The sequence below is a fragment of the Triticum aestivum genome, chromosome 2D (genome assembly GCF_018294505.1).
Source record: "Triticum aestivum cultivar Chinese Spring chromosome 2D, IWGSC CS RefSeq v2.1, whole genome shotgun sequence".
NCBI classification, from domain to species: domain Eukaryota; kingdom Viridiplantae; phylum Streptophyta; class Magnoliopsida; order Poales; family Poaceae; genus Triticum; species Triticum aestivum.
The window spans coordinates 318,856,468-318,928,556 of NC_057799.1; the positions used below are offsets into that span (position 1 = coordinate 318,856,468).

The 72,089-nt window shown below is 48.5% G+C and overlaps 1 protein-coding gene across 1 annotated transcript; it reads right to left on the reverse strand.

Moving 5' to 3' along the window:
- Window positions 1–12,405: 12,405 nt before the first annotated feature.
- Window positions 12,406–18,949, reverse strand: LOC123052925 (peroxidase 51). Its single transcript, XM_044476294.1, has 4 exons — window positions 18,575–18,949; window positions 18,283–18,483; window positions 18,018–18,183; window positions 12,406–12,995 (listed from the first exon to the last, which is right to left on the reverse strand). Exons 1-4 carry the CDS (start codon window positions 18,782–18,784, stop codon window positions 12,601–12,603), a joined length of 972 nt encoding a protein of 323 aa, XP_044332229.1. The 5' UTR covers window positions 18,785–18,949; the 3' UTR covers window positions 12,406–12,600.
- Window positions 18,950–72,089: the final 53,140 nt, after the last annotated feature.

The following is a 72,089-nucleotide window of genomic DNA, read 5'->3' on the forward strand; positions in this document are numbered from 1 at the left end:
TTAGCCGTGTGCGGTGCCCCCCTCCACAGTTACACACCTCGGTCATATCGTCGTAGTGCTTAGGCGAAGCCCTGCTCCGGTAACTTCATCATCACCGTCACCACGCCGTCATGCTGACGGAACTCTCCCTCTGCCTCAACTGGATCAAGAGTTCGAGGGACATCACCGAGCTGAACGTGTTGTGACGCCCCCGTTTTGACCGTACACTAATCATACATGCAAATGTGTACGATCAAGATCGAGGACTCACGGGAAGATATCACAACACAACTCTAGACACAAATTAAAATAAAACAAGCTTTATATTACAAGCCAGGGGCCTCGAAGGCTCGAATACATAAGCTCGAAAACACAAGAGTCAGCGGAAGCAATAATATCTGAGTACAGACATAAGTTAAACAAGATTGCCTTAAGAAGGCTAGCACAAAAGTAGCAACGATCGAAAAGGTAAGGCCTCCTGCCTGGGATCCTCCTAACTACTCCTGGTCGTCGTCAGCGGCCTGCACATAGTAGTAGGCACCTCCGGTGTAGTAGGAGTCGTCGTCGACGGTGGCGTCTGGCTCCTGGGCTCCAGCATCTGGTTGCGACAACCAGGTAGAAGGGAAAGGGGGAAAAGAGGGAGAAAAGCAACCGTGAGTACTCATCCAAAGTACTCGCAAGCAAGGAGCTACACTACATATGCATGGGTATATGTGTAAAGGGCCATATCGGTGGACTGAACTGCAGAATGCCAGAATAAGAGGGGGATAGCTAATCCTGTCGAAGACTACGCTTCTGGCAGCCTCCATCTTGCAGCATGTATAAGAGAGTAGATTGAAGTCCTCCAAGTAGCATCATATAGCATAATCCTACCCGGCGATCCCCTCCTCGTCGCCCTGTTAGAGAGCGATCACCGGGTTATATCTGGCACTTGGAAGGGTGTGTTTTATTAAGTATCCGGTTCTAGTTGTCATAAGGTCAAGGTACAACTCCGGGTCGTCCTCTTACCGAGGGACACGGCTATTCGAATAGATAAACTTCCCTGCAGGGGTGCACCACATAACCCAACACGCTCGATCCCATTTGGCCGGACACACTTTTCTGGGTCATGCCCGGCCGCGGAAGATCAACACGTCGCAGCCCCACCTAGGCACAACAGAGAGGTCAGCATGCCGGTCTAAATCCTATGGCGCAGGGGTCTGGGCCCATCGCCCATTGCACACCTGCACATTACGAACGCGGCCGGAAGCAGACCTAGCCTAGCAGGCGTTCCAGTCCAATCCGGCGCGCGCCGCTCAGTCGCTGACGTCACGAAGGCTTCGGCTGATACCACGACGCCGAGTGCCCATAATTGTTCCCGCGTAGTTGGTTAGTGCGTATAGACCAAATGGCCAGACTCAGATCAAATACCAAGAACTCGTTAAGCGTGTTATTTTGAAGTAACCGTGGACGCCGACCAGGGCCAGGCCCACCTCTCTCCTAGGTGGTCTCAACCTGCCCTGTCGCTCCGCCACAAAGTATCAGTCGGGGGCCGTCGGGAACCCAGCCCACCTCTACCGGGATGGAGCCACCTGCCACTTCAGCCCCCATCTCCGAACAGTATCATAAGTAATGTAACAGTATAAAGTATATAGTATATGCCCGTGATCACCTCCCGAAGTGATCACGGCCCAGTAGTATTGCATGGCAGACGGACAAGAGTGTAGGGCCACTGATACTAGCATCCTATACTAAGCATTAGGATAGCAGGTAAAGGTATCAACAATTGTAGCAACAATGACAGGCTATGCAGCAGAATAGGATTAACCGAAAGCAGTAACATGCTACACTACTCTAATGCAAGCAGTAGAGAGAAGGAATAGGCGATATCTGGTGATCAAGGGGGGGGGCTTGCCTCGTTGCTCTGGCAAGAAGGGTTCGTCGTCGATGTAGTCGATCACAGGGGTACCGGCAGCGGTCTCAGGGTCTACCGGAAAGAAGTAACGGTGGGGGAACACAATAAATAACAGAGCAATCAAAGCATCACAGAGCATAACATGGCATTACGCGGTGCTAGAGGCGACCTAACGTAGTAGTAGGTGCTACTGGCGAAGGGGGGAAACATCCGGGAAAGTATTCCTGGTGTTTGACGTTTTCAGACAGATGAATCAGAGGGGAAAAGTTGCGTGTTTGCTATGCTAGGGATGTGTGGCGGACAAACGGTTTGTGTACTCGGATTCGTCTCGTTGTTCTAAGCAACTTTCATGTACAAAGTTTTTTCATCCGAGCTACGGATTATTTTATAATAATTTTCAAAGATTTTAATTAATTTCTGGAATTACTAAATTTGTTTAATTGGAAAATCCATTTATTGCGTCAGCGTGATGTCAGCATGACATCAGCGGTCAACTCTGACTGTTGACCGGTCAAACTGACGGTGGGGCCCAATTGTCATTGACTCAATTTACCTAAACAGAACTAGTTAGTTCAATAAGGTGATTAGGTTGATTAAACAGTATTTATTAAGTTAATTAATTAAATTTATTTATTTATTTTATTTATTAATAGCTATTTTTTTACAAATCTTTTTCTTTCTCTTTTGTTTTTGTCTCTTTTCTTTTTCAGGGAACGGACCCCATTGGCCAGTGGCACACGGCCAAGCCTCTCTGGCTGTGTGCTCTTGCACAGAGAAGGCGTCGGCGACGAGCGCCAGCACCAGGCGCGGAGGCGGTGCCAGGGTCGCGGCGACCGGAGCCGGCAGCGGTTGCCGGCAATGACCAACGCGTGCGGCCCCCGTGTGGGCGGGCCCAAGGGCGCGGCGGCGCAGACGGTTAGGCGAGGAGTGGGAGGTAGGAGGCGCGGCCAGGCCGGGCGAGCGGGATGCGACGGGAGCGCTCGCGGCGTGCGCGGTCAGGGTGTGGCCTGGCCGGAGTGAGTACGACAGGGGCGCAGCGGAGCGGAGAAGGGGGAGAGCAAGTTGAGGCTCACCGAGCCCTGTAGTTGAGCGAGGTGGGCTCGAGGAGGAGTCGAGGTCGGTCTCCGGCGACGTAGCTACGGCGAGGTAGCGTCGGGCGGCGGTCGGTGTCGAGCGGCGACGGGGTCGGGGCGCGGCGTCGGGGCGACCTTGGTCGATCCGGCCACGGAGCTAGACGGCGGGGATGAGGAGGTGATGGTGTGCGGCGGCGGCGTCGAATCGCGGGGAGGAACGGGCAGCACGGTCGGCGCGCTGGCTTCGGTTCCTTGCCCCGATCTCGATCCAGATCGGGGGGAAGAAAGCGAGCGAGTGGGGGGAGTGGGGGCGATTGGCTAGGGTTTCCGTCGGTGGGGGATTATGGAGGGGTTAGGTGGGCCGGCCTGGTTGGATGGCCAGCTGGGCTGAGGCCCAGCGCGGGGGGGGGTTCCTTTTTTTCCTTTAACAGATTTACTTTGCTTTTCTTTTTATTTAGTTTCAGTTTTGTTTTATTTTTCTAAAGCAAAAATAGTTTCATAAAATAAGAAACTTGCACCTAAAATTGAATTATAAATCAAGCTACTGCCACATTAAGTTTGGCATCAAATTGAAATAGTTTGTAATTTATACAGTTTTAAAAAGGCATTTAAATTATTATGATAGACATTGGTTTATGACATTGGGGCAATTAAACACCTTATAAAAATGTTGGTCCACTATGATAATTATTCAAGGGTTGTTTGCAACACTTTGAACATTTTTGTTTTAATGTTTGAAAACTTTTGATGTTTGCCTCTACTTTGAATTTGAATTTGAATCGGTTTCGAACTAACGCGAACTTAGCAACGGTAATCGAGGTGACGTGGCATCATTAGCAGAGGTTACTATAGCTTGATTATCCGGGCGTCACAATTCTCCTCCACTACAAGAAATCTCGTCCCGAGATTTAGGAGGGCAAGTATGGGGGAAGGGATTGGGTTATGAAATTCTAGCGAGTGTTCCCAGTCTTGGTTGCTCTTCTCGAGTAGGTCGACCCAGTACGTTGATGTCTTCATTTCCCCTGCTCCAGGTCATCATGATGAAGTCGTCATCCTATCTTCGGGGACTCCATCGTACTTACGAAAGAATGAAGGGTGGGTATTCCGGGAGAACGGACCTCTGTAAGCTTGACTATCTGGTCGATAACATCGGGAAGGTGGCGGAAAGTAACTCTCGAATTGAAACTTAAGAAATTATCGAGAGCAAAGTAAGAAGGTACAAAAATAGAAGTTTCAAGCGCATAGGCAATCGTTCGTTGCCTGAAACCAAGTGTTGAAGGGGTTTAGAGCAATGTGAATAAGCATTGCATCTGATACGAGTATAGAACACTAGGCAGGTGGCCCGTGAATTACATACAAAGTCAAGCGCGAGGAATAACTTTGACAACAAGGTGTACAGGAGAGTCAGGTTTTGATCCTGTGGAACTGTGGGTTAAAGTAAGAGGGGCAGTGACATCTTGTATGGTCATGATAGCAAGGCATGTCAGAGGGTAGCCTGCCAGTTATGATGGCAACAATGCTGGTAGCAAGGGCGAGGGACGAAGAGAACCATTCTCCTGCTCGTTGAACGAGGCGGACCAATAGGCAAAGTTCTCGTCCATCGGCGGCTACCGGAATGTCATCGACAATAGTAACAGGGTCTTGCTGACAGAATTGTACACCGAGGTGTTTACATAAGCAGGAGAATATTACTGCTTAGATCATATAGATCACGAGAAACGTTAAACCAACCAATGGAAAGGAAAATATGGTTATCAGATTAAACAGAACAATGGAAAGGAAAATGTGTTTAAACACATATTTCAGGGGGCATATCCTTCCCAAGGACAAGCAGAGCCTGATATCTGTGACACGATATTATGTAGAAAACCCTTTAGGTAAGGGGAGAGAAACTTCATGACACTACCCATACAGCGGTGTTTGGATAATTGAGCAAGAAACATTTAGCATTGGGCTTCAAATGTTCTTGTTGAAAACCGGAGTACCACAGACATGCTTTGAGATAGCATTGACATGGTCTTCAAGCAAAGGTCGGACTTGAATATACAAAGGATTCATCAGGAACAACTTATAGAATAAGTCTCACAATTTCCTCATGGAAGATTGGTTAACCTTGCTAAGATGGAAACTATAACAATAGGTCCTCCGGCCAGGTGTGCTAGGCATGACATCACCTTACCGGGTCATATAAAGACCAATGTTGTGACTCTTGGAAAGTGTTCCAACCATCATATCTGACCGAGATTCAGATCTGGTCGGTGTTAGGATACCTCAGACTCATGATGTCTGGGAAGAAAAGGTGCGACACAATTTGACGAGACAACATTTTAAGGTTCTCGGGAAATGAACTATGGAAGCGAGTTCCAAAATAAGAGTTCATCATTAAACCAAGAAGAGGTGAGGAGGTGGCTGATTGACTCAGCGACAATTCATTGAGATTTCCAAAAAGACGGATTTCCACAGTTATGTGAAGAAGGAGATAACATTAGTCAGATCAAATGATATAATGATGTATGCTCGAGGAAAACATACACAAATTAACTATGATAGAAGGGGGCACCTGGAAATCTGGACTAGGTAGCACGATCAATGTTTGAATGATGATTCAATAAGCAATAGACTTAGAATGAAACTATCGACCATTAACTTCAAAGCAATAGGGTTGCTAGAAGTACAGAATCCAAGCAACACGGTTCACGTGTTGGTATCCCGGTTAAAATCAACACGGGGACCAAGAAAGAATTGTGAGGGTGAGAAGTATCACAATACCAAGAATTCCTTAAGAGGTGGAGCAATCCTCACAACATCCTTGTCATAAAGGACATTAATACTTCAAGGTGGGACATCATACAAGCTGGATAGCAAGTTGCATTCATAACATGAACAAGTTTGTGTTGTGGGAAGGCAAGAATGTTGTCGATGATAACACAATCATCGAGGGGCAAGGATGGCAATTCTCATCATGAATTTGATTGATATTCTGGAAGAGCTCAGAATGTTGATGATGATCACGACACATTTGTCGAGAGATTACCTAAAGATGTAATCGATCGGCGATGACATCAAGTCAAAGGAATGGTGAAGCGAAAGGTTATTGGAACCAAGGGTACGACACAAACTCGAAACTAAGCTCGCTGTTCAAGGCGAAATGATATGATGAGGAAGATCGACGTAAGCTTAGCTCATCGTCGAAAGTTGTGCTCCAGGAATAAGGACCAGGTAGCACAGTTAAAGTTTAGCATGATAATGATATAACCGAGCAGGCTAGGAATGACTTAAATGATTATTAAACTCGTAAGCAACGAAAATTACTTAGAGTTATTGAATCGGAGTGCGGACTCGATTCACTATTCGGTGTTCTCGGTTGACAAACAACCCAGAACCCATGAAGTGACAAAGACAAGGTAAGGTAGTACTTCATCAAAGTTTATAAGATGTAGTGCAATGGTAAGATATCCTCGAGATACCGGGGGTAATACTCAAAGGTAGATCAATAGAGGTTGGGCAGGCGTATTGACCTGCAGAAGACAAGTGATTTAACTTGTCCAAGAAATGGTATTTAAAGGAGATCATGGTCGGAAACCACGATCATAAATGATTGAACCACGGATACAAGATGAACTTATAACAAGGAGGGTAATTATTTTTACGAGCAGCTTCCATGATAAGTTATACATCGTGTCCATGGGCATGAACGCAAGGTTCAAGGTTGACTCCCACTTCTTCAATGTATAACCTTCCATTCACTTCTCGCCTTGATAAAGGCATTAGTGTTGAAAGTTTTACCTGGTGAAATACCAAATGAGTATGATTCGTGAAAACTTCCGAGTTCACACATATTAAGGAAGGCATAGGTTCAACCCGTCAGGGTATCGTGGAAACATATACCACAAGCTTCAATAGTAAATACCACCAGCTCGAAAACAGAGCATGGTTGAGAAAACAGAGGATACAATTTTCCAAAGGCATTGTGTATCAGAGGAAGAACTCAAGGTTTTGAGAATATGCAGGAACGGTCAGATAATAATCCACCAAAGGATCTGGCGGACCGCAAAGAAACTGATTTGAGTATATATGTTCAGCCAGAAGAAGAAATAATGCCAAGGCATCGGATTATAGAAAAATCTGGATAATTCGAGACCTTAAATGCAAGGAATTATGATTTCCAAATTGGGGGATCAAAAGCAGATGCTCTGATCAAAAGACAAGTAAGTTGAATAGACTTAGAGGCACAAACGGTGGCGATTTGATTGGTCGACAACCAGCTCATGTTCAAAATGACGTCCGAGCCGGAAGGATAATTTTCAGGGAATAACTGATGATTGTGTGCATTCACACACATGTTGATCCAGCATGATCAGAATGTCGATCACAAAGTATTTTAATGAATATTTCTAGACATATGGAAGTAACCATTATGCAAGCAGGTAAAGAGGATCAAGAGCAATAGGCTACTGAGGATTTCGGAAGATCGAATGGCATTTCGAAGATATCTTACTCTTTGTGGAGGAATCCTACTAGGACTAGTAGTCCTAGTAGGACTCCCTCTCCTTAGGCGCGCCCCTAGGGTCGGCCGGCCTCCCCCTCCCTCCTTTATATACGTGGGGAGGGGGGCACCCTAGAACACACAAGTTGATCTTTTAGCCGTGTGCGGTGCCCCCCTCCACAGTTACACACCTCGGTCATATCGTCGTAGTGCTTAGGCGAAGCCCTGCTCCGGTAACTTCATCATCACCGTCACCACGCCGTCGTGCTGACGGAACTCTCCCTCGGCCTCAACTGGATCAAGAGTTCGAGGGACGTCACCGAGCTGAACGTGTGCTGATCGCGGAGGTGCCGTATGTTCGGTACTTGGATCGGTTGGATCGCGAAGACGTTCGACTACATCAACCGCGTTACTAAACGCTTCCGCTTTCGGTCTACGAGGGTACGTAGACACACTCTCCCCGCTGGTTGCTATGCTTCTCCTGGATAGATCTTGCGTGATCGTAGGAAATTTTTGAAATACTACGTTCCCCAACAACTAGCGTCTCGCCACCAGAAAGCGCTGGCTAGGCTTGAAATCCCACCGCCATCGCCCCAGAACCATACCCTCTACCTCAGTTGATGTCCATACATTGCATCTCACTACTGAAGGTTACCGGAGAGGAGACCTTCCTACGGCCACCTTCATCGACTAGTGTCAGGGCTTAGCTCAACAACTAGTCTCTACAAGCGGCGAGGGAAAGAAAGGATGGGGAGGTAGGAGGTGGTGGCAGCTGGGACATGAGATCAGAGGTGGAGGTGGAGGTGGCGGTTGTTAGATTAGTCTCTAGTAGCAGCTTTAGGTTCTTGGCAAAACGAAGGAACTCTTTATGTGAAAAGGTATATAATAGGCTAGAGGCTTTGAGAGTGAATTCCTTGTATTAATGGTGGTAAGATGGTGCTTATTAAGTCATGTTTATATAGTATTCCCATGTGCTTTATGTCTAGGTATCTTCCGCATGCCTAACAATATTGGAGACCCTCGAAAATTCTAGGAGAAAAATCTTGTCACAAGTGGGTGGGGCTAAGAAGAGATATCATTTGATGAGATTACAAAGGATCGCAAACCTAAGTATAAAGGTGTCTTGTACTTAGGTCTATTCATCAACTTAATGTGAGTTTCCTATGCGTGGACGCTTGACCATGTGGTGGCAACTAGTTAGAGCTAAATATTTTCCACTTTACAAATTCTTTGGTGCAAAACCTATCAACCTTGCTGGATAGCCAATTTTGAAGATTATTGATTCTCATTTAGTCCGGAGGAAATAACAATGGGATCTTGTGATACTGCTCTTTATTCGGGGAGACTATTAGATGGGAGGCAACTTTTTTTATCTTTAGCGGGTCTAACAAAGTTCAATGGGACAACATTGTGTCTTTAGTAGTTAGGGTATTTTTATCTGAGGTTCCCATCGAAATTAGCTTGTACCTAGACTGTAACATGTATTTGGTCACTAGTCCAGCAAGCTATGCTTGCTACAATATATTGTGAAGAAATATTAGCAAGTCTGCGAAACATGTGTTGTTGCCAAGGTCGTTTTGGTACTTGTAGGAGCATGTGTCCGATACCCGAGTGATCCATGTCTCCTTATAGCAACATTATGTGTATATTTGTTCCTTTCTATGAGATGAAAAAACCTTTTTACCTTTGGTGTTTATGTGTTGTGTTAGATCATTTGTAAATGCAATGATTATGGTTTATTTGATCACAGGCTCATCAAGTTGCCTTTTGTGATTTTTTTTCACGCTTGTTCCTTCTTGAATTATAGGTAAGGTCTTCACCATGAGTGTATGCTATAAGCCATCCATGGTGGTACCAATATAGCTATGCACTCCCCCCTAATGCAACAGTAACTTCACGTTTGTAGATAGTAGATTCCAACAGTCAACATCCTTGTTCACACTTCTTTAGCTACATGGCTGGAGGGCAAATGCATGTGCCTTGAATTTTTTTGATGTGGTGGAGTGGTGCTTGTGTACTCTATGTTCTTCTTTTTTTCTTGGATGCTTTCGCATGTGCCCATGTAACATGTTATGTCTGATTGTAAAATATTGGAGGTGCTTGGGTTTTTATCCCATAAAAGGTAACTGAATCTGCCTTTTATCGTGTTCTTTAAAATAGTGTATTGAATGTGATTTTCTCTCTTATATTTTGGTTGAGTGTGGTACTGAATCTCGGGTCCGTTGACCAATGTTTTAAACACACATATGCCATGGTTTCACTACACGAGCATCTCAATCCACCAACTAGGCCTAGCCAGAGAGCAAGACAAGCTCCCCACACACATCGATCGCATGTGCCTGATAACACTGGAATTCCTAGCCCAGCAACCATGACCGACCATTAACGAGTTAAACATGATTTGTTGCAAGGGGACTGGCTCTGGTACAACTTTCTACACAATCTCATAACTGCCAACGAGCATTTTTAGCCCACATGCATCGTGTGGCAACTACACAGGCGTCTCGGCCCACCAACTAGGCTCAATGGATGCTAGACAAGCTTACAAGAGGCTCCTTCCACACCCTATCTCCCCAGAAAAAGCTAGCCTGGTAGGTACCCTCATACATATTTATTCCCTACTTACTCCAAGCAACCGATGTGGGCCTAAACCCAACAAATTGCTTGTTCCATGATGTCAGTAACGTGAAATAGGGGAAGCCATATTTGAAAAACAAAATCATGCCATTTGTTCTGCCATGACATTTCACGTGTCTTGGACCTCTCGGGGTAACTCGGGTATAACTCGGGTAAAAAATTGGTGAGTATATTGTAGCTAGTTATACTGTTGGTTTCAGAGAGAGGCGTGATCCTGGCACGGATGTGAAACAGGCAAGCAAGATTCTACTTGGCAACCGTATAATAGATGATTTTTGTATCACTGTGTTGTATCTTGTAGGTAGCTGTATCAGATACAATATGGCAAGTCCTTTGTCATATTCATGTCCTTTTGAAAAAATCTTCAAGTAAACTCCACTTTGTTACCCTCTAAGTGTCCAAAGATGACAAGAGGTAACCACATTTCAAAAACTTGACCACTTTATAACCCATTTAGCATTATTTTTCTCCACTTTGTACCCCATTACAATGGGCATTTTCATGTTGTGGGCGCCTCTCGACATGTATTTCTCCCAAGGCAGCCTTGTTTACCTCAAACTAACTGGCTAGTGATCAATTCGATTGTTAGCAACTAGCTCAAAGCGTCACTAGTGACCCGGAGCTTTCAATGTACTCAAGAGTCTCGGGTCCCAAAAGCGCATGGTAAATGCCACTGAAGCCTAAGACTACGGAAATTAGGTTACACACGCCGACTTGAAGATCGCGATTTCTCAGATGAGGGTGGTGGTGGAGGCGCTCTCGAGGAGGTGCGGTAGCGGCAATCGCCGGAGACATCACAACCACATCAACATGAGGAGCGGGCCATGCCAGTCACATTCAACTCAAAACTCAAATTGGGGTACAGAATGGAAAACATACTGATCAATAGGGCAAGGATTTTAAAAAAAAAATTCTGAAATCTGCCACCTTCTATCTTCGTGCACACTTGGGGCTCCTTTGATTCAGGGGAAAAGTCGAGAAAAATAGTAGGAATGTGAAATTTTCATATGATAATACTATTCATGTTTTGGTTAAAGGAATGTGTAAAAGGAAAATCCGGAAGCAATTTTCCTTTTAGCTCAGTTTTAAGGAAAAACACATGAATTCTAACATCCACCAGTACCTCTTTTTCAAATTTCTATGCACAAAAGACGAGAATAAGATCCTTTGAGGTATAATGTCAATCTAACTAAACATTTTCATGTGGTTTGACTTTGACTTGACCATATTTATTATTCCCTTCGATCCATATTAATTGTCGCAGCTTTAGTACTTGGTACAAAGTTGTACTAAAGCTACGACAATTAGTTTGGATCGGGGGAGTAGGATTTTTGTATTTTATTCCTATGAATTAAACATGAAAGTTTATAAAATCCCTCCGTTTTGTACATGCATTTCTATCATATTCCCATGTTTTTTCATTCCTATTTTTTTAGAATTCTGCAAACCAAATGAGCCCTTAGGGGATACAAAATTGATTTTCCTCTTCTTCTTTTCTCTACAGATATATCTGAGCTGATTCGGGCGCGCGTGCGCCTGCGGGTGCTTGTTGCAGGTAGGTTGAAAGGACCCCCTAGTCGGTCACGAGTGCGCACTCGGCCGCCATTTCAGTTTTGAAGCCTGAAGGTACAGGTGGACACTCAGCCCCCACTGAACTTTTTACAACATGAAACAAGAATTATTAGCCACTAAATGAGCCGCTTGTAGTGCCAAAGCCACTGATTCAGGCCAGAGATGGATGGACACCTGGATCAAGGCATGCCCGCCCTATCAGGTCCGGTGTATTGTTGACGTCGATCGGTCGGCGGCGGCCTTAATGGCCTAACCAAATTCGCGACTGTTTATTGGGGCATCCACTCGATCTCCACCGGAGGCAGCAAAAACGACATGTCTCTTCAGACTGTGCAAAGGACAAAATCATGAGCGAAAGCTTTTTAAGTGGATGTCAAACGCGCAGGATTTTCTATAAAATTAGTTCTCCATCTCTGAAAATTTCAGAGTGCGCGTGCGCCTCTAGCTAAGCTTGGACCATACGTGTTCGTGGAGAAGAAATATCTGGTTCTGTTTGATGCTCTGATCAAGTGATTATTCTGGGTCTGCTCCTTTTGTATCCAGGGAGACACTGTATCTGCAGAACAGCACGTACGGTCAGTGCTTCAAAAAATATATATTCTATGGTTGTTTCTGGGTTTTTCTTTTCTGATAGTCTATCAGCTTGACTGACAGCAGGCAACCAAAGCGCGTTATGTTGAGTTTTCTTATCAGGAAAACAATAATACGATAGTCAGTTGTACTTCTTTATTTTGGCGAGGCACACGACAAGCCCTAGCACCAAGTTTGTGCAAACAACCTTCTCCTCTCTGTTGACTGAAACTTTCATATCCCAAACTGAATCAATATAAGAACAACCTGTCGATTGCCAACTGAACGGGCACCATCACAAACAATTAGGATAAATTTCCCTTGAACAACAATTTTTATATATACTACTCATTCTTTTGTGGACAATGGCAGAGCAATAGCAGTTGAATTCAGTTGAACGCTGCACAGTTGTGGCGTATGTTCCCCTGGGACGCATCGGTCTTGACTCCCACGCGGCCCAGCTTTGTGATGGCCGTCACGAAAGCCCGGTCGAACGCGGCACCACTCCGGGCCCACGCGTCGACGGTGGGCCTGGACCTCGGGTCGGTGAACAGCAGCTGGTCGGAGCTCAGTAGGCCCATTCCCCCTTGAAGATTCTTGAAGTACTGGTTGTCAAATGCCCGCGGCGTCACAGTGTCCATGGGCACGGCGGTCCGTGGGTCCACGTTGGGTGGGCACCACGCCTGCAGCTGGGCTGCGAACCGCGGGCTCAGCGTCGGGTCGGCTGTCGGCCGCAGCCGCCCGGCGAACGTGCTGCAGTGAGCCAGCCCCACCGTGTGCCCTCCTTCATGCACCGCAGGTCAAAAAAGAAAGGATAACATCAGAATTTGGATATGTCCCTTTTCCAGGAAAAGTATTTGGATACGTCCGTGTCATGACACCATGTGATAGCTCAACGGTTAAGATTAAATAATGTACTCTACATGAAACCTGGCATGTCTTTGCTTCTAAGAAGGTGAATGAGAGCTCGTGAAGAAATCTTTAATTAGTTGGAAGAAAAATCTTTCATAACCAACATGCAACTAAACGAGTACCAGTAATAGTAGACATGGGATCTTGAAAAAAAAGAGTAAAGTAGATCATGTATTTTTGTACTCTAAACTTATATGTGAAGCCTGATTTTATGCAATCCAATCGAGCACGAGCTTAGTTTGTGGTTGTCGAAAATATCAATTCAATAATAATAATAATAATAATAATAATAATAATAATACCTAGAGGATAAGCACAAGAGTGGAAGAAAAGTTGGTCAGCCAATCGATAAAATAGACACCAATTGTTTTGACAAACAAAATCTCCACAAGGATAATATACACTTTCCCCTCTATATACACTTGGCTCACATTTTTCCGAGACTTATATTGAGCGCATGTAACCCCATAAGCTATCATATCTAGGAATATTTTACTTTTCGATGATTTTGAATGGACAAAAAATGTACCTACTACAAGGATTCAGAAAATAGAATGAATACATGTATATATGTATGCGTGTATGTACATAAGTATGTATGGGATGAAGTATATGTGTTTAATTTTCGTTGCAAAACTTGACTATGTGCAAAAATATAAGTAAGCATGCTATACTTTGTTTTACATAACTGAAGCATAAATGATTAGATTGTTGTACCAAACTTTATGCACACAAGTCTCGTGCAGTATCCTACATATCCGGTATTTCGACAAACCTACATATCCAATATTTGTATATATTTTTTATTGCAAAAGTAAGTCTCGCATTAACGCACGTTAAACTGCTCTAGGACATGGGAGCTTGAGGGGTCAAGTGTGTCTAAAAATAATAAATGCAATTTAATAGTTTAGGAGAAACCATAATCCATCGTCATGCAAATGCAACCTTAACTATTTCTTAGTCAACCAATGTTATCAAAACTAGGAAGTAAAATGAGAAAATGGCAAGTCAGCTCAAAGAGAACTACGTCTAACATCACCATTCATCACGGTATTATGTGGAAGATGAAGCTAAATGGACCGGGTATAAACACCTGACCCTGAAATCACAAGCTCGGGCATGACCCGGCCCTAAAAGACAAAAGGTGGCGTTTTCTTATTTTAAAAATTATCTTAAGAATAGAGAAATGCATTTTTATCTCTGTTCAACTCCTATTTTTAGTTGTTATGTTTTTTTTTCTTTCGGGGCGGCGCCTTCGGGCTGTAAAGTAGAGCCTTAGCCCGATCGTCGTGCTTTGGGTCGGGCCTTCGTGTCGGACCGTTGATGCACATGCGTAATCCATCCATCACCTCCCCAACGGGACATGCATGTTACTCCCTCCGTTCCTAAATATAAGTCTTTGTAGAGATTTCATTATGAACTACATACGAATGTATATAGATGCATTTTATGTATGAATTCATTCATTTTGCTCTGTATGTAGTCTATCCAGTGAAATTTCTACAAAGACTTACATTTAGGAACGGAGGGAGTAATATTGATGAAGTCGTATGAACGAGTCAAAGGATGGGGTGTAGCTGCTACTATCCCCTGGGATGAGCAGGCAGGACTACCTAGTAGCATTGGCTATGGTGTTTCCAAAGGGTTGATTTTTTTTAGAAAAGGAGGATGACCCCCGGCCTCTGCATCTGGGAGATGCATACGGCCACTTTATTAATTATTTTCGAGGACCTTACAAAGTATTACAAACAATATACCTGAAACTACCATCTTGGCAACATATGCCGCTCCTCTTATCCATATGATGTAGGGATGCTAGCTGGGCCACTACCCAAACCACTCACCTAAACCTAACATCAAAAGCCGGAAGCCCCAGCGGAGCCACATACCGGGTCTGGGGCACAATCCGGTCAGACGCGCTCTTACGTCGTCGGCGCCATCTTCCACAGGTCCGTCTTCAGATTATATTGAATCTTCTACCTTGTGAAGGCCACTACTGCCATCGACGTCACCATGACGCCATACATCTACCTCCTCCTGCGTGAGTCCATCTCCGCGCATCGGACACCGAGCCTCCACGGCGCCATGCCACCGATCTCCGCCGCCATCAATGAGTGAGATGAAGTACCGCTCCACCACGGCAAGTACAAGGTGAGGAAGGGCGAGGTCGCCATCGGAGACACGGCCAGAAAAGATGGGCCGCCACCAGGAACCAGACAAGCTCGCCATGCACACCCAACATCCCCATGCCCAAGTCGGCGCCTTCAAGAAGGTAACGACGTTGTGGCGCCGCCGCCGCTTAGCCACCGGGGCTAGGGTTTTCACCCGGGCGCAGGGGGAGGGGGGAGGCAGGGGAGGTTTAGCCTCGGCGCCGCCACCAAGGAGGGAATGGCGTCCGGGACGCCATCGACGCTGTGACCGCCACCGGCGGCCAAGGGTTTCCCCCGGCCAAGCACCCTGCCGCCACCTCCGAACCAGCCACAACATCAGCAGGCGCGTGCACGCCGGAGATCCAGGCCGGCCGGAGGTCATGCATCACGAGCGGACCAGATCGCCTCCGATCCGACGAGGGGAGCCCGGGACCTCCCCGCGCCATGACCAGCGCCCACCGGGACCTCGCTGCCCACGCAGCCGAGGGGATCCGGCCTACCTCACCGACGAGCACTCCCTGCCGCCAGAGGAGCGCCGTCCGCACCAGCGAGGCCACCGCCTCAGATCCGACGCGCCGGTCGCCGCGCTCCGCCGCCGCGCCCGAGGAAGCCCCCCGCGGCCCCTGATCCAAGCGAAGGACCAGGCCCGAGGTGGATCCTTGGCCCCCGCGATGCGCCGCCACGACCAGCCCCGCCGGCTGCCGGACAGAGCTGACCCTGGACGCCGCCGGCACCAAGCCGTCCCCAACCACGCCGTTGGAGGCCGCCGGCCGGCGCCCGGTCCAACACCCCCGCAACAAACAGATCTGGACAGGGGAACTCCAGATCCGCCGCCACCGGAAGCCACGGCCGGCCACCCACGTTGCCCACGCAGCCGTGGTTGCACAGCCCCGCCAAGAACCCCTGGGGCCGCCGCCCCAGCATCCGAACTCCGCCGCCCCGCATGGCGCCCAGGGGCACCGCTGCGCGCCAGCCAGAGGCCCCCTCGAGGAGAAAAGGAGGCGAGCCCGCCACCGCCGTCCGCCGGACGAGCTTCGCTCGCCGGCTTCCTCCGGCGGCAGCGGGAGAAGCAGGTGGATGGGGGGTCGGGGGCGGCGGCGGCTAGGGTTCGCCCGAGCCGCCCCCCTGGAGGCAGCGCGAGCGAAACAGATCACGGGACCTTAAAATGGGGGAGAATTTCACTTCCCCGGCCTCTGCACCAACCAGGGATGCATACGGCAATTTTAGTATGAGTACCAAGATAAACATGGTCCTCGGAATTTTTTTAAATGAGTATCAAGATATTTTTTGATGAGAGGTTTCACCACGCACCAAGCTTGATCCTCAATAAACGGGGGAAAACCCCTGTGCATCGCCTGTCAATTCTAGGAATTGAACTCGGGTCGCTAGGCTGCACAACCGCATGCCCAACCACTGAGCCAAGGCTCTCTTTGCAAAAATGGGTTGATGACCTAGAGATTCTATAAGCGATTGCATGTCAAGAAGTTGTATCATAGGCAAGCAATTTTTTCGAAATGAAGACAAAGATTGCCTCATCTATTAATTAAGCAGAAAGAATTGCCAAGTTAATTACGGAGAACAGGGCAAAAACCAAAACAATAAGGGCCAAGCCCACTCCAAAAATTGACACACACAGGGCAAAGCCCACCCTCATTGACAACATGTCGACCTGCAGCCAGACAACGCAGCTCCGACTCTGACGGAGAACTTAGAAGAACAAAACCAGGCGAAAGCTGGCGCCACGGAAGATTGCCGAACGGGCCATTTGTAGCCAGTCATCGTATACCACAGGGCCCTGCCGCCGCAGCTTCGACTCCACAGTAACAAACAAACCGAGGCAATACCGCGAACACGCCGGAGAAGAGCCGACTACCGCAACCATTGCCACGTTGCCGACATCGCTCCCACCATCATCGTTGCCACAGAAGCTTGGTCGCCACAGAGATCCTCTCGGGGCCGCCGCCCCGACATCCACCGCTCCGTCACGCACAACGCACTCCACCGGCACCGCCTTCCGAGGCCGCTGCCCCGACATACCACCGCTTCCCTCGAGCAGCAACGCCGCACAGCCCAGCTGCCCGCAGCCCATGCTGCTCAGGGCAACCGCTCGCAGACCACGAACGCCGCACCATATCTGGGGCCGCCGCCCCGACATAAAGTCAGACCGCCCCCTTTGGGGCGGATCGACCGAGCCGACACCCCCACCGCCCAAGCGGGACAAGGATGCCACTCAACCAATGTCGAGATAGAGCCCCACCTCATAGAGCAGCCACTCGCATTGTTCCCGAGATCGCCATCTCGGCGCATAAACAGAAACCACCAGAGAGCTGCCGAACAGGGCCTGAGTTGATGATCCATCGAAGAATATATATTTTCTTGGAGGGATTGATCCGTCAAAGATGTCATTGTAGGACAAAGGGTCATGGGCCGGCAGCCCGGCACGTAGTTTTGTCTCGTCGCATTCGACGTCTTCTCCATTGATGAGGCTGGACTGGAGTTTGGCGGCTTTGCACACTCCAAACAAGGCAGGTAAACATGGTATGTCCGATTTGGAATGTGTGCAAGCCTGGTTTACCTAGCTTTCACCGTCATCAGTGTCCCTATCCTAACTTTTGATTTCAATGTGCAAGCAAAGCAAACGTACACAGAGCCCGTACGTACACGATCAGCAACGCGTAATTTGCCGCCTTATAATACTTTTTTTCGAAGTATCATTATATTACTGGACTTAATTACGTACGTACCGGAGAGGGCGATCATGTCGGTCTGCGAGAGCCCGTTGGTGGCGAAGAGCGCCGTGAGCTGATCGAGGCTGGACGTCGGCGGGGCCAGCTTGCCAGGGACGCTGCTCGCCGTCGAGCTCAGCCCGTCCAGCCGCCCCAGCTCCACCGCGTACGACGGCCCGCCGGCCTGCGCCAAACCGTACGTGTCTTGCGTTAACTAATTATAACTACTTGCGTGCGTACGTACGAGAGTCAGCCGGATGAGATGGATGCATCAACTTGTTACCAGTGCAATGGCGTCCCTGGTGGCCATGACTAGTATGTCGGCGCAGGAGACCCGGTTCCGGCACTGTGGCACGGCGTCGACGGCCGCCTTGGCCTTGATCACCGTGTCGAAGCCGTCGCCGGCCAGCGACAGGTTGGCAGTGCTGTCCTTCTCCGCCGTGTTGTTGGCCGTGGACGCGATCAGCACCGACGCGTCGCACCCCTACATGCACACAAACGTTGAAGCGTAGCGTATGGCGGTGGCGGAATGGTTCTTCATGCACACGTACGTAGGGTGCATGTTTGCCTGTTACCTCGACGAAGCAGTCGTGGAAGAAGAGGTGCACGGTGGCGCCGACGGTGATGAAGGTCTGCTGGAACTTCTTGGCGACGGCGCCCCGGACGATGGCTTCCACGTCGGGGCACACGCCGGCGTAATGGTCCCGCCGGAGCTGCGCCGCGCACACGTTGGCGCTCGCGGCCAGCACCGCCACCGCCAGGAGCGCCGCCACGGCCGGACTCATGTCGCCTGCCGTCCTAGCTCGGTAGATAGCGCGTGTTCGCCGTCCCCACAAATATATGCGGACGCAGACGTACACGCAGTGGGGCGGCGCCGTGTGTTGGGTTTGTCTTGGTGGAGCGCAAGGCGACGCGACGACGGCAAGTTTGGGTTTGTGGTAGGGGCACCGAAGGATAAGGTCACACAGAGAGGGCCACTAATGAATCCATCGGCGGTGGTCTCTCCATCGATTACGCTCATCGGCGTGCAGTGCAGGCAGCGAGTGTCCGTTGCCTTCGTGACAGTGATCTGAAAACGATGCTACTCTTCAATATTCCGATGCCCACAAAATTAAGCTAGCCTCAAAATCTGCGCTACACAGGGTACTCGAGTGCTTTAGAAAGGTTGCAACACTTGTATTTCCATTATGTTAATATATTTTCCGTATTTCCATTTCCATCACGGAAAACAGTCGAGTACTCGATCAGCTCTGCTCTGCTCTGGAGACAGGGCGAGCAGAAAGTCTGACCGTGTCGAAGGTAGTTGGTTTCATCGCTGCGTAGTGCATGCCGTAAGTGGACGGGGTTTTCCAAGCGCGTAATTTCTGATACGAAACAAGGAAGACAAATGAATCTCTGTCTATTTCGAGAGGGAGCGAGGAGAGACGCGGCGGTTAGCACCTATCGTCTTGAGACATGCTCCTCCAAAAATCCTGTGAAAAAAATATGAGGAGATATATATAATATGTCATGAAAAACTTCTAAAGACCTAGTGAGAAAATACGAAGAAAATGATATATCACAATGCTTGTTTTACAGTTGCCTCATTAAAAACTTTCCATGAGAAACCATGTAGGGATAAATTCATAAGATGAAAAAGGGTTTCCCCGCTTTATATTATAAAGCAAACATCACCACATAACAACCGAGACATCGATAGAAACAAACACCACCACCGCACACGACACACACACCCAAAGCAAGATACAAAGGTGTCGGACACCAACAACCAAGCCACTACAGATGTGCGAAGAGGACCACTTGAAGCCGGCAGGGACCTCCACCATGAGCAACCACAACGGAGAGGTGAGGCGGACCACAACAAAGCTAGGACTCCAAAACGGTGCCTCCCAGAAGGTTACGACCACAAATAGCCGCCACTGCCCGATCCCGAAGATCAAGTTTTCACCCGGAGTAAGGTGAAAGGAGTGGGAACACCGTGACGAAGCCTTCATGAAGGATACGACGTCCATGGATGCCGCCACCATTGTCCAGAGCATAGGTGGACAGGTGATATACCCCACCGTTCACATCCCTTCGTCACATCCTAGCTTCGCCAACCACCTGCAACCAGGCCACCCGCGTGGCCAAGGCTGCCCGCCCGCACCTGAGACGCAAGTTCCGCCCACGAACGCCACGCCTCCCACTGCCCGGGCCGCCGCCTGACATGCGAACATCCCCAAGACCAGCAAAGCGACCAGCTTTAATCCGAAGGGATGCCCACAACCAACGAAACCACAACCCACGTCCCGCCTTGAGCTTCGCCGGAGTTGCCGCTGCACACAAACGAACAGGGAATGGGGAGAAGGGGGAGCGGACGCATCCACGACCGGCACATCCTGTGCCGGCGACGAGCAGCCCTAGTGTCGGCGCCGCCCATCTCTCCCACGAACCTCCCCACCGGCACCCGATGTGCCGCCCCACCGCGGCGGTCGAAGCATCTCCTCGCAAGGCCACCAACGTCGGCCCGTCCACCGGCATGGAGACCCCGAAGACTGTCGCCCACCGCCAAGATTGTTCGCCAAGAAGCCCATCCACGCCGCTCGCCAACTTCCCGCCACCGGAGCCAGCAAGAAATCGGACAGCACGTCCGCCAAGACCACCGTTGTTGCGCCGCCAACCCTACCAGCCATCTGCCGAGGTAAGGGTGGTCGCTCGCAACCCAGGACGCCCCCGACCCGCACCCCTAGTCAGGATGGACCTGAAGCCGCCGCCACTGTCCCTCCAGCATGCCCCACCAGATATGGCCGAAGAAGTCCGATCCGCACCTACCGCAGCCGCCGCACCACAAGCACCCGCCCCGCCGCCGTCGCGACGCCACGAGACACCGCCGATGCCACCTAATCGCTGAGCCGCCGAACGAGAGACTATACGTGCATGCTTCGGGAATCACAAACCTTAACACAATCATTCACTAGTAATTCCCACATATTACCATCTCTATATCGTAAAACTATTGCAAGGAATCAAACATATCATATTCAGTGATCTACAAGTTTTATGTAGGATTGTATGACTAACCACGTGAATGACCAATTCATGTTGACTCTCTAAATAGATATAAGTGAAGCAAGAGAGTTTAATTCTTTCTACAAAAGACTTGCCCACACTCTAATAAATATAAGTGAAGCAAAAGAGCATTCTACAAATAACGGTTTTCTATATGTAGAGAAACAGGCAATCCAAATTTCAAATGATATAAGTGAAGCACATGAAGCATTCTATAAAGCCATACACAAAAGATATAAGTGAAGTGAAAAGAGCATTCTATAAATCGACCAAGGATTGTCTCATACCAGCATGGTGCATTATTAAAAGAAAAATAAAAAGCACATGACGCTCCAAGATTTACACATATCACGTGAACAAAACAAAAATCGAAACATGCCGATACTTGTTGAAGAAAGATGGGATGCCTTCCAGGGCATCCCCAAGCTTAGACGCTTGAGTCTCCTTGAATATTTACTTGGGGTGCCTTGGGCATCCCCAAGCTTGAACTCTTGCATCTCCTCCTTCTCATATTGAGACCTCCTCGATCTTCGAACACTTCATCCACACAAAACTTAACAAAACCCTCGTGATATCCATCAGTATAATAAAGCAAATCACTAATTTAAGTAGTGTTGCAAACCCATTCATATTTTATTTTTGCATTATCCCTACTGTGTTCTAACTTCTCCATGGCTTATACCACTCGATACACTCCATAGTTCCATCAAAACAAGTAAAACAGTGCATCAAAAATAGAATCTGTAAAAAACAAGACAATCTGTAGCAATCTGAACATTGACCATACTTATGTAACTCCAAAATTTCTAAAAAATTGTGACAATTTTTTTTTCATAGCAGTACTTTTTAAAAGTTTCATAAACTTTTGACGTTCTAGTAAAAAATGTAAATTGACGCACTACAACCAAAGTTTCTATTTTTGCAACGCGCATACCAACAAGCGATCTTATCATTCTAAAGGCAAATCTTGGCATATTACTTTTATAATACAATGGATTTGTACAAGGGGATAATTATTTTTGTGAGAAACTTCCATGAAAAATTCTACATTGTTTCCATGAGCATGAACACAAGTGTTCAAGGTCGACCCTCACTTCTCCAATGCATAACCTTCCAATCGCTTCTCTTTTTGAAAAAAAATTTAAGTCCCCCTTTATATTTTTTGTTTTAAAACTTTATAAAAGCACACAACAGAAGTAAATGATCTCTCTAAAACTTCCGGGTTGTCTCCATGGCAGCGCTTTCTTTAAGCCATGAAGCTAGGCATAAAGTGCTCAAGTAATTGATCCACCCGGATCCCAAGGTATATCAAAGCTAATTTTATTTAACAATGATTTGTATTTTAGTAGTGAGCACAAAGCAACATATATCATGCAATGACAAAGTCTAACTCTATTCCTATGCATCGGCATGTCATAAAAGAACAATTCATGCACATCAAGTAAAGGCCAATACATAGCATAAACAGTTTCTTGCAATTTTATCGTGTTGGAAACATAGAGAGGTTGAGATGTAGTTCCTCTGTCATAATAATTGCAAGTAGGAGCAGCAAGCACATGCATATTACATTCATTAAAATCATCATGTGTAGTGGTAAAACGCAACCCATCAATATAATCCTTAATAAGTGCAAACTTCTCCGATATATTGTAGTTGGGAGAATTCAAAAAGATAATAGGACTATCATGTGTGGGTGCAATAGCAATAATTTCATTCTTAACGTAAGAAATATAGCAAGTTCATCTCCACATTCATGTTGGCATCATGGCCACAAGCATAGCAAGCATCAATTTCATCAAAAAAGGATATTTCAAATGAATCGACGGGATCATAGCAATCATCATAGTATTCATCCTTCGGTAAGCACGAAGGGGAATTAAACAATGTATGGGATAAAGAGTTACTCTCATTAGAAGGTGGGCATGGGTGATCAATCCGCTCTTCCTCCTTTTGTTCTCCGCTCTCCTCCTCATCCTTTTCATCTAATGGGCTCACGGTGTCATCAATTTATTCTTCCATAGTTTCCTGCAAAATATTAGTCTCTTCTTGGACAGTGGAGACTTTCTCAATAAATACATCAATATTGGTATTGTATTTATAATTCTCATAGCAATATTTAAGTATAGCAAAATTTTCAGGTCTATAAACAACATCATCAAAATCTTCATAGTTTTCAAACAAAGATTCAATTTCATAAGCACCCTTAAAAGCAACAAATTCTTCTATTTGTTCCACATCATAGTAATCATATCTACCATTAGCATAAGAAACCAAGGTTTCATTATCATTAAATTCACATTTAAAGGGAAGGTGTGGAGCCTTCATCCTAGAGCAACAAGTATAATCATATCTCAAGCATAAATCCCAAGCATACCATTGCAACATTTCAATTTTATCCCATAAGAGTTTCCCTTTTTGAGTCAAGCGATAATCCCAAAAGTTTCATGTTGATCCAATGTGTCTCCCATTATCAAGTTGAATGGGGTTTCTTAGGATTTATCAAAATTGTGTTTAATATTTTCCACATAACGAGCATCGAGAATTTAAGGAGGTTCCCCATCTCCATGAGTAGCAAGTACAACTAATTTTTTGGTGTTTCATGTTCCATATCCATAACTAAACATAGAGAGCAACTTAGAACAGAAAATAAAATCTACTTAGTGATAAAGCAAACAAGCACACACGAGAATATTCACCCCATGCTATTGCTCCCCGGCAACGACACCAGAAAAAGGTCTTGATAACCCACAAGTATAGGGGATCAATTGTAGCTTTTTTGATAAATAAGAGTGTTGAACCCAACGAGGAGCTAAAGGTAGGATTTATATTCCCTTCAAGTCTATCGACCACCGATAGAACTCTACGCACACTTAACGTTCGCTTTACCTAGAACAAGTATGAAACTATTTTGTATTCCCTCCGTTCCTAAATATTTGTCTTTTTAGAGATTTCAAATGGACTACCACATACGGATGTATATAGACATATTTTAGAGTATAGATTCACTCATTTTGCTCCGTATGTAGTCACTTGTTGAAATCTCTAGAAAGACAAATATTTAGGAATGGAGGGAGTAGGTGACAGGATAGCTTTGCAAGGATAAAACTAGATGTACTTAGTGAGAATAAAACTATGAATAATTTTGCAAGATAATAAAAGTTAGTTGTTTAGTAGAAAGTTTTTTTAACACAAGAAAGTTATTTTGTCCATAGGCAATCGATAACTAGACTGGTAATCATTATTGCAATTTTATATGAGGGAGAGACATGAGCTAACATACTTTCCGTACTTGGATCATATGCACTTATGGTTGGAACTCTAGCAAGAATCCACAACTACCAAAGATCATTAAGGTAAAACCTAACCATAGCATTAAGTATCAAGTCCTCCTTACTCCCATACGCAACAACCGCCTTACTTGGGTATAAGCTTCCCTCACTCTCGCCACCCACTATAAGATAATCATGAACGTATTGCAACACCCTACAGCGGGAATGCCTCACGCTTGCGTGACACGGAGGGCATCATAGGACAGCACCAAAATAAAACATACAACTCAAACCAATCATGATCATCAATCAACCCATAGGACAAAACGAATCTACTCAAACATCATAGGATGGCCATACATCATTGTGAAATAATATATAGCATTGAGCATCGTGTTTAATTAGAGATTGCAGCATGTTGGGGATATAACCCCACGATATAACCCGCCCTGAAAGGGTCGGGTTAGGCCGCTGGCGACTCAGCAAACCACGCTTTGGATAGGCCCGAGACGATTAAGACACAAGGCCAGAAGGACGGGTCACAAGATGGGCCGGCTTAGGGCCTGATACGTCTCCAACGTATCCATAATTTATGAAGTATTCATGCCATGTTTACAACAATTTTATATGGTTTTGGTATGATTTGCATGGAACTAACCCGGACTGACGCTGTTTTCAGCAGAACTACCGTGGTGTTGTTTTTTGTGCAGAAATGAAAGTTCTCCAAATGAGCTGAAACTTTTTGACAAATTTTTTGGAACAAAAGAGACCCTCGAAGCTTCGTGGGAGGGCCAGAAGAGCCACAAGGAGGGCACAACCCACCAGGGCGCGCCTGGTGGGCCTGGCTTGCCCCGGTGGGCTGTGCTCACCTCGAGGCCCATCTTAGCGTGAAACCAACGCCAAAAAAATCCTATAAATAGAGAAACCATCAGAAGTTAACCTAGATAAGAAGTTCCGCCGCCGCAAGCCTCTGTACCCACCGAAAACCAATCCAGACCCACTTCCGGCACCCTACCGGAGGGGGAAATCATCTCCGGTGGCCATCTTCATCATCCCGGCGGCCACCACAATGAGGAGGGAGTAGTCCACCCTCGGGGCTGAGGGTTTGTACCAGTAGCTATGTGTTTAATCTCTCTCTCTCTCTCTCTCTCTCTCGGGTTCTTGAGATTTCACGATCTTGATGTATCGCGGGCTTTGTTAATATAGTCGGATCATATGGTGTTTTCCCTCTCTATCTTGTTGTGATGAATTGAGTTTTTCCCTTTGAGATTTCGTTGTTATCGGATTGAATACTTTTATGGATTTGAGAACACTTGATATATGTCTTGCAATTGAATACTTGTGGTGACAATGGGGTATCGTATTGATTCACTTGATATATGTTTTGGCACTCAACTTGCAGATTCCCGAGGTGACATTGGGGTAATCTATGCATAGGGGTTGATGCACGTTCTTGTCTTTGTTTCTCCCATAGAAATCTTGGGGCACTCTTTGAAGTTCTTTGTGTTGGATTGAGTATTATGAATATGAATTTGCTTTGGTGTTGTTGTAGTACGAACTCTAGGATAGATCAAACGGAAAGAATAGCTTTGTGTTATTTTACTACGGACTCTTGAATAGATCGAACGGAAATAATAGCTTTGAGGTGGTTTCGTACCCTACAAACAATTTATTCTTATGTTCGCCGCTAGATAGGAACTTTGGAGTGATTCTTCATCGCACTTTGAGGGGTGGTTATATGATCCAATTATATTAGCACTGTTGAGAGATTGGACTAGCGAAAGTACGGACCCTAGGCCTCATTTTCAAGCATTGCAATACCATTTTTGTGCCCGTTTACTATTTGTTACCTTGCTGTTTTTATTTATTCAGATTATAAAAATATATTTCTACAATCAATATTACACTTTTATCACCATCAATTCGCCGAACTAGTGCACCTATACAATTTGCCATTGTATTGGGTGTGTTGGGGACACAAGAGATTTCTTGTATTTGGTTGCAGGGTTGTTTGAGAGAGACCATCCTCATCCTACACCTCCCACGGATTGATAAACCTTAGGTCATCCACTTGAGGGAAAATTGCTACTGCCCTGCAAAACTCTGTGCTTGGAGGCCCAACACGAGTCTACAAGAATAAAGTTGCGTAGTAGACATCAAGCTCTTTTCTGGCGCCGTTGCCGGGGAGGTGAGTGCTTGAAGGTATATCTTTAGATCTTGCAATTGAATCTTTTATTTTCTTGTTTTATCAATAGTTTGGTTTATAAAAGAAAACTACAAAAAAATGGAATTGAGGTTGCATCATATTATTGATCATCTTTATAATATCTTTCTTGAAAATGATGGATCGAAAAATTGTGCTCAATTGTTAGAAGAAGAAGTCAATAAAATGTTTGGCACAAAATATTTGAATGATGAGCATGATTGCAATGTTGTTGGTATGAATTCTTTGAATATCCATGATGCTAATCATATGCAAAGCTACAAGCTTGGGGATGCTATATTTGATGAATATGATATTTTTAGTCCCCCAAGTTTTGATGAGAAAATTTATTATGATGATTGCATGCCTCTTATTTATGATGATTATATTGATGAAAGTGGATTTGGAGAGGTCGTGACTTTATTTAATGATGTATCCACTATTTTGGAGGAGGTTGCAATTGATTGGACAACAAGGTTGCTATATATGATGATTATGGTGATGACATGTATGCTATATTGAATAATTATAACCATGAAACTTATCATCATGATTTTAATTTTCAGTCCCATGATAGTTATTTTGTTGAGTTTGCTCCCACTACTATGAATGAGAATAAATTTGCTTATGTGGAGAGTAAGAAAATTTATATGCTTATGCATCATGAAAAGAGTGATTTATGTGATAGTTATATTGTTGAATTCATTCATGATGTCTCTGAAAATTATCATGAGGGAGGAACATATGCTTTTACAAATTGCAATAATATCAATTTTCCTCTCTTTATGTTGAAAGTTTTGAAGTTGTGATTGTTTTACCTTCCTATGCTAGTTGATTCTTGTTCCCATAAGTTGTTTTCTCACAAAATAACTATGCATAGGAAGTGGGTTAGACTTAAATGTGCTAGTCATATGCTCCATGATGTTCTCTTTATATTTCAATTCTTATCTTTTATGTGAACATCATTGAAATCATCATGCCTAGCTAAAAGGCATTAAAGAAAAGCGCTTGTTGGGAGACAACCCAACACTTTTACCTACTGTTTTTTGTGTCTTCACATGATTATTCTACTGTATTGATAATGTTTTATTGCTTAAGGAAATGTGGTGGAGAATCAACGTGACCGAAAGATAAAGTTCTTACGATCAGATCGTGGGGGAGAATCAACGTGACCGAAAGATAAAGTTCTTACGATCAGATCGTGGGGGAGAATATTTAAGTCACGAATTGGGTACACACTTAAGGAAATGTGGAATAGTTTCACAACTCACGCCGCCTGGAACACCTCAGCGAAATGGTGTGTCCGAACGTCGTAATCGCACTCTATTGGATATGGTGCGATCTATGATGTCTCTTACCGATCTACCGCTCTCATTTTGGGGCTATGCTTTAGCGACTGCCGCATTCACTTTAAATAGGGCTCCGTCGAAATCCGTTGAGACGACACCGTATGAATTATGGTTTGGGAAGAAACCTAAGCTGTCGTTTCTAAAAGTTTGGGGATGCGATGCTTATGTCAAGAAACTTCAACCTGAAAAGCTCGAATCCAAGTCGAAAAAATGCATCTTCATAGGATACCCTAAGGAAACCATTGGGTATACCTTCTACCTCAGATCCAAAGGCAAAATCTTTGTTGCCAAGAACGGGTCCTTTCTGGAGAAAGAGTTTCTCTCGAAAGAAGTGAGTGGGAGGAAAGTGGAACTTGATGAGGTGATAGTCACCCCTTCCGAACCGGAAAGTAGCGCAGCGCGGGAAGATGTTCCTGTGGTGCCTGCACCAACTGGGGAGGAAGTTAATGATGATGGTCATGAAGCTTCAGATCAAGTTACTGCTGAACTTCGTAGGTCCACAAGGACACGTTCCGCACCAGAGTGGTACGGCAACCCTGTCATGGAAATCATATTGTTAGACAACGGTGAACCTTCGAACTATGAAAAAGCGATGGCGGGCCCGGATTCCAACAAATGGCTTGAAGCCATGCAATCCGAGATAGGATCCATGTATGAAAACGAAGTGTGGACTTTGACTGACTTGCCCGATGATCGGCGAGCCATAGAAAATAAATGGATCTTTAAGAAGAAGACAGACGCGGATGGTAATGTGACCATTTATAAGGCTCGACTTGTCGCTAAGGGTTATCGACAAGTTCAAGGGGTTGACTACGATGAGACTTTCTCACCCGTAGCGAAGCTGAAGTCCGTTCGAATCATGTTAGCAATTGCCGCATTCTATGATTATGAGATATGGCAAATGGACGTCAAAACGGCATTCCTTAACGGCTTTCTTAAGGAAGAATTGTATATGATGCAGCCAGAAGGTTTCGTCGATCCTAAGAATGCTAACAAGGTATGCAAGCTCCAGCGCTCCATCTATGGGCTGGTGCAAGCATCTCGGAGTTGGAACATTCGATTTGATGAGATGATCAAAGCGTTTGGGTTTACACAGACTTATGGAGAAGCCTGTGTTTACAAGAAAGTGAGTGGGAGCTCTGTAGCATTTCTCTTATTATATGTGGATGACATACTATTGATGGGAAATGATATAGAATTCTTGGAAAGTATAAAGGCCTATTTGAATAAGTGTTTTTCAAGGAAGGACCTTGGAGAAGCTGCTTATATATTAGGCATCAAGATCTATAGAGATAGATCAAGACGCCTCATTGGTCTTTCACAGAGTACGTACCTTGACAAGATATTGAAGAAGTTCAATATGGATCAGTCCAAGAAGGGGTTCTTGCCTGTATTGCAAGGTGTGCAATTGAGCACGGCTCAATGCCCGACCACGGCAGAAGATAGAGAAAAGATGAGTGTCATCCCCTATGCCTCGGCCATAGGGTCTATCATGTATGCCATGCTGTGTACCAGACCTGATGTAAACCTTGCCGTAAGTTTGGTAGGAAGGTACCAAAGTAATCCCGGCATGGAACACTGGACAGCGGTCAAGAATATCCTGAATTACCTGAAAAGGACTAAGGATATGTTTCTCGTATATGGAGGTGACGAAGAGCTCGTCATAAAGGGTTACATCGACGCTAGCTTCGACACAGATCCGGATGACTCGAAGTCACAAACCGGATACGTGTATATTTTGAATGGAGGGGCAGTAAGCTGGTGCAGTTGCAAGCAAAGCTTCGTGGCGGGATCTACATGTGAAGCAGAGTACATGGCGGCCTCAGAGACAGCGCAAGAAGCAATCTGGATGAAGGAGTTCATTACTGACCTAGGGGTGATTCCCAATGCGTCGGGCCCGATGAATCTCTTCTGTGACAACACTGGAGCTATTGCCCTTGCCAAGGAGCCCAGGTTTCACAGGAAGACCAGGCATATCAAGCGTCGCTTCAACTCCATCCGTGAAAGTGTTCAAAATGGAGACATAGATATTTGTAAAGTACATACGGACCTGAATGTAGCAGATCCGTTGACTAACCCTCTCCCTAGAGCAAAACATGATCAACACCAGAACTCTATGGGTGTTCGATTCATCACAATGTAACTAGATTAGACTCTAGTGCAAGTGGGAGACTGTTGGAAATATGCCCTAGAGGCAATAATAAAATGGTTATTATTATATTTCCTTGTTCATGATAATTGTCTATTGTTCATGCTATAATTGTGTTACCCGGAAATCGTAATACATGTGTGAATACATAGACCACAACATGTCCCTAGTGAGCCTCTAATTGACTAGCTCATTGATCAACAGATAGTCATGGTTTCCTGACTATGGACATTGGATGTCATTGATAACGGGATCACATCATTAGGAGAATGATGTGATGGACAAGACCCAATCCTAAGCAGAGCACAAAGATCGTGTAGTTCGTTTGCTAGAGCTTTTCCAATGTCAAGTATCATTTCCTTAAACCATGAGATCGTGTAACTCCCGGATGCCATAGGAGTGCTTTGGGTGTACCAAACGTCACAACGTAACTGGGTGACTATAAAGGTACACTACAGGTATCTCTGAAAGTGTCTGTTGGGTTGACACGGATCAAGACTGGGATTTGTCACTCCGTATGACGGAGAGGTATCTCTGGGCCCACTCAGTAATGCATCATCATAATGAGCTCAAAGTGACCAAGTGGTTGGTCACGGGATCATGCATTACGGTACGAGTAAAGTGACTTGTCGGTAACGAGATTGAACAAGGTATTGGGATACCGACGATCGAATCTCGGGCAAGTAACGTACCGATTGACAAAGGGAATTGTATACGGGATTGATTGAATCCTTGACATCATGGTTCATCCGATGAGATCATCGTAGAACATGTGGGAGCCAACATGGGTATCCAGATCCCGCTGTTGGTTATTGACCGGAGAGTCGTCTCGGTCATGTCTGCATGTCTCCCGAACCCGTAGGGTCTACACACTTAAGGTTCGGTGACGCTAGGGTTGTAGAGATATTAGTATGCGGTAACCCGAAAGTTGTTCGGAGTCCCGGATGAGATCCTGGATGTCACGAGGAGTTCCGGAATGGTCCGGAGGTGAAGAATTATATATAGGAAGTCCAGTTTCGGCCACCGGGAAAGTTTCGGGGGTTACCGGTATTGTACCGGGACCACCGGAAGGGTCCCGGGGGTCCACCGGGTGGGGCCACCTATCCCGGAGGGCCCCATGGGCTGAAGTGGGAGGGGAACCAGCCCCTGGTGGGCTGGTGCGCCCCCCTTGGGCCTCCCCCTGCGCCTAGGGTTGGAAACCCTAGGGGTGGGGGCGCCCCCCACTTGGCTTGGGGGGGGGGGAAGCCACCCCCTTGGCCGCCGCCCCCCTGGAGATTGCATCTCCCAGGGCCGGCGCCCCCCAGGGGCCCTATATATAGTGGGGGGAGGGAGGGCAGCCGCACCACAGCCCCTGGTGCCTCCCTCTCCCTCCCGTGACACCTCTCCCTCTCGCTGTGCTTGTCGAAGCCCTGCCGAGATCCCCGCTACTTCCACCACCACGCCATCGTGCTGCTGGATCTCCATCAACCTCTCCTTCCCCCTTGCTGGATCAAGAAGGAGGAGACGTCGCTGCTCCGTACGTGTGTTGAACGCGGAGGTGCCGTCCGTTCGACGCTCGGTCATCGGTGATTTGGATCACGACGAGTACGACTCCATCAACCCCGTTGACTTGAACGCTTCCGCTCGCGATCTACAAGGGTATGTAGATGCACTCATCTCTCTCGTTGCTAGATGACTCCATAGATTGATCTTGGTGATGCATAGAAAATTTTAAATTTCTGCTACGATCCCCAACACAAGGCACCCCAAGTTAATATCCAAGGAATATCCAAGCAACTAAGCTTGGGGATGCCTCGGAAGGCATCCCCTCTTTCGTCTCCAACATTATCAGTAACCTCACTCGGAGCTATGTTTTCATTCGTCACATGATATGTGTTTTGCTTGGAGCGTCAATTTATTTTGTTAGGATTTGCTTGCTGATTAGAATAATGTTTTTCATGTTTTATTTCAATAAAAGTGGCATTGATAGCCTTTGCCATGCTTATCTTGCAAGTATACATGTTGCTGTTTGAAACCAGAAAGTTTATCGGTGTGGCCAAAATTCCCGAGGAAAGTCAGAATGTGATAAAATGTTCAAACTTTTTGCATAATGAGCTCTAATAAATTTTCTACAATGTGGTAATTTTTTCATAATTTTTGAAGTTGAATAAGTATTGATACTCTTGCATTCTTTACAGACTGTCAGTGTACAAAAGTAGGGGCCTTCTGTACCCCTTTACTTGTGCGCGGGCAGTTGTAGCCATGCCTGCGGCCACGCTTGGCGGGGAAGAGGAAGCGAAGACACAAGATAACCAGAGCAGCGCCAAGCTAGAGGCGCGAGGAGCAAAGGGACAAGGTGGGCTTTCCCCGGCAAGAGCCTTGCCGGGGCAACTTGCCCAACACTAGCAAGGCCGCCACCCATGAGCCTAAGAGTTCCAACACCATCAACGAAATTGGAACCAAGGCTCGGGAGGCGCCTGCATGGTGGCATGCAGATCTTTGTGAAGACCAAGAACATACAAGGCTAGATGAGAACCAGAAGACGGAAACCCCCGGCAAGATCCTTGCCGGGAACGCTCACAAGACCCCGGGCAAGACCCTTGCCGGGGACACCTGCGAGGCCCCGGCAAGACCCTTGCCAGGGACATCTGCGGGGCCGCAGCCAGGCCCACACCTGCCAAGGCTCCACCACCGTTCCAACACAGTAGTCAGCCCGCAAACAAGGCAAGCACCTGCGTGGCGACGTGCAGCTTCCAGGCCAACTCAGCAAGCACCTGCGTGGAGGCATGCAGATCTTCGTGAAGACTCTGCCACCGCACCAACTCAGCAGCCAGCCAGCCAGCGTGGCGCTGCACGCCTCGTTAGCCTGGACGTGCGTCGGAGCGAGGCGAAGCAGCGACGGACGGGATGAGCTTCCTTGCCATCCCCGATAAAGTGAGAGGGCACGTTGGCAGCGCATTAAATGCGTTTTGTCCTACGGTGCCAGGGATAGACTTGTGTACAGTACATACTTTCCACCTCCTGTCTGCCACTGTGGCGATCCCTTTGACTATAAAAGGAGGCCCGCGGCGTACTGAGGGAGGATTCAGAATTTTTGGACCCCGCACGCTTTGTAGCTAGTCCAAGAACACCAGATAAACACAAACCAGTAGGAGTAGGGTATTACGCATCGCTTGCAGCCCGAACCTGGATAAAATTCCCCCGTGTTGATCTCTTAAACCCGCTCTTTCCATAGCCCCGCGCCCTGTCAACCGTAGTAGGGATTCCACGTGATCCCATAGGCATCGTTTTCCCCGACATCTTTGGCACGCCAGGTAGGGGGCGCAGCTGTGAAAATCCGGTTTGGAAGTTAGCATATCGACTTCATCATCACATGGCCCCCAAGAAGGGGATCACCGCCATTGGGTCGTCTGGGGCCGGCCCGTCCGCACCAGCACGGGCGGGCGACGGGGTGGCCACGGATGGCGCCGGAGGCGCCGCCCGTGAGCGTCCACAACACTCTGGCGATCGGAGCGAGGGGAGCGGCGTTGTCTGGGTCCAAGACGACGAGCCACACGCCGCTGGGCCCGGGGACGGGGTTGTGCAGCCCACAGGTGGTGTAGCGACCTCCCAGATGCCCGCGCCGGAGCCCGCGCCGCCGCCTTCCCAGGGCGCGCGCGATGAGCAACACCGCGACGTCGGTTCCCCGGGCACCGCCGCGGGAAGAGCCCTTTGCGTCACTCTCAGGACCCATCGGGCCAGCGTGCGCACCAGGACGCTGGCGGAAGCAGCGCGCGACCGCGAGACCGTGATAGAGCTCCTTATAATGTGGTTAGAAGTCGGAGCGCGTCACGGTCCACGCAGCTTTCGCCGCCACCCACGCCAGTAGAAGCATTGGTGTGCGTACAATTGCTTCTCGACTTCCCGCCCGCTGCGAAGAAGCTCGACGAGTGGAGAGCCACCATTCGAAGCCTCGACAGCTTCGCCAACAAAGACGAGCCACTCCCAGCGGGACCCTCAAGCCGGCGTTCTGTCGAGACGACGCGTGCCGGCGGTGGGAGGACCGGGGATGCCGCGACCACGGTGCACTCTCCTCCCGCGCGGCCACGACAGCAGCCGCTGGCTCACCGGGCCGACGCCCGCGACAACGTTTCTACGGCGTCGTCCGACCCGCGAGCCCTCCGCGACCAACGGCAAGTCCTTCGGGAGCGAGCTCAGGAAGACGCTCGAACCACCATCGAGCGACGGCGGGAGACGCGCCATTAGTCAGATCGGCGTGCGGGGCCTACTATGGAGCACCCGGTGCCGGGGGGCCCCAGCGACCTGCCTTACGAGGTGGGTTGTCCAGCCTTTACCCGAGAGCTGCGGTAGTTCCAGTGGCCCTCCCACCGCACGTTCAAGCCTCATGTTGGGGAAAAGTACAACGGCAAGACTCACCCGTCGGAGTTCCTCAGCATCTACACCATCGCGATGCAAGCCGCCGGGGCACACGACGACAAGGTGCTCGCCAACTACTTCCCGTTGGCAGTTAAGCCCAACGTCATGTCGTGGTTGATGCACCTGCCAGTGGATTCCATCTCTTCCTGGTCGGATCTGTGCCACGAGTTTGTTGGTGCCTTCACCGAAGGCCACCAAGCTCCTAGCCAGGCAAGTGACTTGCATGTCATCCCCCAGAAGGGGTGCGAGTCCCTGCGTAAGTACATACAAAGATTCAGCCGTGTGCAGTACACCATCCCAGATGTTCATCCCGCCGCTGTCATCAGTGCGTTCCATCAGAACGTACGCAACCGCAAGATGCGTGAAGAGCTGGCGATGAACAAGGTCAAGGATGTAGCCGAACTTTATGTTCTGGCTGATAGATGTGCTCGGGCTGAGGAAGGAAGGAAGTACCCCGGCGAGGGTGCCGGCGCGGAAACCGACTCCACTGATGAAGACACTGCCACCCTGATAAAGAAGGGTTGGCGCCGTAACAGGAAGCGTAAGGGCAAGACTGTGCTTGCCGTTGAGGGATCCGGCAACACCGGGCCGCTAAGAAGGCCAAGGTGACGACCCCGGCAAGGAGGTTGCCGGGTGCACCGCCTGCCGGGCCTTGGCAGCCGCCGACAAGCCAGGAGGCTCCGACAAGCAGTACTGCAAGATCCACCGCACAAAGGGCCATGACCTCCAGAACTGCCGACAGGTTGAGCTGCTTGCAGAAAAGCAGAAAGCTGAATATGAAAGGCGGGACAAGGAGAAGGGTCAGGATGGTGCTGAGGGGTCCGGCAAGAAGCATGGCGGCCAAGGAGGTCGCCGCGGCAAAGATAATCAACAATAGAGGCCCGCTCGGGGCTGCGATAAGAAGGAGGAAGATGATGATCATGAGAAGGACGACGAGTCCGGCGATCGAGTTCCAGAAAGCTACAGAGGCCATGTGCGTCGACGGTGGCGCCTCGTTGCACACCTCACACCACCAACTGAAGCAGTGGGCTCGTGAGGTCACTGCGGCAGAGCCATCGTTCGATGCCCAGAAGCCACTGAAGTGGTCCCGCATGCCCATCATTTTTGACACCGAGGATCACCCTGATCGCACAACTGCGGTTGGGTGTTTGCCGTTGTTGGTTTCACCGACAATACGCAACCTGAAGGTGACAAAAGTGCTGGTTGACGGTGGGGCCGGTCTGAATTTGATCTCGCCCGATGTGATCAAGAGGTTGCAGATTCCTGATGGAGATCTCGAGGAGACGGGCACGTTTCAAGGGGTCAACCCGGGAAGGATCAGCCAAAAGGTAAAATCACGCTACCCGTTACGTTTGGGGGCGAGCTGAACTATAGGATGGAGAAGATCGTTTTCGATGTCGCTGAGATCCCCTTGCCATACAACGGGATCCTTGGCCGCCCAGCGTTGGCCAAGTTCATGGCGGCGTCACACTATGCCTACAACACATTGAAGATGCCGGGGCCGCTGACCATCATCACCGTCCCCTCTGACAAGAAAGACGCGCTCATCTGCGCCGACCAACTCTACTGAGAGGCAGTTGCAGCAACTGCCGCCAAGGCACTTGCTCCTGCCGCTGAAGCCCCGGGAAGGAAGAAGGCCGGCAAGACCTCTGCCGGCAAGACCTCTGCCGGCAAGACCCCTTCCGGCGAGACCTCTTCCGGCAAGACCTCTTGCACCCACTCCGGCAAGCGCGCCTCTTCGGAGTGCTGCGCTCCCGTTGAGGTCATGCCAGAGAGCTCCACCGGCAAGAGCAAGAAGTCCAGGGCTTCACCACCGGAAACCAAGAAGGTGTCCGTCAAGGAGGATGGCACGGGCGGGGCTTTCACTATAAGCTCCACCCTCAACAGCAAATAGGAAAGCACGCTCGTCGCCTTCCTGCGGGCGAATGTCGATGTGTTTGCATGGCAAGCATCCGACATCCCCGACATTCCCAGGGAGGTGATTGAGCACCATCTTGCCGTCTGTCCTCATGCGCGGCCCGTCAAGCAGAAGGTCAGGAAGCAAGCTTTGGAGCGACAAGAGTTCATCATCGAGGAGATCAGGAAGTTGGAGGCGGCAGGCCTGGTTAGAGGAGTGCTCCACCCCACGTGGTTGGCCAATCCAGTGGTGGTGTGCAAGGCAAATGGGAAATGGAGGCTGTGTATTGACTATACATATATCAATAAAGCCTGTCCAAAGGATCCTTTCCCTCTGCCATGCATCGACCAGATTGTGGACTCCACTGCCGGATGTGACCTGCTGTCATTCCTCGACGCCTATTCAGGATACCACCAGATCTTCATGGTGAAGGAAGACGAAGAAAAGACCGCGTTCATCACCCCATGTGGTACGTACTATTTTGTACGAATGCCTTTCGGGTTGAAGAGCGCTGGTTTGACGTTTGCCCGAGCGGTCCAAATTGGTTTTGAGCCCCAGCTACATAGAAATATGGAAGCTTATATGGACGACATAGTGGTCAAAACCAAGGACAAGGCCATGCTCGTGCAAGATCTAGAAGAGACATTTGCAAACCTACGCAAGATCAACCTTAAGCTCAACCAAGAGAAGTGCATGTTCGGTGTCCCCTCCGGCAAACTTCTTGGGTTCTTTGTGTCTCAACGCGGAATCGAAGCAAATCCCGACAAGATCAAGGCAATTGAGCAGATTGAGGCGCCAAAACGGGTCAAAGACGTCCGTAGGCTCGTCGGCTGCATTGCTGCCCTGAGTAGGTTCATCTCCAAATCTGCTGAGCGCGCCCTCCCCTTTTTCAAAGTTTTGAAAAATGCGGGTCCAGTAAAGTGGACTCCGGAGGCAGAGGCAGCGCTGCAAGATTTGAAGAGGTACCTCTCCTCCACGCCAGTACTAGTCGCGCCTAAACCCCAAGAGCCGTTGCTGCTATACTTAGCATCAACGAATCAAGTGGTTAGTGCTACGCTGGTGGCGCAGAGGGAACTTGAGGAAGAAGCAGCAGTAGCAGTGGAGACGTCGGATGGTCGGCCGGAGTCCTCCCGGGTCAGGCCCGGTCCCGGCAAGGCAGAGTCTGCGCAGATGGGCAAAGTGGAACAGAAGAAGAAGGTGGTGCAGCACCCGGTTTATTTTGTCAGTTCCCTCCTGCATGGGCTAGATCAAGATATTCTGGTATGCAGAAGCTACTTTTCGGCCTCCTTATGGCCTCGAGGAAGCCGCGTCAATATTTCCAAGCGCATGAGATCATCGTTGTCACCCGCCTCCCTTTGCAACGGATTTTGCACAACCCGGATGTGACGGGGAGGATTGTGGAGTGGGCATTGGAGCTGTCGAGCTTTGGCCTCAAGTTTGAAAGTACTTTAACGATCAAGAGCCGAGCCTTGGCAGAATTCATAGCGGAATGGACCGCAGCGCCCGACGAAGAGATTCAAGAGACCACCCTTCCCGGCAAGGAGACCTTCCGCGATTGGGTTATGTACTTTGATGGTGCTTTCTCGCTACAAGGTGCTGGTGCCGGCGTGCTAGTCGTCGGGCCCACTGGAGAGCACCTCAAGTACGTAATCCAGATGCGCTTTCCCCGGAAAAAATCAACGAACAACACGGCAGAGTATGAGGGATTGCTTGCCGGTCTCAGGATCGCGGCAGACCTCGGAATCAGGAAGCTCATCATCGGAGGTGATTCGTAGCTCGTCGTTAAGAAAGTCAACAAGGATTACCAGGGCCCGTTGATGGAGGCCTATGTGGATGAAGTGAGGAAGTTGGAAGAGCGCTTTGACGGATTGCAAGCAGAGCATGTTCCCCGAGCGGAGAACAGAATTGCTGACGACCTATCAAAACGCGCTGCTCTCAAGTTGCCTATGGAACCAGGTACCTTTGTGCTTCAATTAACTCAGCCATCCGTTGAACCATCAGCAGGACACAGCAAACGAAGGAAGGCGGGCCCCGGCAAGTACTTTCCCGCTGAGCTCCCAGGAGCCGCCGGCAAGGACGTTGCCGGGTGCCCCAAGCTTGCCGAAGAGCAGCAACCCCCGGCAGGGCCTCAAGCCCTGGCCGTAGAGGCAGCTGCCCTTACGACCGAAGGTGTGCCTTTAGTCCTTGCCGTCGAGCCCCAGGCTCCGGCATGGGCGCAACCCACCGTCCGTTTCCTCCAAACAGGAGAGCTCCCTGAGGAGCAGGAAGAAGCAGAGAAAGTAGCCCGTCAGTCCGGCATGTACCAGTTTGTGGATGATGCCCTATACAGAAGGAGATCGAATGGCGTGAAGTTGAAGTGCATTCCTCGGGAGGACGGACTGAGGCTGTTGGCAGAGATACATGGAGGCATGTGTGGCTCCCACATAGGGTCGAGTGCCCTTGTCGGCAAAGCATTCCGGCAAGGTTTCTTCTGGCCCACCGCTCTCCAGGATGCGACAGCACTAGTAACCAAGTGTGAAACGTGCCAGTTCCGTTCAAAGAAGCTTCATCAACTGCTCAAGCTCTTACGACCATCCCTCTTTCCTGGCCATTTCTGGTCTGGGGGCTCGATATACTGGGCCCTTTTCCCCGTGCTGTCGGGGGCTTTGAGTACTTGTATGTCGCAATCGACAAGTTCACAAAGTGGCCGGAAGTGGAGCCGGTGAGAAAGGTGAGGGCATAGTCAGCCGTCAAGTTCTTCAAGGGGCTAGTCTGCCATTTTGGTGTGCCCAATAGGGTCATCACCGACAATGGCACACAGTTCACAAGCCGCACCTTCATGCAGTACATTCAAGACCTCGGCAGCAAGGCCTGTTTTGCTTCTGTTACTCATCCCAGAAGTAACGGCCAGGCTGAGAGGGCGAATGCAGAAGTGCTGCGGGGCCTCAAGACCAGAATTTTGACAAGCTGCACAAGTGCGAAAGGCGCTGGATTGATGAGTTGCCAACGGTTCTTTGGTCGATCAGAACGACGCCAAATCGAGCCACTAGCCAGACACCCTTTGCCCTGGTATACGGGGCAGAAGCAGTTCTCCCCACGGAACTCATATATGGGTCACCTTGAGTGCTCGCTTATGATGAGCTTGAGCAAGAGAAGTTGCGCCAAGAGGATGCGACGCTCCTTGAGGAAGATCGTCTTCGGGCTGCTATGCGAGCCGCTCGCTACCAGCAAGCCTTGCGCCGCTATCATAGCCACAAGGTTCATGCCTGAAGCCTTGAGGAAGGCGACCTTGTTCTTCGGCTAATTCAATCCACCAAGAATTCAAAAAAGTTGACGCCAAAGTGGGAAGGCCCTTATCGGGTAATACGAGTCACCAGGCCCGACGCAGTCTGCCTGGAGACCGAAGATGGCATTCCGGTGAGCAATTCCTAGAATATTGAACATCTTCGCAAGTTTTACCCCTAAGGCGCGGTTGCCGGGAGCCCCGACGACCCCCATTTTGTACCAGCCTTGCCGGCAAGGCATGTAACCCTATGTACAGAGCCAGACGCAGACCAGGTGCGCAGTCAGGGAAAGGAATCACTTAGTATGTATAGTTTCCTGTCAATTTCCATGTTTATGTGTATACGTATATGCATGCTTGTCCAGGGTACTGTACTGCTTTTTGATTCCAATGAATGTTAATGGACCACCGAGGTTCCATGCTCTTGCCTTCTCTTCTTTCCAGCCACGGCAAGGACGCGCGATCCCGCCAAGGACCCGGCTCCGGCAAGAAGTTGAGAAGACCACCTGGCACGGCAATCCCCAGCAAACCAAACAAATAAAGTTTACCTCTTGCGCATTCGTGTTTGTAACCTATGACCTATGTATTAGAAAACCTCGGCACTCTTCTTTAAAAACTTGGGTGCTCCCATTTTCGGCCCGAATGCTGCTTCGGTCGGAGTGGTCGTAGTAGCCCTTGCTAAAAGGAGGTGAACGGGGGGCTGGGCCCTTTGTCTATAACCCGGCAGATATGATTCTCCGGCAGGCGCAAAGGGCGCCAACAGGGCAGCTTGCCGGGAGGACTCGTTTATTTACATGAAGGAGGCATTTCTCCTTTGCACGAACATACTCGTGCACGGAATCCCGGCAAGGCTAGACTTTTTCATTAACATGCTGATGCAAGAACAGAGGTTGCATGACACAAGCATGGGCTCGGGAGATTACAATTTCTAGAAGTTAAGATTTGGCAAGTGCCTACAATTTGAAAGAAAGATAAGTGCCCCGTGATCTTCGTTCTTGCCCCTTTCCTCCGAGGTGCGGCAGGTGAAGGCAAAAAGGGAGCGACAGGGAACACGCCGATGGAGAGCTTGACGAGGAAGACCCTCGGCAGGACGCGGTCAGTCGGAGTCGGAGTCAGCGTCCTCCCGCTTGACGCCCTCGTCGTCGCTGCCGCTGTCCTCCTCGTCACTCTCGCTTGAGGAGGAGGTTTCGTCACCAGTGGAGCTCTCCACGCAACACCTTAGGCGAGTTCCCGAGCACCCAAAGACCTTGAAGGAAAGCAGGCCGCTCTCCGTCAATACAAAGTGGAGGACGAGCCCCTCCGACAAGCTATGGGCACGGGCGAAGGTCTTCCACCCGCGGCGGAGATACATGACGTGAGGGGCGGGGAAGTCGACGTCGACCCGCATGCTGCCATTCCCGCAGCCCCTCATATGCAGCCTCAAGGCCTATGGCGGGTAGAGCTCCATCTCCCGAGCGAACGGAGTAGGGAGACGGAGGCGACCATGCACTGGCTTGTACAGCCTGATGAAGAATTCGCGGGGCTGGTCTCCGACCTGGCCCTCCATTGGGGGAAGAGCCGCTGGCGGAGGCGCGGCCGGTGCGCCACCCTGTCCTCCTCTCCCTCGAGCGCCACGGTGGCCTCGGGCTTGCCCCTTCCCTCTTCCTCTCGCGGCGGGCTTCGCCACCACGAGCTCTTGGGGAGGAGGGGCGCGCTGTCGAGCGGAGACCCTCGTCGCTGCCATTAGAGCGCCGGCGCGCCCTCTCGCCATAGCGAAGGAGGGGGGGAGTCAAGATGGAAGGAGATGAATGTTGAAGGATCGAAGGATGCCATCCCCCTCCCCTTCTTATAAAAGAGTGGGGCCGGGGCTCGGCCTCCCCGATCTAAGGACGGCCGCCCCACTTGACCAATCCGGCCGCCAGGGGCGCAGGGAATTGGGACCGACCTGCTGCTCCAATCAGCGACGACCCGATTTCCCGCCTCGGCATTAAGGCCCGTGCCCTCCGCGTCCACCACCTACCCTCCTTGGGTCATGGAGGACACGTGGCGAGCGAGCCAGAATCGAGAAGACAAGTGAAGCGACTGTTTTCCACCCCGTGATCGTGGGGCGCGGGCGCCTTGAAGGCCACGACCCGAGTCCACTTAGTAAATGAGCCGTGCCCCTGCGTTTTCCTCCTTTTATGGGAAAGGTGTGAGCCACCTCTTTACTATCCGCCATGATGTGACGCAAGCGTGCTGCAACCGCTCCACGCATGATCCCCACATCACACATTCAACATAGGTCACGGGGAAGCGCAACTGGCGAAGGAATTACCGCAGTAAAGACTGTGCCACACATGCCCGCGCACCGTTCTGGGCCTGGCCCAACAACGCTCTGCGCTATGTGTGGCCCAGGCCCGGGGGCTCCTGTCGGTGTACAAAAGTAGGGGCCTTCTGTACCCCTTTACTTGTGCGTGGGCAGTTGTAGCCATGCCTGCGGCCACGCTTGGCTGGGCAGAGGAAGCGAAGACACAAGATAACTAGAGCAGCGCCAAGCCAGAGGCGCGAGGAGCAGAGGGACAAGGTGGGCTTTCCCCGGCAAGAGCCTTGCCGGGGCAACTTGCCCAACACCAGCAAGGCCGCCACCCTTGAGCCTAAGAGTTCCAACACCATCAACGATATTGGAACCAAGGCTCTGGAAGCGCCTGCATGGTGGCATGCAGATCTTTGTGAAGACCAAGAATATGCAAGGCTAGATGAGAACCAGAAGACGGAAACCCCTAGCAAGATCCTTGCCGGGAACGCTCACAAGACACCCGGCAAGACCCTTGCCGTGGACACCTGCGAGACCCCGGCAAGACCCTTGCCGGGGACATCTGCGGGGCCGCAGCCAGGCCCACACTTGCCAAGGCTCCACCGCCGTTCCAACACAGCAGTCAGCCCGCCAACAAGGCAGGCACCTGCGTGGCGACATGCTGCTTCCATGCCAACTCAGTAAGCAGCTGCGTGATGGCATGCAGATCTTCATGAAGACTCTGCCACCACACCAACTCAGCAGCCAGCCAGCTAGCGTGGCGCTGCACGCCTCGTCAGCCTGGACACGTGTCGGAGCGAGGCGAAGCGGCGACGGACGGGACGAGCTTCCTTGCCGTCCCCGATAAAGTGAGAGGGCACGTCGGCAGCGCATTAAATGTGTTTTGTCCTACGGTGCCAGGGATAGACTTGTGTACAATACATACTTTCCACCTCTTGTGTGCCACTGTGGCGACCCCTTTGACTATAAAAGGAGGCCCGCGGCGTACTGAGGGAGGATTTGAACTTTTTGGACCCCGCACGCTTTCTAGCTAGTCCAAGAACACCAGATAAACACAAACCAGCAGGAGTAGGGTATTACGCATCACTTGAGGCCCGAACCTGGATAAAATTCCCCCGCGTTGATCTCCTAAACCCGCTCTTTCCACATCCCCGCGCCCTGTCAACCGTAGTAGGGATTCCCCGTGATCCCATAGGTGTCATTTCCCCCCACACAGACTGTACTGTTTTGGTAGATTGCTGTTATGTTTGCATATGTTTGCTTGTTTAATGATTCTATTTGAGGATAGGAGTATTAAATATGCAGAGGCATTTAGTATGCAATGTTGAATAATAATTTTAGTGATTTACTACAGTACAGAGTGATAAGGTTTTTGCATTGGTTTATACTAACTTATGTCACGAGTTCTTGTTGAGCTTTGTGTGGATGAAGCTTTTGAGATTTAGGAAAACCGTGATATGAGAAGAATTAAGGAGACACAGAAGCTCAAGCTTGGGGATGCCCAAGGCATCCCAAGATTATATTTCAAGAAGTCTCAAGCATCTAAGCTTGGGGATGCCCCGGTAGGCATCCCACCTTTCTTCTTCAACAATTATAGGTTAGTATCGGTTGAGCCTAAGTTTTTGCTTCTTCACATGATGTGTGATATTCTTAGAATGTCATTTTATTTTTTTCTTGCTGTTTTACTAAAATGCTTAGATCTGAAATTTTTTGAATAAGAGAGAGTCCTCAAATAGCTACCTATTTACTTAACTACTCGCTTGATCTTCACTTATATCTTTTTTGGAGTAGCTTGTCATTTGCTCTAGTGCTTCATTTATATCTTTTTGAGCATGGTGTGCTTTAGTATTTTTGAAGAAATTCTCTCTTGCTTCACTTAAATTAATTTGAGAGAAAGAAATATTATGCTCATGATCTTCACTTATATTTGTTTGAGCTTATCAGAAGCAACACATGAAAATTAGTTCCAAAGTGATAGATATCCAAGAAGGATATAATAAAAACTTTCATGAAGATAATTGGACAAAATAAACTTGATTCTTTGTAATAGTTTTGAGATATGATGATGGTGATATGTGAGTCATGTTGGTGAGTAATTATGCTTTAGTAAGAATATTGGTGTTAAGGTTTGTGATTCCCTATGCAAGCATGAAAGTCAATAGTTGTGCAATGAAATTACATCCTACTTGTGGTGCATTATTCGGTGTTAATTATGCTCAATGCTCGCTTATGAGATTATTCATTTCTTGGTTGGTCGCTTCTCAATCTTTTGCTATCCTTCATTTTGCACTAAGTATGATCACTACTTGTGCATCTAAAATCCTTTAAACCAGTTTTGCCACATGATTCCACTATACCTAACTATATGCGGTATTCTTTTGCCGTTCTAAGCAAATTTGCATGTGTCATCTCTAACTTTCAAAATAAGTTTCTCTTTTGTGTGCTCGTACCGCTCGCGAGGCGGTGAGGGGTGGACAATATTTTCCATGCTAGATGTGTTATTCTCACGATGAGTGTTTATTCACTTGTCATTGCATGAGAGTAAGGCAAAGGTATTAGGGATGCCCAGTCCCGAAATGAAAAATGAATTTACTTTATGTTGTCAAATAATAAATTCCTTGGAAAGTGTTGGTATGGAGGGCACCCGTGGATACGGTTAGCCATGGAAAGTGAAAGTACGGTGGAAAAAGGAATAAACTTTATTTTCTGTTTGGGAACCGCCTATGATATATCTAGCATGGAAAGTGTTGGGAGCTCTAAGTCATTTTCGTTGGTGGGAAAAGTATGCCTCTCAAAATGTTTTTATCTCTCAATTTTCGCTTTGAGCTCTGGCACCTCTACAAATCCCTACTTCCCTACGCGAAGGGCCTTTATTTTACTTTATGTCATTTTTATTTTTAATTTGAGTCTCCATCTTCTCTTATAAATCACCAACTAGGAGGCACTATGATCGTACTTGAGCATTGGGTGTAGCTAACATGTGAGTGTGTTTCATGAATGGATCAATGATTGAGCATGATGGGCCAGGGATAACTTATTTTAGCGTTGATATTTTGAAAGAGAAGGTTGCTTGTTGGTATGCTTGAGTATTGCTTTGAACCATATAAAAGTCCAAAGTTCCATGCTACAAAAGAAAAGAGTTTATGATGAATATGATAGGTAGCATTCCACAACAAAAATTCCATTTTCAATTGCTAGTTTATCATGATAAGTTTTATGAGAAAGAGTTGCTGTTATGATGCTAGGAAAAGTGATTGAAATTATCATTGATCAAACTTATGCACTTTGCTAGCATTCACACTTCATAAATTATTTCTTTTATCATTTACCTACTCGGGGACGAGTAGGAATTAAGCTTGGGGATGCTGATACGTTTCCAACGTATCTATAATTTATGAAGTATTCATGCCATGTTTACAACAATTTTATATGGTTTTGGTATGATTTGCATGGAACTAACCCAGACTGACGTTGTTTTCAGCAGAACTACCGTAGTGTTGTTTTTTGTGCAGAAATGAAAGTTCTCCAAATGAGCTGAAACTTTTAGACGATTTTTTTGGAACAAAAGAGACCCCCAAAGCTTTGTGGGAGGGCCAGAGGAGCCACAAGGAGGGCATAACCCACCAGGGCGCGCCTGGTGGGCCTGGCTTGCCCCGGTGGGTTGTGCTCACCTCGAGGCCCATCTTAGCCTGAAACCAAGCCAAAAAATCTTATAAATAGAGAAACCATCAGAAGTTAACCTAGATTAGAAGTTCCGCCGCTGCAGGCCTCTGTAGCCATCGAAAACCAATCTATACCCAGTTCTGGTACCCTGCCGGAGGGGGAAATCATCTTCGGTGGCCATCTTCATCATCACAGCGGCCACCACAATCAGGAGGGAGTAGTCCACCCTCGGGGCTGAGGGTTTTTACCAATAGCTATGTGTTTAATCTCTCTCTCTCTCTCTCTCGTGTTCTTGAGATGTCACGATCTTGATGTATTGCGGGCTTTGTTAATATAGTCGGATCATATGGTGTTTTCCCTCTCTATCTTGTTGTGATGAATTGAGTTTTTCCCTTTGAGATTTCGTTGTCATCGGATTGAATACTTTTATGGATTTGAGAACACTTGATATATGTCTTGCAATTGAATACTCGTGGTGACAATGGGGTATCGTATTGATTCACTTGATATATGTTTTGGCACTCAACTTGCGGATTCCCGAGGTGACATTGTGGTAATCTATGGATAGGGGTTGATGCACGTTCTTGCCTTTGTTTCTCCCATAGAAATCTTGGGGCACTCTTTGAAGTTCTTTGTGTTGGATTGAGTATTATGAATATGAATTTGCTTTGGTGTTATTTTAGTATGAACTCTAGGATAGATCGAACAGAAAGAATAGCTTTGTGTTATTTTAGTATGGACTCTTGAATAGATCGAACGTAAAGAATAGCTTTGAGGTGGTTTCATACCCTACAAACAATTTATTCTTATGTTCTCCGCTATATAGGAACTTTGGAGTGATTCTTGATCGCATTTGAGGGGTGGTTATATGATCCAATTATATTAGCACTGTTGAGAGATTGCACTAGCGAAAGTACGGACCCTAGGCCTCATTTTCAAGCATTGCAATACTGTTTTGTGCCCGTTCACTATTTGTTACCTTGCTATTTTTATTTATTCAGATTATAAAAATATATTTCTACCACCAATATTACACTTTTATCACCATCTCTTCGCCGAACTAGTGCACCTATACAATTTGCCATTGTATTGGGTGTGTTGGGGACACAAGAGATTTCTTGTATTTGGTTGCAGGGTTGTTTGAGAGAGACCATACTCATCCTACACCTCCCACGGATTGATAAACCTTAGGTCATCCACTTGAGGGAAAATTTCTACTGTCCTACAAAACTCTGCGCTTGGAGGCCCAACACGAGTCTACAAGAATAAAGTTGCATAGTAGACATCAGGGCCCAGATCCAGAAGACGGCCCAGAGGCGTAAGCCGCCATATGGTGACTTGTCTTATAAGGCAAGGTGATTTAGAGTATGACTAGGTGACGGGTCGTAACCCGACCCGGACTCTTGTAAGCCGGAGGCCTTGACCTGTATATAAAGGCGAGTCCCTGGCACAAAATAGGATGAGTTACGATCAATCAATAGCTAGGTCAAGCGAATTTGCTCCCTTATAATCGATACTCAAGCAAATAGCAACAAGAGCAGGAGTAGGCTTTTACCTCCACCGTGAGGGGCCGAACCTGGGTAAACTCGTGTCTCTCATCCCGCTCAACCCCGACAAGCTAATCACCGTAGCGATGGCCTCACACCTAAGTCCTTTCACTAGGGCATCTGACGTGAAAAAACCACGACAGTTGGCACCCACCGTTGGGCCAGCGCATGGTGGTTTCGATTTCTTGAAGAGCTCTTTCCCAGCGATCGAGGGATACACCATTGGTAGGATGGCCAAGAGTCACCGCGGCAAGCTCTACGTCGACGATGCTGGCTGGGGCCCGAGGCCGACTCAATCGAGTACGGGTACTGTTGGGGATATTACCACTGGGTGTAAACCGGCCAGGAGAGGCCGGGTTAACCCCATAAGTAGTTCATCTGTATCTGAAGCCCATGAAGACAGACGGTGATGCCTCATGAAGGCCCAGGGCCCAAAGCCGGTTTAAGGCCTGTAGACACAAACCGACATTGATATGTAAACTTGTGTTGTAAGATAGAGGTAGCAGAGACTGAGCCGGACACGATTATGAGCCGGCCTCGGGATTCTGTAAACTGGCGGGCATCAACCCATGTATATAAGGGGACGACTCGGCGGCGGTTCAGGGACAACAGACAATAACTCGAGACCCAGGCAAAGCGTATTCGCTCCCTGGTCATCGAAACCCCATCAATTCCATCACAACTAGACGTAGGCTTTTACCTTCATCGTAAGGGGCCGAACTAGTATAAAACTCTCTTGCGTCCCTTGTCCGCTTTAATCCCTTTAAGATAACCCGTAGCGATGGCTCCACGACTAAGTCCTTTCTCTAGGACATCTGCTGTGACAAAACCACGACAGTTGGCGCCCACCGTGGGGCTATCGCACGATGGTTTCAAGTTCTTGGAGGGCAACTTCGAAGGACTCAAGGGTTACGCTGTGGGCCAGATGACCAAGAGTCGTCACGGCAAGCTCTCCATCGACAATGCAGGCTGGGGCCCCGAGGCCGGCTCAATCGAGTACGGGTACCGGGTCCCCTTTGGTGGCATACACGTTTTCATTGGCAAGATTGGTGAACCGGGCCCTGAGCCGGACATCTGCACCGACCTCGTCGAAACGGCTCAGCGTGCGAGATCTACCCGGGTCAAGCCTGTCATGAAGCGTGCCTTTGTGGGAGTTATCCATGGAGGGGAATCTGAGGATAGATCGGAATCTGGTGGTGAGACCGTCGTTTATTCCGGGGACGAGTCATCGACCGGAGAGACCGAGTCGTTATATCAGTTACAAGATGGCCGGATTGGGGGCTGTTCCTATGGCAACAGTATTCCGGACCCCTTTGATCTGCCAAACCGGGTTGCGATCTTCATGGCCGGCACGCAACCGGCGCTCCACTCTTCGACCGCAGCGGCGATGATTTCCGGATCAGCGGCGGCGGCAGCGGCCGGGGCAGGAGGCCCTGTGCGACCGCCAGCTCAGGTTCTGCCTGATTTGTTTGACGCGTTGGCAACGCTGATGGCGGAGGTTAACCCGGCGGATCAGGATGCACACAATGCAGAAATCACGAAAGTGAAAGATCAGATCACCCAGGCCAAAGCCGACTTAGCAGCTGAAGATACCAAGATAGCCGCGGAGCGGGCCGCTTTGGATGCACAAGCTTACCGTATTATGCTGGATCAGAGTGCGTCGAATAAAGTCCTGAAGAGGAGGCACCGATCTCGCCTGCCGCCGGTTTATGACGCTAGAAATCTCTTTAACACCCAGGAGCAGGGACCAGTAATCCGCCGGTGGTAAACCGGGCGGAGGCACCTGGAGCAGGGGCACCGGTTCAGCCACGTTTGGTGGATCCACCTCGTCAGAACAACATTGTGGCACCGCATGTCCCCACGCCACCGGGTCACTATTCTAACCCGATGGACAACATTGTCGCTGCCGCTTCACGGCTGGCGGCCATCCCGATCGAAGGCGATTCTCCAGCGGCGATCGAGATGCATCGGGTTAAGGAGCTTCTTCAGTCAGCCTTGATTCAACATGAGGCTTATTCATATAGTCGCGATCGGATTCATTCCACTCTTCGTCCAAGCCGGAGTTATAGCAGGCGTATGGATGAACCGGCAGTGTCAAGCAATGCGCGGAACCGTGATCCGCCCCGTGGCAATAACCCGACGGGTGGTGCTGGTGATGCTTAGGAGGTGGTGGACCGGGCTCGGGCATGCAGAGAGGCCGAGTTAGCGGCGCAGCATGAAGCCCGTCATCTTACTCCGGTTCATCCAACCACATCGGTGGAACCAGGAGTTACCTCTAGTTCTTTGGGAGTGCCATGTCTTGTCCCAGCGTTACGCAATGTCCGCCTGCCCAAGGATTTCAAGGGCCCGCGTAAGGTGCCGAATTACACTGCCAATTTATCCCCTGAAACATGGGTCAAAAGCTATGAGATGGCCATGGAGATGCTGGACGTGGATGATGCGGCATGTGCGAAGTACTTCACCATGATGTTAGAAGGGACGGCCCGCACTTGGCTAAAGAGCTTACCGGCTAATTCTATCAGGTCATGGGCGGAGTTGAGAGCCCGGTTTATTTAGAATTTCAAGGATACATGCAAGCAGCCCATGTCGATTGTGGACTTAGCTGCCTGTGTCCAGGAGGAAGGAGAGTCAACAACCCATTGGGTGCGCCGGGTTTCAGAGATTTTGCATTCATCATACCGCATCAACGCCGACACCGCAGTTTTAACATTGGAAGGCAATTGCCGGTTTGAACCCCTGAAGTTGAATTTGGGACGGGTCAAACGTCATTGTAATGGCATGGGAACCCTCATGGCTGCACTGGTGAAGTATGCTGACTCTGATAGTACCAAGGATCCCGAGTCTGACGATGATAAGACAGGGAAGGGAAAGAAGAGCGGCAACGCCAAGGGGCATCACCACAACCCGACGGGCCATGGAAACAGCGGCAAGCGTAAAGCGGACCACGGTTTAGACTTTGTGGCTAACACTAATACACAGGACAAGGGCCAGCGACGTAAGGGTAAACCGCCCCAGTGCGGTGGAAGGCCAAGTCCTAATCCGGACCGTTTCTCTTATCTGTTGAATCAGCCCTGTCCAAAGCATGGGACGAAGGAGGAACCGTCCACGCACCTCTGGAAAGATTGTTACATCATGCAAGATTCCAAAAATTCCGATTCTTTCCGGTATGATCATGGACCAGGAGGCGGTTCGGGCCCCGGGTCTCATGGGCCAGGTTATGGTGGAGGAAATTCCGGTTCAGGCTTCCACGGTAATGAGGGTGGACATAACAATCAAGGTAATTAGGGTAACCAAGGCGGCTATAATCATCAGGGCAATCAACAGCAGCGGCAGCAGTCGGGTTACCAGAGCAACCCGAAGCAGTTGAATAGCGGACATTATCATGTCTTCACCACTAGCTTGGACAAGCGTGATCATAAGCTTCATAAAAGGGCGGTGAATGCCGTTGAACCGGCGGTGCCCCGTTATTTGTGCTGGTCCGAGCAGCCAATTGTGTGGAGTAGAGAAGATCATCCGCCCCGGGTTGACAATCCGGGTCATCTGGCTCTGGTGGTGGCACCTCAGGTGGGAGGTTATAAGTTCACTAAGGTACTCATGGATGGAGGGAGTAGTATCAATATCCTTTATTATGAAACTTTCCGTCGCATGGGGTTAACAGATAAAAATCTTAAACCGTCCAATACGGTGTTCCATGGTGTGGTGCCTGGTAAGTCGGCATATCCTGTTGGTAAGATAGCTCTGGAGGTGGCTTTTGGAGATGAGCATGATACAAGATCAGAGACCTTGACCTTTGAAGTAGTGAAAATCAGAAGCCCGTATCATGCCCTATTTGGACGGCCAGCTTATGCTAAGTTTATGGCACGACCTTGTTATGTCTATCCGCAGCTCAAGATGCCGGGTCACAAGGGAACTATAACCATGCATGGGAGCCGCAAGATTGCTCTGGAGTGTGAAGAAGGTGATGCGACTTATGCTGAGTCGGTTTGTGCAACAGAAGAGTTGAAGTTTTACAAGGACAATGTTGATCCGGCAGATATGACTTCGTTGAAGAAACCAACTACAGAGCATGATCCGACCCTGAAGTTTAAATCGGCTGATGAAACTAAGCTTGTTGACTTCGTGCCTGGCGATTCATCCAAGCAGTTCAGCATCAGCGCTAACTTGGATCCGAAATAGGAAAGTGTGCTCATCGAGTTCATCCGTGAGAATCGGGACATCTTTGCATGGAAGCCTTCTGACATGCCAGGTGTACCGAGAGAACTCGCTGAGCACACTCTCAATGTTGATCCCAAGTATAAACTAGTCAAGCAGTTTCTCCGCCGGTTCAATGAAGAAAGACGCAAAGCTATTGGAGAAGAAGTAGCCAGGCTCTTGGCGGCTGGATTTATTGTTGAAGTATTCCATCCTGAGTGGTTGGCTAATCCGGTGCTGGTCCTCAAGAAGAATGGCACTTGGCGTATGTGTGTGGACTACACAGATCTCAACAAAGCTTGTCCAGCAGATCCTTTTGCCCTTCCCCGTATTGATCAAATTATTGATGCTATGGCGGGTTGTGAGTGTTTAAGTTTTTTGGATGCATATTTTGGTTATCATCAGATCAAAATGCCAGTTAAGGACCAGGAGAAGACAACCTTCATAACTCCCTTTGGAGCCTTCTGCTATGTGTCCATGCCCTTTGGGCTCAAGAGTGCCCAGGCGACTTATCAAAGGTGTGTGCAGAATTGTCTGCACAAACAGATCGGCCGCAATGTTCACGCCTATGTGGATGATATTGTGGTAAAATCAAGGAAGAAGGAGACATTGATTGATGACTTGAAGGAAACCTTTGATAACCTACGGGTTTATAAAATGATGCTTAATCCGGCCAAGTGTGTCTTTGGTGTACATGCAGGCAAGCTCTTGGGCTTTTTGGTGTCTAACAGGGGCATTGAAGCTAATCCAGAAAAAATCAAGGCCATCACCTCCTTGGCTAAACCGAAGTGTATCAATGATGTTCAACGCCTGGCGGGCTGGATTGCCGTATTGAGCCGGTTTGTCAATCGCCTTGGCGAGAAGGCCATCCCTTTATATTAGATGCTGAAGAAAACGGATAACTTCGTCTGGAGTGACGCTGCTAATGAAGCATTTGAGGACTTAAAGCGACAGCTGGCTAACCCGCCGGTTCTCGCTGCTCCAGTGGACAAAGAACCATTGTTGCTATATGTGGCAGCTAATGCTCGGGCTGTTAGTGTGGCTATTGTGGTGGAGCGCAAGGAGGCAGGAAAGGAATATCCGGTTCAGCGGCCGTTTACTATATCAGTGAGGTATTTATTGAGTCCAAGCAGAGGTACCCGCATTGGCAAAAATTGGTGTATGGGGTTTTCATGGCAAGCCGGAAGCTTAAGCAGTATTTCCAAGGTCATCCCATCACGGTGGTCAGCTCTGCTCCTTTGGGGGATATAATCCAGAACAGGGAAGCAACTGGTCGGATTGCTAAGTGGGCTATCGAGCTCGGGCCTCACGGGTTGAAATACATACCCCGAACGGCGATCAAATCTCAGGCACTTGTGGATTTCATCAATGATTGGACAGAATTACAGGCACCAGAGGAGAAGCCGGATCACACTTATTGGACTATTCATTTTGATGGGTCCAGGCAATTGGGGGGCTCGGGGGCTGGAGTCGTATTAACTTCCCCACGAGGTGATAAGTTTTGTTATGTTCTCCGTTTAATGTTCCCTTGCACTAACAATGCAGCTGAATATGAGGCTTTACTCCATGGTCTTCGGATGGCTAAGGAAATGAACCTAAGCCGAGTTAAGTGCTTCGGTGACTCGGATCTGGTGGCTCAACAAGTGTCCGACACTTGGGATTCCAAGGACCCACTAATGGCAGCATATCGTCGTGAGGTGGATATTGTTGCAGGTCACTTCAAAGGTTATCAGGTGGATCATGTGGACCGGCGGAAGAATGAAGCAGCAGACGCTTTAAGCCGCCTGGGTTCCCAACGTAAACCGGTTCCACCTAATGTCTTCCTGGATATTTTGCATAATCCGTCCGTCAAGCTCCCTGGTGAAGAGGATTTGGCTGTTCCTGATCCGGAGGCTCAGTTGGTGGCAGCTCTACATGTTATCCCGGATTGGACGGTTCCGTATCTGGCGTATATAAACCGGGGTGAGTTACCAGAGGATGAAATTTTGGCCAGGCAGATAACCCGGCGGTCCAAGTCCATGACTATTATAAATGGAGAGTTACATCATTGCAGTGTAACAGGGGTGTTTCAACACTGTGTGTCTCCTGAGGAAGGCCGTGAAATTTTGCGTGAGATCCATGAAGGAGATTGTGGTCACCACGCTGGTTCAAAATCTTTGGTGGCCAAGGCGTTTCGTCACGGTTTCTATTGGTTGACAGCTCATGCTGATGCCGAGGACTTGGTCAAAAGATGTGATGGCTGTCAGAAATTCTCAAGGCGCGCTCATGTACCGGTTCAAGAATTGAGGATGATTCCAATCACCTGGCCATTTGCAACTTGGGGGCTGGATATGGTTGGGCCTTTCAAGAGGTCCAAGGACAAGAAGACCCACCTTTTGTTGGCGGTTGATAAGTTCACAAAGTGGGTGGAGGCAGAGCCAGTTAGTAAGTGTGACGCAGCCACGGCGGTTCGATTCATCAAAAAGGTGATCTTCCGGTTTGGCTTTCCACACAGCATTATAACAGACAATGGTACCAATGTGTCAAAGGGTGCCATGAAGGAGTTCTGTCAACGTGAGCACATCCGGCTTGATGTGTCATCAGTGGCTCACCCCCAGTCCAATGGTCAAGCGGAGAGGGCCAATCAAGAGATCTTGAGAGGCATCAAACCCCGGCTTATGGTTCCTTTGCAACAGACGCCGGGTTGTTGGGTTGAGGAGCTACCTTCAGTGTTATGGAGCATCAATACCACACCCAACAGATCGACAGGATATACACCGTTCTTCATGGTTTATGGAGCGGAAGTGGTTCTTCCTAGTGACATCCGTCATGATTCACCTCGCGTAGCGGCATACGTTGAAGCTGACAACGAGAAGGCACGGCAGGAAGCTCTTCCTGTTAGATGAGGAGCGTGACATGGCGGCAGCCCGTTCGGCGATTTATCAGCAAGATCTGCGTTGTTATCATAGCCACCGGGTTAGAACCAGAACCTTTCAAGAAGGAGATTTGGTGCTTCGACTCATCCAGGATCAGACGGATATGCACAAGCTACCCCCCCCCTTGGGAAGGACCTTTTGTGGTCAGCAAGAATCTGCACAACGGGTCATACTACCTAGTCGATGTTCGAGAGCGCAAAGACTCACGTAAATCGGAGGAGGAGACCAACCGGCCATGGAATATTGCTCATCTTCGGCCCTACTATACTTGAGCTACAGGCTCTGCTTATGTACATATTATGACATTGTATATATTATGATCAATATAATAATCCGGAACCTCAGCTAAAGCGGGGTATCTGTTGTTTTCTTACATCATGTGTGGTTACATGGAGCTTACAAAGCGGCGTCCGGTTTACCCCTTGATTTAGCTTCTCAAAGCTTCATATTAGATCACTTGGGGGCTTGGTCGTATCCGAACCATAGCTACACCTCTTGATCGGCGTAATGCCACAACATCACTTGGGGGCTTGGTCGAACCCGAACCATAGCTACACCTCTTGATCAGCGTAATGCCACAGCATCACTTGGGGGCTTGGTCGTATCTGAACCATAGCTACACCTCTTGATCGGTGCAATGCCACAGCATCACTTGGGGGCTTGGTCGAACCCGAACCATAGCTATACCTCTTGATCGGCGTAATGCCACAGCATCACCTGGGGGCTTGGTCGAACCCGAACCATAGCTACACCTCTTGATCAAATTTGGGGCCTGGCAGCCCATGAAAAGCCTCGACTACAACGGTTTTTATTTGCCTTTTGCTGAGTTTTCATAAGATTTGTGACGTTTTCAAACCGGTGTTTATCAACCCAGTTAGGCTGTCAACTACAAGTTGTCAGTACATGATCAAGTTATACTCCGGAGACTATCAGCTCGGTCTGGTTTTGACTCATAGTCACCAGTATGGAGTAAACCGGTGTTTATCACAACCCGGAACGGTTTTATTGTAAATCGGCATCATATAACAGGAGTTACTTTTACTCCGGATTAGCGTTATTACCCTCTTTACAAGGCTGGTCAACCAACACTATGCCTAAAGGTAACAGGTATCATGTATTTCCATATTTGGTTATCTTTTACAACCTTGGTTATAAACCTTGGTCATATATATATTTGGGTATCATGACCCGCCCGGTGGTAAACTGCCAGGGCGCTTTTAACTTCTTATCTGCAGGAACAGCTTGAATAAATAGTGCTCCATGCCACCATGGCAGGCCTATGATCCTCCAGGTCAGGGCCTCTCCAAAGGCAATGCCTCAAATACTTGATGGCTTGGGTTTTAATAGTGACAGGCACATCAAGGCATCCCATGAGATAGATCAACAAAGAATTTAGGACAGATTTCACCAGCAACAATCTCCCAGCCATTGTCATGAAGGAAGACAAACCCACAAGCTTCTTCTGCAATCTCAAGAGGGAAGCATTGCTCAACAGTAGGCTTATGGAGACCTAAAGGTGCTCCCAAATATTGGATTGGGAAAGATTCCTTTTTGCGGTGAAAAGTGTTTATCAAAATCTCCACCTTTTCTTCTGGCACATTTATTGGGATCATACTTGATTTATTATAGTTGACTTTAAGGCCAGTGGCATCTGCAAAAGTATTGAGAAGGGCTTTTAGACAATGTAGTTGCTTGGATTCTGCTTGTAGGAGAACCAGGGTGTCATCAGCATACTGGACAATTGGAAAATCAGGACATGACTCCACTTGCAAGGGGGAGTTTAGCAAACCCAAGTGCATGGCCTTATTTAGAACCGACTGAAGTAGGTCTGCAGAAAGCACAAAAAGAAGAGGGGACAGAGGGTCCCCCTGCCTGACACCTCTAAGGCAATAAAACTTCTTGCCAGGAACACCATTGAGCAAGATAGCAGATGAAGCAGAGGTGAACAACATTTTGATCCATGTAATCCATCTGTCCCCAAAACCTTTTGCCTTTAAAATATCCAACATTGCGTGGTGTTCAATGGTGTCAAAAGCCTTTTCAAAATCTAATTTAAGTACAATGATTTCTTCCTTAGACTTATGACATTGGTGCAGATATTCATATGCCCAACCCAAACAATCATGAATGGATCTTTCTTTAAGAAAACCATATTGATTGATGTGAACTAACTTGAGAATCACCTTCTGTAACCTGTTTGCCAGCAACTTAGTAACAAGCTTCAGACAGCAGTTCAGTAAAGAGATCAGCCTAAAATCATTTGCTGTCAAGGGGGTACTCCCTTTGGGAATGAGAGTTATGTATGAAGTATTTAAGCTCTCAAGTGAAATTTGCCCTGCATGAAAATCATATATGAATTTGAGCACATCTCCCTTAATAATGTCCCAGCAAGACTTGAGAAATTCATTGTTAAAACCATCAGGGCCTGGTGATTTGTCAGTTGAGAGATCTTTGACCACAGCCTCAATTTCTTCTTCAATGAAAGGTAATTCAAGATTATCAAAAATTTCAGAATCCTGTCTCTGTCCAAACAAGGAAACCAAATCAAAGTGCATAGAAGTTTTTTGAGATGTGCCCATTCTTTTCTTATATGTATCCAAGAGAATTGCAGCTTTCCCAGCATGGTCAGATATCTCAACTTGGTCATCATTTTGAAGAACAGCAATATGGTTATGCCTATAGTTGATTGAGGCTTTAGTGTGAATTTTTTTGTGTTTTCATCCCCAAACTTCACCCCCTTGATTTTCCCCCTTTGCTTCCAGTAAATCCTTTGATTTCTCAACAGAATGAGCAGATGTTCTTTAAGAATAGCCCTCAATTCCATTCATGAATGTCCAACTCCCTAAATTCCTCAAAGAAATCCCACAGAAATATGAGCTCATTTAGCTTTGCAATTTGAGTTTTGAGACAGGACAAAGATTTTGCCCACAGCTTCAGAGCTCTTATTAAGTTTTTAAACTTAGCATTCAAAGTTTTGACAGCATCAAGATTTCCCACAGGGATATTCCAAGTAGCAGCAACTACCTGCTTAAAATAAGAATGTTGGAGCCAATAATTTTCAAATCTGAACACTCTTGCTTTTGGGATGGAAGTACCAACTTTTATAACACAGGGCAGGTGATCTGATATAGGCTTTGCAAGGGGGAGCACAATGGTATTTGGAAAAGATGTCATCCATGAAGCAGAAGTGAAAAACCAGTCAAGCTTTACTTGCAGAGGATCATGTTGCATGTTACTCCAGCTGAACTTTCTACCATGCAAAGGCAATTCAACTAAACCTTGATTACTTATTGCCTCATTGAACATAAGCATATCATTAACATCTCCACCAGGTCTGTTTCTATCTGAAGGTGCCCTCATAAGGTTGAAATCTCCCATTAGAATGCAGTCAACATCATCAGGCATGTGAATATTCAAAAACCAGTTAATAAATTCAATTTTGTCTTGTGGACCACATGGCCCATAAATATTTGAAAGAATCCAAGACTGATTAGAGAGCAGACTAGTAAACTGTACTGAAAGAGAGAACCTGTTTTGTGCAATAACTTCTCCAGAAAACTGAGAACCATTCCAAGCCACAAGAAGCCCCCCAGAAGCCCCAACAGAGGGGAGGAAAGCAAATTTATTAATTCTGTTAGGGCAGAAGTTTTTAATGTAGGCTGTGTCAAAAGTCTCTCTCTTGGTTTCTTGAAGACACACAATATTGCAGTCACTCTCATCAATTTTCTGCCTTAAAGCCAACCATTTGTCCTCAGAATTCATTCCTCTAATGTTCCAATTGAGAATATTCCAGTTTCTGTTTGTGTTATTCATTGAAACACATGTTGATTTTGCACCAGAGATCAAGCACCAGCACTTGATCAACCAAATATAAAAGAAGATGGCACAAGGCCCTGATCCACATCACACCACATGACCAGCAGAGCATCCAACCATATATCACATAAGTACTATTAAAAGAGTACATCACCAGACACACAAGTTTCATAAAGTACCATAATTCAAGTCTTACACCAGTCATAAATATTTCCAAGATAGAAGGGGGGATACCACACACACAACCCCTCAACACATTACTCCAACTTAAGGACTCAAACATCATGAAGATTTGGGGGTATGTCCTTCTCCTTTGGCCAATGGCACCTTGTCCAAAACATCTTCTTGCCTTCTCTTGGGCTTCTTAGCCAGCTTGTCCTCCAGCTCCCTCTCAGCAACCTTACAGGAAGAGGTAGTGAGATTTTTAACAACTGATTTTTGTATGATGGGAGGTGCAGCATTGCAAGGTAGACAGTTATTATTAGAGCAGGAGTCTCTCTTGTAACCAGCATTGTCCTTCTTAATTCTATCACTTCTCCTTACCTCTGTTTTAACCAGTGGAGTTTTTCCACTCCTTCTCTTCCTGATGTTATCTTGGCCAAAAGGATGCAGAAGGGCCTGGGACTCCACATCCTGCATATTGGCAGTCACTCCAATATTTTCTTTGCCCTTGTCCTTATCACCTTCCTCCATGGCCTGACAAATAGGTGCATGTAAGGTAGGACATTTATCAGGTATGTGAAACAGAATGGCTTGATCCATATTCTCCACAGTAGTGAAAAGTTCCCACATTCCAGATTTTCACATATTGACAGTCCAGGCAAATTTATCAGGGGACAGAAGAAGGTGGACAATAAAATTAAACCAACTTACAAGAATGTTGGTAGAGAAAGAGGTCTTGTTTTCCAAAGATTGCTCTTGAAAGTGTTGTTTCCATAGCAGCATGCCTTCTTCAGAAACAGTATGATCATTGTTAGCAGCGGCAACCATCTGAATGCTTTTCAAACCAAGTAGAGAAGGAGCTATGCTAAAATGCTCATTTATTTGGTTAACCCAATTACCTTGGAGCCCTGATTGAAGATCCTCCAAGTTCTCAACTGGTTGTAAGCTTCCTCTAGAGGTATTTATATGATCAGGATTGCAAACCAAGACTTCACTGGAAGATCCACCAGCAAGGGAGGATTAAAATTGCTCAGCAGTTGCCACAACATCTAAAGGTAAAGCAGGAGGAAGGGGATCCACATCTTGATCTACAGATACATCAGCATTGGCATCTGTCCCTTAAATAGAGGGTGCAGCATGTTGTAGTTGGTCTGCAACAATTTGATCATGCAGGTCAACATCAACCATAGCAGCATCCTGGATCTGCTCATGCAACAAAGGAGGCTCATCATCATCTGACTGATAGGCCTGGATGATGTTCTGCAGGCCAGTGGCAGGCACAATAGCAGGAGGAGGTAAAATAGCAGGTACTGCAGCCCTAGGAATCAAAACCTCTACTGCAACAGGAGGTAAAAGCATATTCGTGTTATCCCCTTCAGAGAAGGACATGTCTGAAGAAAGATTACTATTGCTAGGTGCTGGAAGCAGTTCTTCCCCATCTGCCCAGGTCAATTCTTCCTGCTGCACAGCATCCAGGAGGTCCTCAAGATCTGCATTCTAGTTATTCTGCTGATTCACTTCCCAGTTATCCCAATTCTCTGCAACCTGAACATCCATAGGATTATTGTTGACATCAACATCATGAAAACCATCACCAGGCTTAGCATTTTCAAGCAAAGGGTGTGGGTCCACATTGGCAGGAGGAAAAGGGTCCTCATTTGCTGGGCCTCCACCAAGAAGCGCACTTGCCAGAATTTCAATGGAGGAAGACCAGCCATCTTCCTCAAACTCATCCCCTTCAGACCATCTCATACTTTTGGGGATGATATCCAGATTCATAACTCTTGCCTTGACTACAATACGTCCCATGTGATCATCTTCCTTGTCCCGGGAGATCATACGGCCAAACTTACTGACAGCACAGGCCAAATCTTCAGTATTACGAAAATCAAAAGGAACTCTTGTCAGAAGCAACCAAACAGTTCTACTGAAATGAACCCTCCGGTGGTTTCTGCCCTCATCATGCTTCACGTAATGAACACGTCAACAATTTCATGCGGACCATCTAGCACCAACTTATCCCTGTCTCTAACCCTTGTCAGCCGAACATAAGCCTCTCCGAAAGGGCAGCGCTGAATGTCCCGTAACCCCAACTGCCTATGTTCAACAATAAACTCCTCAAGAACATCTCTTACATTGGGGAATGGAGCATCGGCGGGGAGAGGATGTATGGTCGCAATCGCCCAATCTTCATGGTGACGAGGACGATGCAGCAGCACCACCCAAGCCACCCCATTGCGGCCGTGGACCTGCTGAATATCGAAGCCATGGGGCACGAAGGGACGCGGGTCAATCGGAATGTTGGCCATCTGAATTGCAGCACGAGCTCTCTCCGTCGATGTCAAGCTCGAGGTGACAGGAGCAGGGTTTGAGCACTGTGGAGAAACAGAGGAGCAGTGCGGAGAAGTTGAGGAGGCAAGTGCAAAACGAGGCTGAAAATTAGGAAAAGATCCCAAACAGAGCTCGCTAAAGGAGGAAACTAGCGGGGGGTCGCGGGCCGGGCCAGCGGACCGAAACCAGTCTTGGACCGCATCCAAGTCCCAGACCTCAACTGGCGGGCTTGGAAAAGGGGCAAACCTGAGTGACAGAAAAAGCCCAGGAAGGCATTTCTCGTGACACTCCCGTGCAAAGTGGCCCAACTTGCCACACACATAACATTTAAGCGAGTCATTTGAATGACCCTGATTCCCGCCCTCTGTAACAGCTGCGTGAACCTCTGCTGAGGCATTAGTATTGTGCATTAAGTGCTCATTACTGTCCGAGGCCACATTATTGCTAGTGGTCGGAAAATTTGCCAGGCGAGCAAAAACTGATGGCCGGAGTTGATCGCCGGAGACTCTGCCGGCGGCAGATCGCGGGCGCGGGCCACTAATGACCAAAGTCCAAGAAGCTTCTTCGTCACGATAGAATAGTTGCTCTTCACGTAACTAGTTTGATCCGCCAAAACCCCAAAGATTGAAAACTAACTCAAAATCCTTTTCAACCACACGGCCATGATTATAGATCTCAAAACCCACTGCCTTTGAAGCAACAGAAAACTTGAAAGTTCTATCCTTGAGATGAAGCACCCGAAAGCCTTGAGGATAGCCACCAAAACAAGATTGTAGCACGATACTAACAGTGTGACAATCCAACCGAAAACGAGCACGACAGAAGGAAACCACCAAAGTGAACTATCGTTGACGAAAACCATGCGAAAACACCACTGGGTGACCAAACTTTTGCCACATTGAGCGTTGAAAATCTTTACCTCGAGCAAAGTTAAGTGATGGAGGATCCATGGCCATCCTAGCAACAACTACTCATGCAAAGAAACCAGAATTAGGCTGGTGGCTGCCACCCTCGGAGTGACAAGTGGCAGAGAGGCAGTGGCCGCCGGTGCCGGAGTGGCAACCGGCGGGAGGAAGGGTGGCCGCCGGGGCCGGAGTGGCCACCAGCGGAAGGAAGGGTGGCCGCCGGGGCCGGAGTGGCCACCGGCGGTGATCGCCAAGGGAGAGCCTAGGAGGGAACTCTAATAAAGCCCGCTTCTTAAGAACCTGCACAAGTTCTATAACAGACACAGTATCCCTTGGGCCAACTTGATTTGGGAATCTTATTACAACAATGATTCAGTGCCTGGTAGTAGCTGGATTGGATCCTTTTGGTGGAAGGCAAACCTTAAGCTTATGGATAGCTATAAGTCCTTGGCCAGATGCAACATAGGTGATAGAAAAAGTGCATTATTTTGGACTGATCTTTGGCACTCAGCTTGTTTGCAAGACATGTTCCCTCACTTATTCTCCTTTGTGAAGAACAAGACTGCTACTGTCCACATCATTATTCACACTGAATACTTGGAGGATCTATTCCATTTACCTCGTTCTGTGCAAGCTTTCCAGGAATTTGAAGCTATGGAAGACATTTGCATTTCCCTAAGGGCCTCTGACACTCTAGATTGCACTGACACCTGGAGTTACATTTGGGGAAATGAGCAATTTTCAGTTGCTAAAGCATATAAAGTTCTGATGGGAGTTAAAATTGTCCCACAACAATTCAACTGGATCTGGAACAGCTCCTGTCAGCCAAAACACAAGGTGTTTTTTGGAGGTTACTTCATGACAGGCTCAACACTAGGAATCTTCTGAGAAGGAAAACTTTCCACCTGGAAAACTATAACTGTGCTGTCAACAATTGCCCACAGGAGGAAACTCTCCAACATCTTTTCTGGACCTGTCCTTTTGCAGCCTAGTGTTGGGACATGATATGCCCTTCAAGACAGGCAAATGTTTCAGTTATGGAAGCTTTTCTTGATCTCAAGCAGAAACAACATGTGCCATTTTTCATGGAAATAATTATCCTTGCTTCTTGGGCTATCTGGATCTCAAGGAACAACTTGATTTTCCAAACAATTAATCCTAGCATTCAAGATGGAAAGATATCTTCTTGGAGGAGCTAAACCTACTAAGATTTAGAATTAAGAAGAGCTATGCTGCTGCCTACTGTTCTTGGCTTGATAATCTTGTGTTGTAATTGTAATAGCTAGTTTTCCCCCCTGTTTTTTCCTTTTTCTTTTTTTGTTCTTTTGGCTTATCTCAAGCCTTTTGTACAGTGGAACTCTTTGTTTTTTGTCCCTTTTTATAATATAAAGATTGCAGTGGGGTTTTGCCCTACTGTGTAGAGTAAAAAAACAGCTTGAATAAATAGCTATGGATTATGAACATCATATCTTAAGCATGGCGGATTAACATGCATCAGTCGCAGATAAATATGCACGAAGGCATAACAGACCAAGTGTTTTAACTAGCCTATTACAAGGTGTTTCAGTGCCCAAAGGGATAATTGTTTCTCAATAAGCATTGCAGCAAGTGGAAGACTAAACCGGCCCCCAGATTATGATTGCTTCTCAGCTTGACCTGACGGTTGCGGATCATCTTGCACCTGTTCACCTTCTTCGTCTCTACCCAGCGGCTGGAAGTCAACAGTTGTCTAGTCGATCCCAGTTAAAGCTTGGAACACATCTTCGTTGCTTATAAGGGTTGACGGTTCAATATCAGGGGCATAAGTGTGCTTACGGATTGGAGGGATCAGATTTTGCGCTTCTGGAACTGGCGCCGCAACCCGTCTGTTCTTATCATCATAACTTGCCTGATAGTGTGAGAGATCAACTTCTTCAGCCAATTGACAAGCTAGTGGACGTACTTCCTGGTTTATGGCGCGGAGATCCTCCTAGCCAAATTCTGATCCGTCTTCTTTTAAGCTTGGGAAGCCTTTAGCCACATCCACCGGATCAAGATCAGGCACCCACGCCTTTGCCCGGGTTAGAGCGGTCAGAGCGCCAGCCCTTGCAGCAGACCTCTTTAGCTCTTCTACCCGGGCAGGCAGCATAGATAGCCTGTCTAGGGTATCCTTGATTAACGTCGGGGGCGGCTTATTGTGAGAAGCGGCGCAGATAATTTGTTGAGCGCCGGTATACAGTTGTTCTATCAGCGTGTAGGCAGCCTTCACCTTCTTCTGAACATCAGAGCCCAGATGACTAATGCGAGTTCCTGCATCATTGCAAACATCAGTAAACCGGCAACACATGGGAAGATATGTTGAAAGTATTAAGGAAAATATGCTTACCAAACACAGCAGCGGTCATCGCATGTACTTGCCGCTTTACACCAGTCAGCTCGTCTACCACCGGTTTGAGAGCTGCTTCTGCGTCTTCAGCTCTTTTCCGCAAAGCGGATTTCTCTGTGTTCCAATCCGCCCGCTCCTTGGTAAAGCTCTCCTTTAGCTTTTCCATCGCGGCTAAAGCGCTCATCAGCTCATCTTTTGCTTTTGAAGTTTCGGCCTGTTGGGACTTGATGTTCTCTTGCAGATTAGTGGTTTGGCTTTCCTTCTTGCTCAGTTCAGCCTATAAAGAGACAGATACACAATGAGTTGACAGTACATATTTGAAGTACCAAGCACATACCAAGTTATCCCCTTGATACTTGGGGGCTAATGCATATTTGCTCCTTATCAGAAATTTCTACAAGTCCCAAGCACAATACAAGTATTAATCTTGGCACTTGGGGGCTAATGTGTGTTTGCTCAAAAACTGTTGGTATGGGAATTCTTCTACAGTCCCGGTTCATCTTTATAAAGTTAACTCGGCCCTTGGGGGCTATACCGGTGAAAGAGCAGTATGGCAAAATTTAAGGAACCAGTTCATCTTAAAAAGGTAATCCGGTCCCTAGAGGCTAAATATGCAAAGTTAAGTTATCACAAAAGTCTCGGTTTAGATTGGTATCATAAACCGTCACTTGGGGGCTACTAGGAGTTGATAAACTGCAATTGGACAAAAAAGAAAAATAGTAGTTACCTCATAGCGCTCCTTCATCAAGTTTACCAAACTAGCTTCATAGTCACGGCTAGTATACAGACTGTTCAAGAAGCCAGAGTGAATGTCTTGAGCATTGAGATTGGCGTAGCTTGATAAATCGGCATTCCATTTGCCTTTGCCGATAGCAGAGAGCTCGTCCTTGGCAGTATGCTTTGATAAAGCGACAGGGTTGCCAGGAGTGGTGTGGCCAGTCCCAGTAATCATAACGTCATCATCTTGATCATCAGCAGCCTTCGCTGGAGTTGGTGGTTTGTCAGTATCCTTAACCGGACTCGCCGGTTTGTCATCAGTTTGGATAGGGCTGGTTGGCCGGTCTGCATGGCTTGTAATGTCAACTTGCACTTGTTCAGCAAGGAAGTCATGGTCTTGAGGCGGCGGATCGTTAAGCATGTCGTCATCGTCGGTTTCTTCTGGATTTGGAGTTGTCTCCGGTTCAGCAGCTACATTATCATCAGCCGGTTTGCTTAACCGAGCCTTCTTGCTGGGTCTTGGCTTGGCGCTGAGAAAAGATAAGACATAAGGATCAGTACAGTATGTAAAGATAACACATCAAGAATAAAGACACGGGCATAGCTCACCCAGGAACTGTTTTGAGAGGTGGAAGCTGCGTGGCCGATGACTCGCCAGAGGATGAGTGAGGAGTACCCTGATAATTTGAATCAGACGGGTTAAGAGGCTGGCGGAAACAACCTGCTTTTGGGCACGAAGTATCAATGGGATAAGAGACCTCTGATCGGCGTTTCCGAACCGGACTGTTCGGTAAACCGGCGGAGGTAACTACCTGGCCACTGTGCCAGGTTGTACGGCGAGCTTCGTGCTGCTGCATCTTCAAAAGAAAGTTTGGGTCCAAGTAAGCAAGAGGGTGAGAAAATTTCACTTTCCGGTTTGCTTGACGGATTTTTGATGTTGGCAGAGGATCTGAATCGGAGGAAAGAATAGTTACCTCTACGTCCTCAGCATGACTGCCTTCAGCGTCGTCCTGATAATAATCATTGTCAATGAGATGTATGAAAAATGAACCAAGAGAGTCAAGTTCTACCTCTGGTTCCGGGTTACCCACATCGTCATCAGCTGGTGGATCGGAGGATGCAGTGGTCCTTCTCTTGGTAGGTTTTTTTAACAACCTTGGTCTTTGGACGAACCGGCTTGACCGGTTTATCTTGTGGCTTCGCCGGTTTGTCTTGGGATGGTTTCTTGTTCCAGAACGGATCATCACCCTGTCATAAAAGAATCACACTTTCAGAGAATATTTGGACAGAAGCAACTTCAGATAAAAAGATTATATGATTCTTACAGCTGGAGGTTTGTTGAAGGTGCAGAAAGGGAGTAGTCCGGTTTGGGCACAGACAGCCTCCGGTTCGTTCAGTATCTTCTTTACAGCTTCAGTGACTTCTGCATCTGTAAGCTGAATGTCAATGTGCCGCTGAGCATCCTTCAAACTCCCCGTGTACTCACACATCAAACCGGGGCGCCGGCTTAAGGGCAGAATAGTCCAGCTTATCCAGCAACGAGCAAGATCAACTCCTCTTAAACTGTTCACCATGAAGGCTCTAAGCTTTGATAATCGGGGAGCATAGTTGGCCCTTTCTCTTGCTGTCAACCTCTGAGGAAAAGGATGTGTGTTGCTAAGACGTTCAGGGCGGTAACCCGGCAAAGGATTTTCATCAGATGGAGATGTATCAATGCAGTAAAACCAAGTCTGGTTCCACTCTTTGGGGTGACTGTGGAGTTTGGGGTGAGGGAAGGTGACTTCCTTCCTTTTCTGAACCCCCATTCCGCCCAGCTCCATATTGGGTCCGTCTGAGAACTCTGTGCGACGGTTTAAGTGAAAGAAATCTCTAAACAGTTCGACTGAAGGTTCCTCTTGCAGATAAGCCTCAAAAAAGACTTGGAAGTGGCAGATGTTGGTCACAGAATTGGGACCGATGTCTTGAGGGCGCAGCTGAAAATTGGCCAGTACATCCCGGAAATTTTTTGAACCGGGAGGGCTAAAACCTCGTCCGAGATGATCAGCAAACACGACTACCTCTCCGTCCTTGGGTGTAGGAGGATTTTCCGGGCCAGGGACCCTCCAGTGGATGACATCTTTCTTGGCTAAAGCGCCCGTTTTAACAAGATTGTTTAATTGTTCCTCGGTTACTCGAGAAGGAGCCCAATTACATTCATACACTTGCTTGGCCATGGCAATGGAAGTCTGAAACATGATTATTGCCGGTTTAAGATTTAAAGTGGACAACTATGCAGCAGTATAAGGATACAAGCATATTGATAAACCAGAATTGGTTATTCGTAAACCGGAGTCTGACAATGGAAACAGTACAATGATGAAAGCATTGGCGGTTCAACAGGGGACTAATGGTATCTACTGGGTCATCATTTTGTATGTGAAGTTAAACCGCCCAATCTGGTATTAAAGATGTATAAGTGAAGGGAAAAACAGGTTTCACAAGTTGGCGTCGTAATTTTGGATCTACCGCATGTCAAAAAATGAAAATATATTCAGACCTAAATATTGGTACCGAAGAAGTTGATGAAGGTTCAGATGGGATTTTCTACTTAAACGAGATGAGTTGGATATCAAACAGGTGCTAAAACTACTACCGCGCGAGATCTATGTGGTTTTTGGATCTAATCCATGGATATAAGTAAGGATAAAGAAGGGCGGTGAAGAACACTGACGAACGACAGAAACCCTAAGTGCAGATCTATGGTAAGAGAAAGGGGAGACTTACGGAGGCTGTCGAGCAGCGGCGGCGCGCGGAGGAGCTCTGGTACGTTCAGGTCAATGCAGCGGCCAAGGTTGGTGCAGCAGTCGAAGGTCGATGGCGGCGGCTGAGGTCGAAGGCTCGGGCGTCGCGAGGATGACGATGACGCGAAGAGGCACGAGGGGGGAAATGGAAAGACCCCCTGGCCCTATTTATAAGGGAGATAACCGACATGAGCGAAAATCGAGGAGCCGAATTTTTGGATATGAGGCGGAGCTGTCGCCTCGATTGTCGGAGGCGCATTAATGATAGGTGACGTCACGGCGGTTTACCATGATCCTAGAAGATGATGTCACGGCGGTTTACAAGATTGTATGAAGATGTTGAAGAAGAAATTTTCTGAAGTATTGAGGATTGACATGAACCAGTTCAAATCAATCTGGGGCCTAATGTTGGGGATATTACCACTGGGTGTAAAACAGCCAGGTTAACCCCATAAGTAGTTCATCTGTATCTAAAGCCCATGAAGACAGACGGTGACGCCTCATGAAGGCCCAGGGCCCAAAGCCGGTTTAAGGCCTGTAGACACAAACCGGCATTGATATGTAAACTTGTGTTGTAAGATAGAGGTAGCAAAGACTGAGCCGGACACGATTATGAGCCGGCCTCGGGATTCTGTAAACCGACGGGCGTCAACCCATGTATATAAGGGGACGACCCGGCGGCGGTTCAGGGACAACAGACAACAACTCGAGACCCATGCAAAGCGTATTCACTCCCTGGTCATCGAAACCCCATCAATTCCATCACAACTAGACGTAGGCTTTTACCTTCATCATAAGGGGCCGAACTAGTATAAAACTCTCTTGCATCCCTTGTCCGCTTTAACCCCTTTAAGCTAACCTATAGTGATGGCTCCATGACTAAGTCCTTTCTCTAGGACATCTGCCGTGACAAAACCACGATAGGTACCGGGTCCCCTTCGAGTGAATCCATGTCTTCATTTGTAAGATCGGTGGATTAGAACCTGAGCCGGACATCTGCCCGACATCGTCGAGCCGGCTCGGTGCACGCAACCCACCCGGGTCCATGCCGGGTGGAGGCACGCTTTCGTGGGCTTCACACAAGGGATGGAACTTGCGGAAGATTCCGCATCTGGGGGAAAGACTCTCATCTACTCAGGTGATGAGTCCTCAACTGGAGAGATGGAGTCAATCTACCAGCTTCAGGACGGTGGGCTTGGGGGCTGTTCCGATGGCTATAGTATTCCGGACCCCTATGAGCCCCCAAGCCGAGCCACCATCTTCATGGCAGGCATGACGCTGGCTCTCAACAACACGACGGCTGGAGCGACAGCAGCTACTGACCCCTCAGGATCCGGTTCAGTCAGTCCGCTGGCTCAGGTCTTGTCTGAGTTGACAACCTTAATGGGGACTGAGGTCATGGCGGAGAACCAAGCGGAGCTTAACATAGAGATCGCAAAGCTTAGGGAGAAGATGACCAAGGCCCAGGAAGATATTAATGCTGAAAATACCCGGATAGCAACGGCGCATGCTCAGATTAATGCTGAGTTGGAGCGCTTGAAAGCAGAGGCTTGGCGTTTAAGTCTGGATCAGAATGCCTCCAACGCAGTCCTTCGGAGGAGGCATCAGACCCGTTTGCCTTTAAATTATGAGCTCATGAATCTGTTTAACACGCCGGGGGTAGGACCGAGTACTCAACCGGTTATACCCCCGACAGCGAAGGCGCCTGGGAACAGGGCGGTGGCTTAACCTTGTCAGTCAGAGTCGGCCCGTAGGGGTCAGACCCTGCCGGATGCTGGGTTCCGGCAAACCCTTGAGGTTCGAACTCTGGGGTGCGCACGAAGGATTCTCTCTCTCGATAGTTCACTCGCACAACAATCTCACGACCTAGCTCGTTGAACCCAAAGAACATGGGACACAGAGATTTATACTGGTTCGGGCCACCGTTGCGGTGTAATACCCTACTCCAGTGTGGTGGTGGTGGGTTGCCTCGTGGGCTGAGGATGAACTAGTACAATGGGTGAACAGCCTCTAGAGGAGAGGTGTTCTTGAGCTCTACGAGCTGGTGAGGATGGTCTTGGTGGAATGGATCCGGTCCAAGATCAGTTGCCTCCTATAGTGGTGGCTAGTCCTATTTATAGAGGCCCCGGTCCTCTTGCCAAATGTAGGAGGGAAGGGATCCCACAACGACCAATTTTGAAGGGAGACAACTAGTACAAGTTATCCTGACAAAAGTAGTCTTCGCCTGCCAAAGGCTCTGGTGGTGACGCTGCCGTGGGCTCCGCGATGACCTCCGTCCTGCCGTCCCGATGGTCTTGGTCTTGTTGCACCAATATGGAAACCTATTCCTGATGCCTCGGGACTCCTCTTCTGCACTTGCCTCTTTAGCAAAAAAGAGGAAACTGGTACTCTACGCCCGCTGGAGCCCGCCTAGCCTTGGTCATCACGGCTCACGTCATGTGAACCTCGCGAGGTGCTCTTTGCATAGATATCTCTGCTCCTCGGGAGCCAGCCTGGGGAGGCCGTCCCCAGGGAGGTCTTGGTGTCGTCCGCCTCGCGAGGGTCTTGAGCTGTTGTTGTCGAAGCTGGGCCGTACCGGGCCGTTGGTGGAGCCACGCCGTGGGCCGCAGGCAGGCAAGTCTCGGTACCCCCGTTCCCAGAACGCCGACAGTAGCCCCCGGGCCCAAGGCGCGCTCGGACTTGGTTTCGAGGCGAAGCCAAAGGGCAAGTGCGGAGCGCCGCAGGCCCCAACCGCCTGCGGCCTTGGTCGACGCGTGGCGATTGACAGGACGTGGGTGCCTCCCCTTCCCCATGCTGCCTCGGCAACCGTCCTCGACTTGACAAGACCCTGCTGCATGAAGAAGGGAAACCATCATTGCATGTGATCGTGGAGGCCGGCAGTTGACCTCCCGCTGACTATAAATGAGGAGAGGGGTGGTTCCCCCGTTGCTCATCTCCTTCTTCTCGCAGCGCGCTCCCCCTTCTTCCCCCTTGCTTCACCGTCTTGCCGCGACTCCCATGGCGCCGATCAGGAGATTCTCTGCCGCTGAGAAAGGAAAAGGCCCCCCGCAAGGAACAGGGGCCACTCCCGCCGAAGAAGAGGTTCGGCTACTCCCGCGGCGCCGGCGTGAGGCCGGAGGTGACGAGGCCTTGGTACGAGCGGCCTCCGCCCGGTTATCCGTTGCCCTTGTACGCCCAAGCGCAAGGCTCTGGAGGAGGAGGCGGCACCTCGCGCTGCTCGCACCGCGGCCGTAGCGGCCGGGCTGTGGTTGCACGGGCCGCCGTCCCACGAACCCACACCGAGGGCTCCTCGCGGGAGTTCGTGGTATGGGCGGCGATGCCACCGCGTACATGGATCAAGTTTCCTTGGTTCTTTGCCGGGGAGATGCCGCCGAGAGGGCCGCTCGAGCTGTGGTTGCAGCATGCCGAGTGTAGCACCCCGATGACGGGGGCAGAGGTCGAAGTCGTTTCCTCGGGCAAGATCTTCATGACCCGTGGATGGGGCGAGGTCGCCCGCGCCTACCGCGTGGAAGGGGACCTCGCCATCCACTTCGAGTACGACGGCGCCTCCACGTTGCTCGTGAAGGTCTTCGACGAGGAAGGCTGCCGCCTGGAGTGCTGCCCTGGAGGGGGCCATCAGGATGGCGCTACAGCAGGCGCGGAGCCCACCCTTGGTCCTGCCGACAGCTCCTCCAGCAGATGCGGCGGTTCCTGGGAGTCCAGCGACTCTCCCGAGCCTCATGAGACTCCGGAGACGAGCGACGACAGCTACGTGCCCCCGAGCTCTCGCCGTGACCGGAGTGCAGCGAAGGCATCTGCTTGCCGTCGCTGATGATTTGGATGGGGTCGGCGTCCGCCCCCAGGGGCCCACTATTGATGATGGCGTCGGCGGCGACGTCTGTAGATATGGCTCCTGGAAGCCTTCTTCTTTTGTTCCCTGCGAGGAATCGAGATGAACCCCGTGGGGGTGTGTAAAGAATCCGTAGCGCTTTTGGGTCAATATTATTCTCGTTATGCTGGTTGCGCGTCGTGCTCCGGCTTTGTCCCCCCTTTTGGTCCTCGTGGTAGCTTAGTGCTCTACGCTGACAGGTCTCAGTCCCCAGGCAGGCTTCAGCCGTCGCTGGTATGCCAGGTCGCGATGCCGTGGTCAAGGCCAGGAGGTGAGCGACCCGGGGTCCGGTGAGAGCTCCAGAGGCGCGATACTCAAGAGGTCCCCTGTAGCGTGCAAGCAACTCCCTGAAGGCAGAAAAGGAAGGCGGCATCGCCAGAGCAAGGCTGCAAGAGCTGAAAATCCGGTGACACAGTGCTGGGCTGGCTCAAATGCGTGACTTATCTTAGCGAGCCTGAGGCGATTTCCTTGTGCGGAGCCCAATTCGTGCGTCGGCGTCGGTGGTACTACTAGGTCAGGCTTGCGCCAGCTTCCCTCCCTTTTTCATGCTCTTCTAGGTGCTCTGCGTCCTCGGGACCCGACCCTCGAGCGAGCTCAGCCGCCGTTGGTATGCCAAGTCGCGGTGCCGTGGTCAAGGCCAGGGGGTGAGGGATGGAGAGTCAGTAAGAGCTCCTGAGACGCGATGCTCAGGAGCCCCCCTTTAACGCGCAAGCGAATTGTGTGAGAAAAGGAATGAGCTTGCAGTGCCGCCCGTAGTTAGGCTCTGGAGATTCCTGCAGGTCAGCGCGAGGGGAGGATACAACTTGCAATCGCGTTTGCTGCCCTGCCACTGGTCTTTCCGCAAGAAGGTGGAGGCACTGAGGGCCTGGTGAGGTGATGTGCGCGGGGCGTGCCGCGAGCCAGATCTCGACCACTCAGGTTTGTCAGCGTTGTAGGGACGGACCCGAGCACAAGCGCCGTGCCAGCATGTGGAGTCCTTATTGCGG

Coding starts and splice junctions, on each gene's coding strand:
- LOC123052925 (XM_044476294.1), bottom strand. CDS start 18,784: ATGAGTCCGGCCGTGGCGGCGCTCCTGGCGGTGGCGGTGCTGGCCGCG. Junction 18,484..18,574: donor TCCACGACTGCTTCGTCGAG/GTAACAGGCAAA, acceptor GTGTGCATGTAG/GGGTGCGACGCGTCGGTGCT. Junction 18,184..18,282: donor CCAGGGACGCCATTGCACTG/GTAACAAGTTGA, acceptor GGTTTGGCGCAG/GCCGGCGGGCCGTCGTACGC.